A 71,867-nucleotide genomic window follows, 5' to 3' on the forward strand; every position below is an offset into this window, starting at 1 on the left:
ACGGCTGGATGGGACTGCAGGCTCCCATGCCACTCGCAGGTAAAAGGCAGGCACAGCCGACTCCTGGTGGTGTGCTTGGGGCAAGTGACCGTGGCTCCCCAAGCTTGGCCTTTCCCATCTGTGGGGCAGGGAAGGCCCGCCCGCCTGTCTCGTTGCCCCTAAGTGAGGTCAGGGACCTCGAAGTCTGGCCCATGTAGTCAGAGTTCATTGTTTAAATCATAAAGTAATAAATATTCAGAATTTTTAAGGCCCAGAGAGAATGTATGAATTAGCTTGTCTCTCTTCTTTCACAGATAGGGAAGTGATCCCCTGGGGTATTAAGTGGACTTTCCCGAGTTAATTATAAAACAAAGACTAGAATCCAGCACTTCTGTTTCTGAGTCCGGGCCTGTCTCCCCGTGCCACACCGCCTACCCACTCAGTGGCTTTTCTCCTTGCCCAGGGATACCAGGAGCTCCCCTGTAGAGGCCAGGGTTACCCGCAGCACCACAGTTTTGTTACCCTGGGCCAGGAGGGAGTGTGGTGTATGTGTTATAGCCCATGCCAGAGCTGCCAGCACCCCCTGCCAGCCCCAAGAGCCACACTGCACCTGCTACAAGCTCACTGGCTCTGACCAGGTATCAGAGCATCAGGATGTTGGTGGCCAACAGCACTGCCACTGGAGAAACACTTCCCCATGTTCCTTCGGCAGGAAGCCCCTACTTCAGCCTCCCAGACGGGAAGAAGAGCTATTGGGTGCAGAACTGCCTTCTTACTTCCACCGAGACATGAAAATAAGACACAAAGCCTGAGGAGTCTCTTTCCAAGTGAGTGAGGCTGCGGGACTGGAGAAGCCACAGCCCCAGTCCCACAACTGGAAATAAACCCCTACGGTGACAAAGAACTCAGGGCTCTGGCCACCAGGACCAGCGATTTTCTATTCTTAGAGTTGGGCAGAGGAGCCCGAGAAGCCACCAAAGAGGGAAAGGGGGAAGCAGCCTCGGAGCCTCGCCAGTTCTGCTTTCACCCATTGTATTTATTGCTGTTCTATTTAAAACTTTATTTGAATAAAGACTTTTGCTGCTGTGTAGGCCCAAATATACATACATTTATTTTAAGTAGACCTTTCATTATAGCCTCCCTTATTTTCCGTACTGGAAAAATATACAAAAACATAGAGGTCACATTTGGATAAATTTGTGTCCTATAAAGTCAAGGACAGTGGATGTGCCCTAAGAGGAGAAAAAGGGAGGGGAATACTTAGAGAAGGCTGTACCTTCTGGTACGGCCAACTTCTGTAGGTGATCTTGGATGTCACGCTTACGTGCACTGCATTTTGCAAGCCTCTGAGTGTCTGTAACTGACTTCTCTTCGACAAGCTGAGTCTCCAAGTCACACTGACCAGTGGCTTCCCTGGGCTTTGGAAGGACCCTGTTCTTGTCGGGCCCTGGATACCCCCAGTTAGCCTGGCCACTTGTGACATATTTGTTCTTTGAGGCTCAGAAATGGGTGGCCAAGGAAAGGAGCCCCTTGTCATCCAGACTTGGTCAGACCCCTTCTGAAGAGAAGCAAGGGGAAGGCTGCGCAAGGCCCCACGAGTTAATGATTCTGTCCCAGTGCCATGCAGTCCTTTGCTGATGGACAGGAGAGGATAGAGATGCACAGTCAAGGCTGCATGGTGGGGCGGGGGAGAGGAGATCACAGCCACTTCCGTCATCACGGAGAGTAGCTGTGTGAGCAGAGAGACTGGTCACCCTGCCCTTTCTGAGCTCAGGCAAGAGGATGAATGAAAAAGCCCATCTAGTCAGGGCGACAGCATCGTACGATCCTAGTGGTTTCCCACGGATCCACACACACCTGAGCTCAATGAGAATGGGACCTTAGTAAGAGTCACTGTTCATGCAGAAATCTAGAGCCTCCAGCACAAAAGGACTGCTCTGTGTGTATCCCCCGGCGTCTGATCATCTCCCTGACCACTGAGGGAGCCAAGGGTTGTGTCCTGACCAAATGACAGGCCTGAGGCAAGTCTTAATTGCTTGAGATCCCAGACCCCAAATCTGAAAAATCTGGAAGACTAGCTCGGCACTCCCTGGGGAACCCACTGAGGATAATAACCAAAATTCATATCACACTTTAAGGCTTAGAAAGCTTGTCACATTTTCTCATTTGGCCCTTATTTTGCTACGAAGTAGAAATGATCCCCAGAGCACAGATGAAGAGACCAAGACACAAAGACATGCACGACTTCCTTGAAGTATCTGTGTGGATGCCTTCTGGTTGCCCACCTGCTATTATTTCCAGTACATCATACTCCCAGCTCAGAGATTCTATAATTCAGCTTTTTTATGGGTTTGTGCTGCAGACCATGTGTGTGTTCCCCAAATTTGCACATTGACACATAATTCCCGATGTGCTGGTCTTGGGGAGATAAGTGGGTCATGAGGGTAGAGCCCTCCAGAGTGAGATTAGCGCCCTTCTGAGAGAGAGCTCAGGTGGCAGCCTCTGTGTGGGGACTGTTTAGTTCATGAAGGGCTGGATAAGGTTTGCTTGCATCACCTAAATCGTCTTCCTTAGTCAGTTTTAAAGAATAACATGTGGTGGTGTGAGAGAGAGAGTAGCCTCAGAGAGTGCCAGGTTTCTGACTTGGGTACCTGGGAGGTGAGTTAGAGCTTTCCCTTCAGGGGCTATTGGGGAAGGCAGGGAAAGCAGGCTCCCTGCTGGGAGGAGGCTCAGTTTGCTGAGCTGATCTGGACGTTGGGCTTCGGGTGCCCGTGTGGAGCTCAAACGAGAGCAGGGGTGCACATAGGGGTGTGTGAAGCTTGGGCACAGAGCTGTAGCAATCAGAGGCATGGGGGTGAAGGAGATGACGGAAAGCAGGAGCCAAGCAGGAGTCTTCCTCCTGTCCTCCACAGCAGGGGCCACCAGTGTGATGTCGGAGGAGCAAAGGAGAGTCTCTACAGCGTTTGTTAAGGTGGAGTTGCAGTAAAAAATGGTCCCATGGGAAAGCGACATGTGCACTCACAGGCACACACATTGTCCTATGATCAAATAAGTTTGGGGGAATCTGCCTACTTAGAGAATATCAAGGACTGACAAGCTCTGCAGAAAAGAACCATTGCATCTTTGATACCTCAGCTCTCCCCATGAGCCAGCTCTAGTCAGAGGTTATTCCAGAATCTGAATGTCTCAGGGTGAAGGAAAAGACACAGAGCAAGGACAGTGCCCAACTCTTTATTGATCAGATGAAACCACTGTGGCTCAACAATTGATTCTAAGTTCACAGCTGGCTACAGATACACGAGGGTCATGGTTGCCACCTAGTCCCTTGACTCAGTCTAAGAAAATTCCAGCTGATACAGCAGAATGAAACCTGGTGACATAGTTTTCAAAATCAGCTCATCATAGTGGTTCTAGAACAGCATTGTCTTTGACCTTGAATTTGCATTCTGGCTCTGTCATTTCTTAGGTGTATACTCTCGGACAAATCAGCTAACTTCTATGAGCTTCTTCTTTTTTTTTCATCTGCAAAGGGGGCTATAACAGTAACTGTTTAGTAGGATTATAATTAGATGTGACTGTTAACCTAAAAATAAAAGGCCAAAGTGAGAAGCAATAAGCATTTATTTGAGATCTGAAAGAACAGCTACTCGTAAAGCACTGATTCAGGCAGAAATCCAAGCAGTGTTCTGATTAGGAGGTGAAGGCAAGGGGCATTTATGAGAAAGGCAAGGGGAGCTTTCACATGAAAGAAGGAAGGAATTTCCATAGCTGCAGATAAGCCAACACCATGATGCAATTTCTAGGGAATGTTTTTCAATTTCAGTGGGTGGTCATGCTATCTTCCTGGTTGTCACAGCAGACAGTTATTTGGAATGCAATGTTGCTTCAGGCCCAGTCCAAAGATTATATTGCCCAGTTTTAACATTCCAAAGGTTTAAGGAGTAAGACCAGCTAGGCAGTTCCTCCGGGATGGCAGCTCTGGCTCCACTTTAAAGTGGTTCCCTTTTTGTTATCTTTTACATTACTACTAAGAAATGGAAGCTTTGAGGTGGTGACCTGCTTGGAACTGCCCAGCTAACAGAGATAAGGCTGGGGCTGCCACCCAGGTCTTTGGGCTCTAAATCTGGGGTTTCCTCCATTAACCCAATCATGTCTACCAGGATGCTTTAACTTGGGCCTTAGGGTATATCTCCAACATTCCCCTGGCATAAGGATAGCCCAACTCCAAGACGCAGAAGGCTGGGGATGGTGGCCCAGTCAAACTGGAGACTAGAGATCTTCTGGAAGGCAGCCAGAGGGAGGGCGGGCAGGGGGCGGAGTAGCTTAACAGACATTCCTAAGTCTCAGTCCTAGAAAACTTTTAAAAATACTGATTCTGAGATTGTACACCAGTCTCAGTCTACCTGAATAGCAAGCTGGGGTGGTGAGGCAAACCAACTCATCCTTGAACAGATCCACAGGCAATTCTGAGGTGCCGCCTGAATCAAGAAGCTCTGTCCTTTTCTGGACAAAGAAATCATGCCCAGATCATCCAAGAGTCCATGGTGTTCACAGATCAGTGCCTGAACCCACCTGCTCTTTGAGTTTTCCTGTGTTTCATAGAATCCAGTGTAGGTATTTGGGTGGGTCGTGGGAACAAGCTTCTAAAAAGCCACAGGGGAAGAATTGTATCTCCGAGTGTGAAGAGGGCGGGCCCAGCTTCGCTTCCTCCCTCTCCTCCTCCTATGGACTTCCTGTCGTCAGAGCATGATGACATTTATTCCCCCTCACTTCTCCCTTTACACACACAGTCTCAGACATCCTTGTTACCAACCTTGTCGCAGCCACCTTCTAGGATAAGCACCAATTCTGCCTAAAGGACTGAGGAAAAGCACCTGCAAAAGGTAAGATTGGTGACATTTTAACCTGGGTTGAGAGTGGAGACCTGAACCATACAACGTGGGAGAAGTTATCTACTCAGGAGTCTCCACACACTTCTCTAGTCACCCTAAAGTCGCCTGCTTCTGTTTCACAAATATTGTGCAAGAGGGTAAAAGGTCAGCACGATCCTAGTAACCCTCAGGAGGCAATCTGGCCAGGAAGACTTCTGGTGAACTGGGTTCTCACTATCTGATACCACTTTGGGTCAGGGCATTCCTGTGCTTAAACTGCCTCTGATCTTGTATTTCTGAGTGTGCTCATTTCTGATGCCTGGAGCCTTCTGTGAGAGATGGAGTTGGGGAGGTTTTTGTTTATGCTCTGGTCTTTCAAAGACTGGTCTTGTGATTTTCAGGTGAGGAGAACCAGTTCTAAACGGCCAGGGCCATTCAGAAAGTCAGCTGGGAGAGGAGGTCTTCCGTATGTGAGAAAATTTCAAAAGTTAGTAACTTCCTTTAGAGCCACTAAAGAAAAGGATTGCTACAAATCACGACACCCAGCCCAGCCAGGAGCACAGGACGTGCTCAGTACCTGTGTTTCACGTGCTGAAAGGTAGACATTTCTAAGGGTTACTTAGATCAGTTGTTCTCTGACGGCAGGGAGGGCACTGGGATCCTCAGGGTTCCACCAAATAAGCTTATCCTTGGTGTGCAAACCATGAATATGAATAAATACGACTTACACCAGCCAATCAAGTATAATATGGCAATGGTTCCTAACTTATGCCCTGTAACTAAAGCTCAGGTCTCAAGGACACAGAAAGTCACAACCAAGCTTTGGTCCTGGCTTTCTATGACTGTCATACTGGCCAGGGGTCAGGTCACGATGGGGACTCTAGATCAGACCTTTCTCCTTCCAGGACCTGTGAGAATTTCTCCTGGAGGGGACAGGAAAGTTCCCCAGGACCACAACCAACTATGTAACAGTGGGGGATGGGAATTCAGCCAAGGGATCCAGGTTCCCAAAGCTCCTCAGGGGCTATTGAACCTTGAATCTAACAATAAAAACGAGCCTTAAAAAATAAATAAAGTCATTTAATAATCAGGAGTTAAGCACCTTCTGGGGCCAGACATCGTGCTTTGGAAGATGCTGGTGGGGAGGGGGCCGGGTGGCAAGATAGGAAGCTATTTGTCCAGCAAACCATCCCACCCTTCACGAACTCCCATGAGCTAAGTGATGTGAGACATGTATGCAAGTGCTTCAGAAAAACGTTGAGCAAAAGCAGAATCTTAGCTGCTGGCTAATGAAGAAGTTTCGCTTTCTCAATTTCCACCAGAATATGCACTGTTTTGAAATTGTGGTTGAATTGGAGCAGAGGCTGAGCTAAAACTTGATTTCCTGTGGTGTTTCCTGTGTGGGCGGTTAAGAATATCTAGCCTTTAAATGAAGGGACCTTTCTACCCCTGACAAGGAATGATTCAAAACCCATCTCTTCACAACTACCACCACCTAAGGGACTCAGCTTTGACAAATGATGAGAGTTGCCACCTGGGAAGATCTGACTCTATGGTCTTAAGTTTCTGTGTCCTCAGTTTGACCTGTTACTGCTCAGAAGGCTACAGACTTCCCCGCAGTGGCTATGCATTGTGCTCAGTGCTGGGGACCGAGGATAACGGATGTGGTCATCCCATTCAGGGCATGCATAGAGCCTAGCATGGAGGACAGGCACAAATACAACACACAAACACCACATGATGTCTTCTACAATAAGTGGGAGAGTGTGCACCAAACATGGGAGTTCAGGAGTGTGCCAAAGGCTCCCTGGGAGAGGGGGTGACTGCTTGAGCTCATTTTCAAAGAAGTATGAGTTTGCTGTGGAGACTGGGGTAATGGCATTCCAGACAGAAGACAGTGTGTGCAAACTCAGAGACGTGTGAGCCCCCGGGTGCGTTAGAAAGGAGAGCAAGCAAGACTCAAATAGAACCAGCCATGGTTGCAGGGCCACAGGAAGTGAAACTCCCTTTCTTACTTGGTTCTAGAGTCCCAGCTCCTGAAAGTGGAAAGCAAGCTCACTAAGCTGGTGGGTCCTTAGCCTGGCCTTGGAGGGGGCCACACCTGAGACATCCACAGGGCAGAACTGAGGGGACGTGAACTGAAATGAGGGTGAAGAGGCACCTATTTTCCTCCTGGACCTAGATTGTGGGCTCTAGTAGAGTGAAGGATAGGGCTTTGTGCAAGGTTATGACCTCTCTCCCCCTCTCCCTCTCTCTCGGCTTCTGTGAGAATGCTGCAGCTTCAGGAAATGCTGTGTTGATTCTGCTACAGTGGTTTGGTTTATGTTCCTATATTAGTCAGTCCACAGCACTTCCCGTACCATGTGAGCATTGGATGTAGGCAGACCACTCTGGGCGTAGAGACTGGGCACTTGTTCTCAGGGAGCTCCAGGACCAAGCTGCCACCTGCAGGTGCAGAGCGCTGAGGCAAAGTCACCTGTGGAAACTAGTCAGCTATGTGCAGAGTGGGACTCTGGGGTGGCCGCTGGGTCACAGGAACAGAGGGTGGTGGCCAGAGCTCGGGTGGTCAGTGTGGGTGGACTGTGGGAAAGAGGGAGATGATGTGTTTCTAAAGTCATAGGGTGGGCACTCAGAGCGGAGGCCACACGTCCCTGTGTCAAGACACAGAGGCGAGGCCGCTCTTCCTTCCCCATTTCTCAAGCACACCACGGACTTCCTAACCAAACAGTAGCATTAATATATCATATGCATTGGCCAAGAATTGTGGTAAAGAAAAGATGCCACAGGGATACATTTCTAGAATCATTTAAAATAAGAGTGTTATATTCCAAGGGTTAGAGTTGCTCTTTAAAGAGAACTTGAAGATTGTTTTGGCTCAAATAATGCAACTCATAGCGAGAGCCCAATACGTATTAGCTATTATAATAGTCCAGTTGACTTTTCAGTTAAGGTGACGTGTCCAAAGTCATAAAATTGCTTAACTATTTAGAATATTTCCTGATTTTCTGTGGAATGCCCTTTCCTTCACATTACACTATACTCCCTCTTCTTATGGACTTCCTGTTAAAGAGCATCATTAGACCATGTTTCTTGTTCACATAAAGAAATTTCCTGTGCATCTTAACCTAAGCCAAATAAAAATATAATTCAATTCCGAGCCCAGTTGATTTGAAATCCATTTATTTAATACATTTAATATCATATATATTTATATATATTTAATTTGTCAAACTTTGGTTTGATATTCCCTCTCTCAACTACTTGAGGAATAATGGGGAGAAAGGATTTTGACAATTTGCATCTTTTGAAAGCTGTTCAAGTAAATGTGGGCTCATGGCTTAACATTCATTCTATATCAGGAGTAAATAGAGGCATTAAAGAATTGTCCCACCCTGGCTGGCATAGCTCAGTGGATTGAGTGCGGGCTGTGAACCAAAGCATCACAAGTTCTATTCCCAGTCAGGTCACATGCCTGGGTTGCAGGCCATGGCCCCCAGCAGCCGCACATTGATGTTTCTCTCTCTCTTTCTCCCTCCCTTCTCTCTCTAAAAATAAATAAATAAAATATTTTAAAAAAAAGAATCGTCCCATGGTGGCCTGGACTGTGTGGCTCCATTGGTTGGGCATCATCCAGCAGACCAAAGGGTTGTGTGTTCAATTCCCAGTCAGGGCACCTGCCTGGGTTGCAAGTTTGGCCCCTGGTAGGGCAACCAATGGATGTTTCTCTCTCACATCAGTGTTTCTCTGCCCCACTCTTTCTCCCTTCTCTTCTCTCTCTCAAAAATGAAAACAATAAGCTTGTCTTCAGTAATCCTCAGTAGGATTAATAATAATAATAATAATAATAATAATTTGTTCTTCTAAAAGGTTCTCTGGTAGAATCTCAGTCCTTTATACTAGCAGAGACTTAGGTTGTCATGATTTTGAGGTCAGAATCCCTTAGATCCTTTATTCATATTCAATTCTTAAACTTTTTATTTTGACAAAAGTTCATACTTACAGAAAAATTGTAACAATATTACCAAGAACTTCCGAACTCCCTTGAACCAGATTTCCCAAATATTCACATTTCACCACACTCCCTTCATCTTTCCCTGGCTGTCCTGGTGGGCTGTCCTGGTGGGCTGTCCTGGTGGGCTGTCCTGGTGGGCTGTCTCCTTCCCTCTAAGTGATGGGGTGTGTTTTTTCCACAAACAAAAACATTCTCTCACACAACCGCTTTACAGGGATCAAAACCAAGAAACCAACACACTGATATGGTACTATTAACCGTCTACAGATTTTATTCAGAGTCCACCAACTGCCCCTTTAATATTCTCTATAGAAAAAGGACATGGCTGGTCACGTGTTGTTTTTGACTGCCGCGTCTCTTTCGTTTCCTTTTATCTGCAATAGTTCCTGAGTCTTTCTTGGTATTTCATGACATTGATATCCTTGCAGAGCACAAGCACCTTATCTTCTAGAGTGTTCTTCTATTTGGGTTTGTCTGATGCTCCCTCATGTCTGGATTCTGGTTAGTCAAGCTTTTCATGGAAATACCACCAGGGTGGCTTTTCTTATCCCAGGGAGAGCCTTGCCTACACCAGGCACAGCCTGTGCGCACCATAGACAGGCCTTGCAGACAGGAACCTTCTGCCACAAAGTTCTCTGTATTTTTAGGGTGAGGAAAGAGAACCTCTGGTCAACTGGCTGTGTAACAGCAGTAACCGTTCCTGATTTAGAGTGGCCTTATTGTAAAGTCTGCTGGCTCTGTAACAGCACACCGGCCTTGTTTGCAGATCCCAGGCTCAGCTCGGTCTCTAGGGGCACTGATAATTTTCTGCTGAGCTCTTGTCTCGCTAAGCTCCCACATGTTAGGAAATGAACCTCCAAAGTCATCTGGATTTGTCTGTCTTCATTTTTTCCTCTTCTCTTTGCTTCTCCTTTCATTCTTTCTTCTACGAATCACCAAGACCCCTCCCCTGAGAATAGCACTGAAGGGAGAAAATTCCACCAGGCCATGTCAGGGAGGCATAAGCTGATGGTCTCATTCTGTTGACAAGCGATAGAGAGAGGAGAGAAAACACATGCAAGTTCACGGTTTTGTCACATTTTAGCATCACCTCTCCTCCTACAAATGCTTATTACCCCCTGGAAGAGGTGCACATGCATAACCCCTGCCCTCCCCAACCCCTTAGCCCCTGCTCACAGGGGCTCCTCCTGGGGGCTCAGCACTTCATGGTGAGTAAGCCGAATTGGGAAGCAGGAGGCACAAAACCAGAAGGTGGGGCAGTAGAGGGAGCGTGGGCTTTGGGGCTGAACCACCTTGGCCTGTGCCCTGCCTTTGCTGGTCATTGGCTGCTTGATTTCATACCAGTCCAAACCTTGGGTTTCCTGTTTGCAAAATGGGGCTATTGACGGCTAAGCTGTGCAGTTGATATGAGAGTTATAAATAAAACATGTTTATGAAGAACTCAGCATTTTTCTGGGCTCAGTGAACTCTATCATCTATCCAAACTTATTCTGACGAGAGGGCCTTAATTTGGGGGGCTCTCATGAACAACAGATTTTTTTCCTATTTAGGAAAAAGCTTTTCTTAATCAAGCCCCCCCCCGCCCCATCCTTCCCTAACAAACCAAAGGCCTCCATACACTCTGTGTAGGAAGGGACAGGAAGCCGGTGATTACATGGCTGAACACTATGGTCTCTATATACATTGGCAAATAGATCTGTATATCAAGAGAAATGTATGTAGAGACTGTCTGGGAAGATATTCACCCAAAATATCCATGGTTATCGCTGGGAGGTGGGGTTTCAGATTTTATGCTTTCTTCTTCTTCTTACTTGTGTGAATTTTTGTGTAAAGGACACACAAAACTTTTCAAAAGGAGTTCACAAAAAAATAAAACAAGCGAAGGATTATAGAATATGCCCCCGACATATTTTATTCCTGAAGATCTAGCAGGAAGCTGTGTCACCCTTAGACATGAACAGGTAAGGAAGCCCTGAACTTGATCTTGTCACTGTTGACCGAACTAAGCACTCTGATGCTGAGCCATTCAGGAAATACTACCCCATTTAACCCTCAGCACACCCTGCGAGCTACACATGGATATCTCCATTTTAAAGATAAGGAAACCGCGCAAGTTAGAGAGGTTACGCAACTAACCAAGGCTGCGCTTCTGGTATGTAGCACTGCTGGAGTTCCAACCTAGATCTGATTCATTCCATTACTTGTGCTTATCAGACTGTGTTCCATGGAACAGCATGTTCCCAAGTGGTAATCTTCACTACAGGAACAGGTTTGTATAACTATATAAGGACCTTCTCTTAGAGACCCACATGTAATGACTTCCTCAGACGTCATTCATTTAAAACACTGTATATTGTTTTATGGGTTATTTTTATGTTACCCTACGTACTTCCAAAATTGTTTGAACACAGATTCCTCTAACTCCCTATTGTTTGTTTGTTTGTATTAACATCTCATAAATATAACAGTCTGTATAAACAACCTGCTGTCTCACTATGAGTCCAGACTGGTCTCTAAGTTCACATCAGATAAGGCTGGAGATCAGTGACTGAAAGTTTCTTGAAGCTTCTGTCCAACCTTAGCCAGAGCTAAACTGGATTAAATGCAAGACTAGATTAGATACAGCTGCATGTATTGGTCAAAGAAAAGTGAAGGATTGAACTAGAAATCCACAAGACACTTTACCTGCCCAAGCTCTTCGTTTGGAGGAAACTAAAGAGCAACTTCATCTGTGGCCTCCACGTTGAGCTGTGGGAGGTGGCCACAGCTGACTGCATTTCGAGCACAGATTTTTCCTGGAAGCTGATGTCAGGGGATTTCTTTACAGAGCCATGAGTCATGGGACTGGGCGTGCCAACTTTGACTGTGGAGAGCGTCGGAGCTTCCAGGGGCCGTGGAAGGGGTTGGCAGGGGCAAAGCTGTGGGAGCTCCGTAACTGGCCAGTCACAGTGAAGAAAGGGATGGGGGGAAAGGCGGGCATTCTCTCTGGATTTACATGAAAACGGGCCATCATCACATGTGATAGTAGTAGTGATAATCTTCACCAAATGGGCAGCTTTTCTCCTTCAATTTGGAGTGAGTCTGAGTAAGTGGAAAATCAGGGAAGGAGAAGGAAGAGGTTCTCCTTCCTGTCTGTGAAGGAAAGAATCAGTGGGGATATTCCCAGGTTTGTGGGCACCTCCTTAGTTGGGACTCTGTGGACAAGGAGGTTATGGGGACCTGAAGCAGTTGTTCCAGGACCTCAGGCTATTGGGGAGGAGGTGACTCCAGGAGGCACATGGCCCCGTTCCTTCTGCGTTAGTTCTTTGCCTGTGTCCACAAGGTTAGTGTCTTGGCAGAACAGACCTCAAACTAGAGGCTCCTGGCTCTGCAGTGTCATGGTCTCTCCACACACCAGATTATTTAGAGTCAATGAGCAAATTTCTAGTCATTTGTTCACTCAACAATCTCCTTCTCCTCCTCCTCCTCTTCTTTTTCTCCTTCTTCTCCTTCTTCTTCTCCTTCTTCTTCTCCTTCTTCTCCTTCTTCTCCTTCTTCTCCTTCTTCTCCTTCTTCTTCTTCTTCTTCTTCTTCTTCTTCTTCTTCTTCTTCTTCTTCTTCTTCTTCTTCTTCTTCTTCTTCTTCTTTCTTCTAGAGTAATCAGGTACTGTGTTAGGCTTTGAGGGTTCAAAGGTAAATAAACTAGCTTCTACCCTCAGAGCTCACAATTTAGTGATGGGAGAGGTAATTACACAGCAAAGAGCTCAGTGCAAAGATGCAGAGGCACAATGTTACAGGCACGAAGATGAGGTGAAATCAGAGAAGGCTTCCTAGAAAAGTGACCATACTTGACCTGAGTCTTGGGATGGTTACATAGCTAACCAAATTAAGGGGTCAGAGGGAGAGAAAGCAGAAAATTCCAGGAAAGCACATGAGCAAGGTAAGGGAGGAGGCACAATGATAAGTACGCAATGTTGCACGTTAGATCTCAAGGTGTAAGACGGGGACTGCTGTCATGAGTTTGGAGAGATGGACAGGCGCAAATCAGGAAGGGCCTTTTGACACAGGTGTGCATGCCTAAAACAGTCCTACAGTCAAGGGAACAAACAGTCATCGTTCCCCAAAGGATATTTGTGGTTTTTTGTGGCCCCATTCTCCTGCCCTCCTCCTTCCCCCTCTAACGGTGCCTCCCCACTCTTCTTCATGCCCACCCCCAAGCAGTGATTTGTCAGCTTTCCACTGCTAAAGGTTAGTTTTCACTTTCTAAAATATTATGTAATTGGATCATAGAGTATGTATGTTTTGTCTAGTTTCCTTCACTCATCATAATTAATTTTGAGACTCATCTGTGCTGTAGCATGTGTCAACAGTTCACTTTTTTATTCCCAAGTAGTGTACCATTATATAGTTATATCACCGTTTATTTATCCACTCACCTGTTGATGGACGTTTGGGTTCCTTCCAGGTCTTGGCCATTACAAGTAAAGCTGCTGTAAACATTCCTTTACAAGTCCTTGTATGGACATATATTTTTATTTTTCTTGGGTACATGCCTTGGAGTACGATGGCTAGATCATGTCACAAGTGCTACATCTCACTTTTTTACAAAGTTGGCAAAATGTTTTGCAAAGTGGATAAACCCTTCTCTGCTCTCCCCAACAGTGTAGGAGACTTGCACATTCTTGTCAACACTTGGTGTGGTCAGTCTTTCTTTCATTTCAGTCATGCTAAGAGGTGGGCAATGGCGTCTCGTTGTGGTTTTAATTGACATTTCCTCAATGACTACTGAAGTAAAGTATTTTTTTTTTTTTTGCTTACTTACTTGCCACCTGTGTATCTTCTTTGGTGAAGCATCTATTCAGATCTTTTGCCTATTTTTAAATGGGATTGTTTGCTTTCTTGTCATTGAGTTTTGAGAGTTGTCTGATGTTCTGTGACCTGCAAGCCATCGTTGTATACTTTGTACATTTTTTGGTTGTTTTAGGTAAGAGACTTTCCCTGGTTTTAGTTTCTCATGGTCAACCACAGCCTGCAAATATGAAATGGAAAATTCTAGAAATTAACAATTCATAAGTTTCAAAATGTGCGCCATTGCCCTGGCTGGTGTGGCTCAGTAGATTAGGAGCCAGACTGTGAACCAAAGGGTCGCTGGTTGGATTCCCAGTCAGGGCACACACCTGGGTTACAGGCCAGGTCCCCAGTAGGGGGCACACGAGAAGCAATCACACGTTGATGTTTCTCTCCCTCTCTCCTTCCCTTCCCCTTTCTCTAAAAATAAATAAATAAAATCTTTTTAAAAAGTAGTTCAAAAAAATAAAATAAAATGCATGTCATTCTTGTGGTGATGGACTCTTGCCTGAGATGTGACTTATCCCTTTGCCCAGGGTATTCACACTGTATATGCTACCTGCCCCTTAGTCTATTAGTAGATCAGCTGCCACAGCATCATACTGCTTGTGTTTAAGTGACTGTAACACTGCGTCACAAGACCTATGTCATCCACCTCTCTACATTTCATCACATGTGCACTGTGTCATCTCATAGACTCGCAGGAAGGAAAAGGGTGCATACAGTACAATGGAGGTATTTTCAGAGAGAGAGAGGCCATTTTAACACTACTTTTATTACAGTATATTGTTGTCATTGTTCTATTTTAGTATGTTATTGTTGTTAGTCTCTTACTGTGCCTAATTTTAAGTTAAACTTCACCATAGACATATGTATATAGAAAAAACACAGCATAGATAGGGTTCGGTATTGTCCGGGGTTTCAGGCATCCGCTGGAGTTCTTGGAACACAACCCCTGAGGGTAAGGGGGGGCAACTATATATCCAAATACACCAGTAATCTACTTAACTGTATTTTAGCTTGGTTAAAGTAGTGATGAGGGATTAAGAATAATTTTGAGGGTCAAGGCAAGAGGGAATGAAAGAGAAGGACAAAGTAAAGGGAAAGGAGAACAGGAGGAAACAGATGTGAGTATTTAGCTGGCTCGATGGAGGAGAGCAGTCGGTCGTGGAACAGAGGCGGCTGCTCAGACTCAGGCATGGCCTGATGAGCCACACCTCGGGGCTGAGTTGTGGGTGCTTAACGCCACAAAGAGCCCACCACATGGATTGTACAAGCAACCTGCGCACCAGAAAAGGCATAGCTCTGATGGGGAAAGAAACCCAAATAACTGACTTTCTGTTTTACATATCAGTCTCATGTATAGTTTTAAAATAGGAGTCACTCTGTGAACCCCAGTACCTCTGAGAGAAATTAAACATTGTGTATCCGGATCTCTAGAACTGAGGACCAGACTTTGGATCCTGGTGTCCTTCCTCATCAAGAACAGAATCCATTTTTTAAAAATTCAAGTTCTCATTGCTCTCTCCTTTCCTTTCTCCATTGGCGAGTTGTCGGCCATGTTCACTCTGCTGTAAGACTGGTGCCTTCTTCTGGAGGCAGCTCAGTCATGGCTGCCCTTCCCCTAGCACTGAGCACAAAAAACTCTGTAAATGTGTGTTCAGTGAAAGAACACCTGAGGCATAAGTGTGTCCCTGCACTTCTATGGGGAGAGGTTTGCAGACCACATGTAGGTTGTCGGTGCATCTCAGGGCACTTTAGGGTCAAGGCACTGGCCATGTCCACAACTGATGGACCAGCCTGCCCCTGACCCTGGGGCTGCCTTCCAGAGTAGGTGCCCAGGCCCCAGTCCCTGAGCACTGGCTTGGTGTGCGTCACTCTGACTCCCCCTCCCCCAAGAAGGGCTCTAGTGCTTACTGCTGGAGTGCTTAATTCAATGTTAAGCATCTTTGGCTGGCATCCAAGATGAGCCCACTGGTACCTCAGTTCAGAGACTATGAGAACAGGGAGTTTGGGGAAACTTCCCAGAGAAGAGTCATAGCTCAAAGCCAAGGAAGGTAATGCTAGAGATCCCTGAACCCTGAATGTGTGCACCCTCTGAACCACCTTGCAGAACCAGATCACTTACATCCTCTATTTCCTTCCACTTTTTAGTACAAGAATACCCCCAGAATGGGCATGAGTACTTTGAAATTGCTGAAGTATGTCCTGTTTTTCTTCAACTTGCTCTTTTGGGTAAGTAAGTCTCTTCTGAATGTGACTGAGCTCACCTCCCCCCAGGTAAGCTCTACTTCTCTCCCTTCACTGAAGAGTGTTGTATGAAGTGAATTCATGCATGCTTGCGTTGTTGGCAGTCTTCCCAGCCTAAGAAGAAGGGATTAATGTTTGCCTCCCCTTTTCACATCCTGCCACAGTACAACCTTGCAAAATTGAAAGGTACCAGGGCAATTATTTATGGGGATACTGCTTCCCACTCTATGGGAACTGTAAGAAATTATGGCCCACTGCTGACATCTATGGGTAAAAAACCTGAGACTTGAAACTCTGTTTGTTGAGCGCCTCTCTTTTCCTAGCTTTTACGTGCCCCCTGGATGTCTCGGGAGAGTAGCTGGTTGAAAGACAAGCCACCTTTTCTAGGGACGTTTTACCGTACCCAATCTAGCAATTGAATTTCAGATATAGGATGAGTTGGTACTCATGTTTCTATGCAAATGTTCTTAGAAGTTGGCTCCTCCAGTTTCCTGCCCAGCAAGGCAAACTTCTGAAACAGGGCACGCCCCTGCCCTCATCTGCAGTTGTGGTTTCCAAAGGGAAGGCCACATGGAAGCAGCTGAGGTCAAGGAGTAGGGATCTGAAGCATGGAAATAGGATGTTCCTCACGGGCGGGGACTTCCCCTCGTATCTGATATGGGTGGGATGAGGCATGAGGGACATGACGGGAGGATGCTGGGGTCACCACTTTTCTAGGTGTGTGGGGAAAGCTGGGTAGAGGGTGTCCTGCAGAGTCCCGAGAGAGCCAACAGGGAAAAGTGATTCTGACCTCAAGGAAGCGAGAATACAAGAGGTTGAAGGACCACTCTTTACTTTGCAATGTTGTGTGATTCTTCCCTTCAGTTCTGTGGCTGCTGCATTCTGAGCTTTGGGATATACTTCCTGGTCCACAACAAATTCGGGGTACTCTTCCATAATGTGCCCTCCCTCACGCTGGGCAATGTGCTTGTCATCGTGGGCTCCATTATCATGGTGGTTGCTTTCCTGGGCTGCATGGGCTCCATCAAGGAGAACAAGTGCCTGCTTATGTCGGTGAGTCTCTCGCAGACCTGGTGCCCTCTGGAGGGCCTGGGGGAGGGGCGGGGCATAAAGGCTGAAGGCCCAGGCAAGATGTGTTTCGGCAGCTCACCTGTGGGCACAGTGAAATCAGAGGAACGTAGGACTGGCATCTGCCTAAATCCCCCTCACATTAATAGACATTTTCAGAATCCCAGAGTCACTAACTAATGGAAAATCTAGTCTCTAGAGTCTTCTGAGTGCTGTGTCCCTCCTAAAGTGGCAGGGGTTGCTTCCCTGTCTCATATCTGCACGAGACACAACACCGTGTGACTGACCGGATTTGGGCGAGGGTCTAGGCTGCAGCCAGAGGTCTAAAGTGAGGGAGGCCAGAGCTTTTTGGTTGTCCCGCTCTGCTACCTCTCCTGAGGAGCACCTGGAAGCTCAGGTTGTGCCTCTAAGCTCTATGAAGGAAGAGCCCCTCATTTCTCTAGTCTGCCCAGCAGAGAGCTTGGTATGGGTCACCAAAGGCCTTGGTTCTTCCTTAAGTCATTTGGTTAATGTTCTTCCCCTTATGGGTCAACTCTTAGTCTGAGAGCTGAGATAGAATGAGACAGTCCCTCTTCTTGGATAGCTCCCAGACTAATGGCAGAAGGTGGAGGATGGCAGGCATGAGGAAAAGGTTTTAATTCACATTAGGGCAAAAAGGCAAGGGAGAGGGAATGAGTGAGAATGTGTTTTCTGTTGTGTGTGATTAACATAGAGGGACTGGGCATCTAAAGGTGGAGATAAATATGAACTAGAACCATCACTCGAGGTTCTAATGCATATTCTCCCCATCTGCCCAACTTACCATGCTCGTGCAGAAAGGACCAGGCCCCAAACTCGAAAGGCACTGGTCCTTTGTGCAATTGTTTTGGTAGGCTGATGGCCAAATCGTTTCCTTGATCCAACAAATGGAATTGCATATACACGATGCACATGGAGCTCAGTAGACACGTGGGGAGAAAAAAACAAAGTTAGAAGACAGCTGATCTACCCCGTAGAGCCTTGGGGTCCAGCTGCAGGAAAAGAATACTTATTCCTCATCAGACAAGAGAAGGCTCCTGGAGGCCCAAGCAGGCAGCAGCGAGCACCTGCGGCACTTGGGCAGAGATGTAACTGGATGCTCCCAGGATGCAGTGGGAATGGGGGAGGGCGTGGGACCCCTGCTGTGAGCATGTCTCTGCTTTGCCCCCAGTTCTTTGTCCTGCTGTTGATCATCCTCCTTGCTGAGGTGACCTTGGCCATCCTGCTCTTCGTGTACGAACAGAACGTAAGTTATACAGGACACAACTCATTGTCCTGCTGTGGAGAATGGGGAGTGGGCCATGGACAATGGGGCATAAAACAGGTCTTACAATTAGAGGTAGAAGCGAAGTAGAAGGATAGAGGGAAGAGATGAATCATAATTAGGGAGGTAAAACTTTATGAAGGATGTTGCATTTGTGTGATTCTTTGAAGAATAAGTGGGAAGAACAGTAAAAGCAAGTTTATTTTACTTTTTTCCTATTTACTTTTCTCCATGTGTCTGGCAATACAGACTATATCTGTCCTGGTACCTGAAGGAGCCCAGCCTTCGACTGTCCCTTTTTCTCCTTTGTGAAACCAGTTCTGGAAGCACAAGAGACCACCGTGGGCTTCTTCCCACGATGTCATCTCACCCTTAGCACTTCTACCTCTAAAGGAAAATGTCCAGAATGTCCCTCCTTCCCTTCCTTAGCTCTGATGAAACCATTTGGAAGGGGGGAGCAAATGGGACCACTCATCTATATTAGAAATTCCTTGTTCCTTGAACTCACCTGCTTTCTCCGATGTCTCCTCTGCTGGCCTGCGCCCTGTGCAGCTGGATCGCTCTGTGACTGAGGGTCTGAGCGACAGCATCCAGCGATATCACACGGACAACAGCACCAGGCAGGCATGGGACTTCATCCAGAAATATGTGAGTACAGGTGGGAGAGATTCTCCCCAGCGCAACCCTCACTTAATTTTCCAACCTCTGTCCCTGGCAGCTCAAAGGGACTTCCTTTCCTGGAAGTTCCAGAATCTAAAGTCGCCAGCCCCCAGGTCCAGAATACGCCCGGCTGTCACAAACAAGAGAGACGGGAACTGGTGTGATTGGTACCACATTGTCTACGCTCCCTGTCATCCTTCACCAAATTAGATAGGCTCATTGTTGAAGCCCTACTAAGGAAGACCTAAACATGTCACACTAGAATAGTTTGTGTGTTTTCCAAAATTTTTCTGAAAACAGAAACTATGGAATACAAGGAATCTCTTGAATTCCTGAGTAGCCCAAACCCTGCTTGCTACCTAGCTCCCCAGACCCCCATACCTCATGCCTCCTCCCCACCCACAGACATATATGCATGACTCTGCATCCCTGTCCCATGTGTTTGGGGAGAAAGCAAGATCAGGGGACCAGCCTGGCACTGGCAGAGTCCATGTCACACACAACACTGCTGTGCCATATGGAGCCACCTGGGGCCCTGCCGTGCCTCTCAGTATGGAGAAGACACAGCACAGGAAGTAGAGCCAGACCAGCACTAGGTGGCCTTGGGACAGTCACCCAACCCCTCAGAATCCCTGATTCTTTATTTTCCAATTCAGTTTGGAAGACTTTTTACTATAGAGTTTTCTGACCTATCTAAAAATAAATAGACTAATAGCGAAGTGGATCCCTAGGTACTTATCACTCAGCTTCAACAGTTAATATTTTGCCAATGTGTCAGCTAATCCCGTGTCAGTTTTTTTTTTTGCTAGCATGTAATAAAGTAAATACTAGATGTTATGTCATCTCACCCACTAAATATAATAACCTCTTTTTTTAAGAAGACAATATTTTAGAGCAGTTTTAGGTTTATAACAGAACAGAGAGAGGTACGGAGACTTCCCATACACCCCCTGCCCCAACACACGTGCAGTCTCCCCCTTATCAATATCATTCATCAGAACAATTCCTTTTTTTTTTTTTTGCCAAGGATCAATCTACATTTACACATAATTATCACCCAAAGTCTATCGTTTATATTAGAGTTCTATCTCAGCGTTGTACATTCTACGGGTTTGGACAAATGTATAATGACATGCATCCATCATTATAAATTATACAAAATAGTTTCATTGCCCTAAAAATCCTCTGTGCTCTGCCTGTTTATTCCCATCCTTGTCAACCAGTGATCTTTTCACTGTCTCCATAGTTTTGCTTTATTCAGAATGTCATATAGTTGGAATCATATAGTATGCAGCCTTTTTAAACTGGCTTCTTTCACTTGGTAATAATATACATTCAAGGTTCCTCCATGTCTGCCCATGGCTTGATAGTTTATTTCGTTTTTAGCTCTGAATACTATTCCATTGTCTAGATATACCACAGTTTATTTATCCATTCACCTGTGTGTTGCTTCCAAGTTTTGGCAAGTATGAGTAAAGCTGCTATAAACAATCATGACCAATTTTTTTGTGTGGGTGTAAGTTTTCAACTCCGTTGGATAAATACCAAGGAGCATGATTGCTGGATCACATGGTAAGAATATGTTTAGTTTATCGAAGTCTCCCAAAGTGTCTGTACCATTTTGCATTCTTACCAACAATGTGTTAAAGTTCCTCTTGCTTCACATCCTCACCAGCACTTATGTCAGCGTTCCAGATTTTGACCATTCTCATAGGAGAGTAGTGATATTGCATTGTTTTAATTTGCAAATCCCGGGTGACAAAGATATTGAAAATCTTTTCATACACTTATGTGTCATCTGTGGGTGATTTTGGTGGGGTGTCTGTTAAGGTCTCTGGCTCACTGTATAATTAGTTTGTGTTCTTACTGTTGAGTTTCCAGAGGGTTTTTTTTTGTGTGTGTAACAGTCATTTTTCAGATGCATCTTTTGATACTTTCTCCCAGTTGGTGGCTTGTTTTCTGATTCTCTTGATACTGGCTTTTGCAGATCAGAAGCTTTTAATTTTAATGAAGTCCAACTTGTCATTTATCTCTTTCATGAATCATGTCTTTGGTGTTGTTTCTAAAAATGTATCTCCATAACCAAGTCATCTAGGTTTTCTCCTATATTATCTTCTAGGAGTTTTATAGTTTGTTGTACATTTAGGTCTACAATTCATCTTGAGTTAATTTCTGAGAGGTATGTAAGGTCCCTGTTTAGATTCTTCTTCATCTTTTTAACTTGTGATTGTCCGGTTGTTCTGGCACCATTTATTGATGATACTATCTTTTCCCATTGTATTGCCTTTGCTCCTTTGTCAAAGATTGGTTGACTATATATATGTGTGTGTATTTCCGGGCTCTCTGTTCTGCTCCATTGATCTATTTGTCTATTCCTTTGCCCATACCATACTGTCACCATCGCTGTAGCTTTAGAGTAGATTTTAGGTTGGGTAACATTAGTTCTCCAGCTTTGTTCTTTTCCTTTAATAATGTGTTGGTTCTCCTAGGTCTTGTGTCTCTCTATATAAACTTTAGAATCAGTTGGTCAACATCTATACAAAACTTACTGGGATTTTGATTGGTATTGCATTGAATCTATAGATCAAGATGTGAAGAACTGGCATCTTCAAAATATTGACATCTTCCTATCCATGAACATGGGATATCTCTCCATTTACTTAGTTGTTTTTTTTTATTTTGTTTATCAGAGTGCTGTAGTTTTCTTCATATAGATCTTGTGCATATTTTGTTAGATTCACACCTAAGCATTTTATTTCAGTGGGGGGTACCAATCTATTGTGTTTTTAAGGTCAAATTCTACTTATTCATTGGTGGTATATAGGAAAGCAATTGAATTTTACATATTAACCATGTATCCTATAACCTTGCTACAATTTCTTATTAGTTCCAGGAGTTTTATGTTGACTCTTTTGAATTTTATTCATAGATGATCATATCATCTGTGAACAAAACCAGTTTTATGTTTTCCTTCCGATATGTATACTTTCCTTTTTCTTTCCTTGTTTCATTAACAAGGACTTCAGGGTGGTGTTTAAAAGAAGTGCCTTGTACCTGATCTTAATGCAAAGCTTCAAGTTTTCACCATTAAAAATGCTGCTAACTGTTGGCTTTTTATAGATTGTTCTTTTAAGCAAATTCCCTTCCATTCCAACTGTAAAGGGTTTTTTTTTTTTCTTGAACTATGAATGGGTGTTGGGTTTTGTCAAATGCTTTTTCTGTATCTATTGATATAATTGTGTGATTTTTCTATTTTAGTCTTTTGATGCAACAGATTACATTAATTGATTTTCCAATGTTGAACCAGTCTTGGTTCAATTTTATTGTGATGAGAACACTTAACATGAGATCTACCTTAACATTTTTTTTAACAATTCATTCTTTTTGACTATAGGTTCAATGTTGTACAGATGATCTCTAGAGGTTATTTATTTTTAAATGTTGAACCAGCCTTTCAAACTTTTTAAAAATTCAATTTATTAATATTTTGTTGAGTTTTTACATCTATATATACAAGAGACATTGGTCTTTAGATTTATTTTCTTGTAATGTCTTTGTCTGATTTTGGTATTGGGGTAAAGATGGCCTCATTAAATGAGTAAAGAAGTATTTTCTCTGCTTTTATCCTCTGAAAGAGATTGCACACAATTGGTATAATTTTTCATAAAATGTTTGGTGAAATTTGTCAGAGAATCAGTCTGGGCCTGGTTCTTTCTGGTTTGGAAGGTTATATATTATTGATTCTATTTCTTTAATAGATGTAACCCTATTTAAATACTCTATTTCTTCTTGTATGAGTTTGGCAGATTGTGTTTTACAAGGAATTGGCCCATTTCATCTAGGTTATCAAATTTTTGAGCATAGAGTTGTTCATAGTATTTCCTTATCATCCTTTTAATTTGATCAGTTGTGTTGTCCTCTCTTTCATTCTGATGTAGTCATTTGTGTCTTCTCTTTTTTTCTTACTTAGCCTAGCTAGAAGCTGATCAATTTACTGATTTTTTTCAAAGAACCACCTTTTGGTTTTGTTTACTTTATTGATCTCTTGTTTTTAATATCATGGATTTTTGCTGTAATTCTTGTTATTTCTTTTCTTCTACTTACTTTAAATTTAATTTGCTCTTCTTTTTCTAGTTTCCTAAAGTGGACTTAGATGATTGATTTTAGGTGTTTCTTCTTTTCTAATATTTTCATTTGGTGTGATAAATTTCTTTCTAGCACTGCTTTTGCTGCATCCCACAAATTTTTTAAGTTGTATTTTCATTTTCATTTACTCAAAATATTTTAAAATTTCTCCTGAAATTTCTTTTTGACCATGTGTTCTTTAGAAGAATGTTGTTTAGACTTCATGTAAAACCTAAAATTTTTAAATAATTTCTTAATATCACAAATAAATGGTCTACAATTAAATTACTTTAAAACAATTGTATTCGAACATCAATAAAAATAGTAGTATGATCAGTTAAAAAAATTGCTTTAAAAATTTTGTTTGGATTGGTTTCTACAAATCAATATCCAAACAGGGTCCACTTGTTATAGTTATATGTTATGTCTCTCTACATGTTTTAAAATTTATAATAGTATCCATCTTTGTTCATGCTATGTACTTGTGAAAGACATTAGGTTGAATGTTCTATAGAATTCCCCACATTCTGGGTTGGGGTGGTTGCTTCCTCTAGGCATTTTACTCTCACAGAGTCTTTATCTCCATACTTGTGAATCTGGAAGCTTGATGCAGGTTCCATTTGTGATGAGATACAATAGGAAATTGCTGATATTTCCTCCTACATCGTGCAAGCAGGCAGATAGATATCTGATTGCCCTCCCTGCTGTGATCTTAAGACTGGGTAGTGGGTCTAGGTGTGGTCAGCCTGATCCCTCCATGATAAAGTCCTCTTTACAGATCAGAAGAAATTCAGGTCAAATTCTTTTGATCTGTAAAGTGGGAATAAACTAAACATACCCAGTCTACTTTAGGGAGTCTTTGAGTGAAACAGTATAACAGGTTTGAAAGCACTTTGTTCTCTGGAGCTATAGTTGTCAGCCCAATTCTGGGTTTTCTGCTATACAGTAATGTGAGGGGCCCACCTTTCCTAAGATGCATAGTTTTCATTCTGTTGAATTTCTAATAACCACATTTTTTGGCTTTCAGCTGGACTGTTGTGGTATAAATGGCACGAAAAATTGGCCCAATGGCCCGCCAGCGTCTTGCCCTACAGGTCCACAAGTTGAGGTAATTTTTTTTGCAACTTTTCTGTTATTGGCCTCTGTAATTGGATGTTTAATGACCATAGACACTCCAGTCATATAGGACCCATCCTCCCAACCAGAAACAGGAAACCTTGAACAAAATACAGACCAGGGAGACAACCTGGGTAACTAGACAAATCAGGAGAAAGAAGCACAAACAACAAGGTCATTTAGACTAGAGATATCATTAAGACCATTGCTGCCCTAAACTATTACATTTAAGGGGGAAAGATTATGTGATAGTGGCAAAAGGTTGTCTAGATTTTTCTTGAACAAGAAGCAGGTCTTTGTGGTTGCAAGTGAAATCTGTAAGGTTGAGGTTGAAAAGTGTCTCCTGCAGCCTGTTTCTCTGTCCTCCTTCCTTGGAGTTGGCAGGATCTGGCCCTTTAGTGAAATAAATGCTAAGTGAAGGAGCGAGGATTTGAGGGGGAGAGAGTTGGTAGAACTGGGGAAACAACCTGCCCACATAATGTGGACTTCCAGACCAGGCCCAGAGAAGAGTCAAAGGCATCTTCCAACTCAGCCAACTCCTTAAGGTCCTGTTACCCCATGTTACCCACTCTTGCAGTTGTTTGGAAATCTCTGAAATTTTGTAGATGTCTGAAGAAAGAATAGGACACTATCAACCAGCAACTGCCCTGGAGCTTAATACAAACTACCTTCCCCAATAAGCCTCTCAATAAAGTTGATAATATAAGTGTATCATTTGTACGTATAATTTGTTCTAGGGTTGCTATAAGAAAGCAACAGTGTGGTTCCAGTCCAACTTCCTGTATATCGGCATTGTCACTATCTGCGTATGTGTGATCCAGGTAAGAGCTTAACTGTGGGACTAGTTTAAGGGTTAAATGATTTAAGTCATATGAGGTTTTAGAAGAGTACCAGTTACATAATACGTGCTCAATAATGTGAGCTCCCCAGTCAAGTAGTAAACAATGTCATTACAAGTTGAAGGCATAGAGAAAATAATGCTGGTCACTTTATCCTTAAGAGAAAAGCTTGTGATGTACAAAAAAATTCCACTGGGAAAAATGGCTTTGTATGCTAAGCAGGAATTGGTGATGAAAATTATAATCAAGTTCCTTGTTTCTCTGCTTAGTTTAACATATCAGGAATCAATTGTGGGTAGTTTTGTGTTCTTTTTCATAATATGATATTGCTAACATTTTTATACCCAGGTGTTTGGGATATAGCATAGATTACCTAATACTTAATTGAGGAGCTCAGAAAAAAAAATTTGTCTGCTTGGAAACCAAGGAGGCCTGGAGCATGGGCAGAGATGAATCACTGCCTGAAGTGTTGACTTGTACAGAATGTGCCTGTACCAGCAGCAGAGCTTCTTAAGCCTTCTCAAGGATTTCTTAAGGAGACATATCAATACTTTATACTCTGCTGTCTTGCCATCATCACTCCCACTTGTCTCCCCACTACCATTTAAAAGCTAAAAAAGACACATCTGAGAAGGAATTGAATGTGATGGCAGGAAGGGTGATTTCACTGTGATAAATACTTTCTTTTACTTTGGGGCTGATCACAGAGGTTGTGAGAGGGATGACCACTCCTATAAAGATCTCATATTTTCCCTATTTTTCCTCAGGTGTTGGGGATGTCCTTTGCACTGACTCTGAACTGCCAGATTGATAAAACAAGCCAGGCCCTCGGGCTGTGACCTGTTACTGTCTTTGCTGAAAACACGTGTCTCATCTCTGGAAACCAAAACCACCTATAGCATGAAAGCCTGACGATCACCTTCCAGATTGACATCTTTGTCCCCCTCTCAACTCTTCCCTGTTTTGGTCCCTGTCTCACACAACCAGAGAAGAGGGTGTTGGCCAGGCACTTCCATCTCAGGAAGCAAGATATCATTCACCCACTCATGGTGGCAGCCATGTCACTCAAAGTGGTGACACTAATACCTGAACATTTTTCAGACACGAGAGACCAAGAGAACCTGTAGCGCTAATAGCTCACAATCAAAGGATGGATCTGGGGCTTAAATTTTTGCATCTTCCCGTTGGCAAACAAGTCTCTTGTCTCCGAATCAAGCAAGAGACAAGCAAAAGGGACCTCTGGAGCCTGACCTACTAGATCATTGTCATAACCCTATTTCCTTTCGACTGAGGGTCTTGGCTACAGAAATGATGGAGTACTCCTTCTCCAAACAGTGAGGTTTCATTTCAATCTCTTATTCATTTATTCTGTCTTTCCAGAGGAAACTATCCCATTATTCATATCCTGACTTCAGACAATCTCTTAGCTTCTGACTTTCATAACTGTGGAGGAACTCAGCAGGAGCACTATCTCTCCTGGTTCAGTCGATACTCACATTCAGAAGCGTCATGATGTTATTTCTTTATCACATAAGACTTTTGTAAATGTACTATTTTAGCTCTTTAATAAATAAAACAGCGTATGATCTCTATCACTATGTTCCCCTTGCAATATCTCAAACACACATTTCATGACTTAGACGGACCGCTTTGCCAGCAAGTCGGGAATGTTAGTTGTCTATGGCTGCATAACAAATTGCCCCAAAAGTTAGTGGCTGAGAACAACAGACATTATCTCACAGTCTCTGTGGGCCATGGATCTGGGAGAAGCTTAGCTGGCTGATCCTGGTCTGCGATCTCTCTTTTGATGACAGTCAACATGTCAGCTGTGGCTACAGTCATTTCAAGGCTCACTCAGAAGGGCGTTTGCTTTCAAGCTCTGCCACATGGCTCTTGGGAGACAACAGTTCTTTGCCGCATGCGCGTTTCCACAGGGCTGCCATATGACATGACAGCAGGCTTTCTGCATAGCAAGACATTCAAGAGAGAATGTGAAATGCAGCACCCAAAACAAGCCATAGTCCTTTCATAGCCTAATTCAGAAGTGCCATCACTTAGCATAATGTTCTCCAGTTCCATTCACACTGTCGCAAAGGGTAGGAGCTCCTTCTTTCTTTCTGCTGCGTAGTATTCCATTGTGTAAATGTTCCATTGCGTTTTTATCCACTCATTTACTGGTGGGTACTCGAACAACAATAAAAAAATTAAAAATTAAAAAAACAGAAGTGCCATCACCACACTTCTGCCATATTCTACTCCTTACAAGTAAGTTGAAAAGTTCAACCCACCCTCAGGGAGGAGATAATCAGGGAGTGAGTAAAGGAGTGGATACTCTGGGGTGGAAATCACTGGGGGCTATCCTAGAGTTGGCAGCCATACAATATTTGTTGGATCAGGAGAAGCTGAATTGAATTGTCTATAAGCTGAATTAAATTATCTATGTGATAATCACATTTTGTAAAGCAAACGCTGAGAACATATCTCATCCAGAACCAAAGGCAAGGACGAAAAGGAAAGAGATGAAAGAATTGGTTTCTATCCTCAAATGTCGTGTAGGATCTTCTCACTTCTCTTTAAGGGGAATTGGTCATTTTAGTAGTAGTTTATAGGGAAACCTACCTCATCTTTTGCACTTTCCTGAGGCAAAGAAGTTTGCATAGGAGACATTCTCATGAGTATCACAAGTGTCAAAAGTGTCTCACATGCAACATGTACAAAATGAAATGTATTTTCCAAATCTACTCCTCTTCATTGTTCCCGATATAAGTGAGTGATAATGCCACCCTCCCAGCTGCCCTGGCCAGAAACCTGGGCTTTGTCCTTAACTCTAGCCTGCCTTTCACTTCCAACACCCAGAGAGTCATGAAGTTCTACAGATTTATCTACAAAAATGCATCCATTATCCCCATTTTATTTTTGACCTGTATTCCTTCAGTAGTCCACTATCTTTTCTCCTGTATCCAGCCTTGGCCCCATCTAAACTATTCTTCATACAGAAGCCAAAACAATATTGCCAAAACATAAATTTAATCAAGACATGTTTCTGCTTGAAGGTCTTCAATAACTAGTTTCTCTTAGGATAAAATTTGGGTTCCTTATTATGCCATCAGGCCTACATGATACATCCCTGCCCTTAGCTCTCCAACCTCACATCTTGCCATTCTCACTCTTACACTATGAAAACATATAATTTTACCTATATGTGAGATATAAAGCAAATGAACAAACAAAACAAAAAACCTCATAGACACAGACCACTGTATGGTAGTCGCCAGAGGGGCCGGGGTTGGTGGATGACAAGGAGAGTGAAGGGGGTCAAATATATGATGAGAAAAGAAGACTAAACTTTGGGTAATGAGCACACAGTGGAATACAGAGATGATGTGTTATAAATTTGTTTAACTGAAGTTTATATAATGTTATCAAACAATGATACCCCAATAAATTTAAATTAAAAATGGGGGGATAAGGCACTATGAACCAAGAGAAAAAACAAATGAAAGAAAAGGACCCCAAAAATATAAATAGCCAAATTTTTCTAATTACAAAAATAAACAGCTTTAAAATATGAGTAGAGAAGAAACTATAGACTCAGCATTTTTAAAACTGAAAATATAACAATTGAAATTTTACAAACTTCAATGGATATGCTAAGCAGGAGATGTGACACAACTAAAGACAGATTAATAAACAAAAATGTGTTTTCTCTGAGGAAATTAACCACAATGTAACTGTGGTGTGTTGAATTATGTCCTCAAAAAGGAACACCCAAATCTTAATCCCTGGTATCTGTGAACATAACCTAATTTAGAAATAGAAGTAATTTTTTTGTAAATGTGATTAAGTAAATGATCTTGAGATGAGACCATCTTAGATTTAGACTGGGTCTTAAGTCTGGTGTCCTTACAAGAAAAAGGAGATGAAGATTTGAAATACAGACACAGAGGAGAAGACCCACAGATACAGACAAGAAGCCCCCAACTCCCAGCTTCTTCTCAAGGAGTTAAGGATTTAGACCTCACAAAAACTTAGGCCCCAGCTTTTAAAAATCCCACCAGAGCAACAGGCTCTGAAAGCACCTAACTCTGAAACCTGGTGTTCAGAAGATCCACAAGACTATGTCCTACAAAAAAGCAGTTCTTTTTTTAAAGTATGCTTTATTGATTACGCTATTACAGTTGTCCCAATTCCCCCCACCCTTATCTCCACTCAACCATGCACCCCCTAACCCTCCAGCATTCCCTGCCTCTTAGTTCATATCCATGGGTTATACATATAAGTTCTTTGAATTCTCTGTTTCCTGTACAATTTTTGACCTCTCCCCATCTATATTATGCCTACCAATTATGCCTCTTCTTTTCTGTACCTTTCCCCCAACTATCCCTCCCTGCTCCCTTTCCACTGAAAGCCCTCCCCATGATGTTCATTTCTCTGATTCTGTTCCTGTTCTAGTTGTTTGCTTAGGTTTTTTTTTTAGGTTCTTTTTAGGATCTTTTGTTGATTGTTGTGAGTTTGTTGTCATTTTGCTGTTCATAGTTTTGATCTTCTTCTTTTTCTTAGATAACTCCCTTTAACATTTCATATAATAGGGGCTGGGTGATGATGGACTCCTTTAACTTGACCTTATCTAGGAAGCACTTTATCTGCCCTTCCATTCTAAATGATAGCTTTGCTGGATAGAGTAATTTGGGATGTAGGTCCTTGCCTTTCATGACTTCAAATACTTTTTTTCAGCCCCTTTTTGCCTGCAAGGTTTCTTTTGAGAAATCAGCTGATAGTCTTATGGGAACTCCTTTGTAGGTAACTGTCTCCTTTTCTCTTGCTGCTTTTAGGATTCTCTCCTTATCTTTAATCTTGGATAGCTTAATTATGATGTGCCTTGGTGTGTTCCTCTTTGGGTCCAATTTCTTTGGGACTCTCTGGGCTTCCTGGACTTCTTGGAAGTCTATTTCCTTTGCCAGATTGGGAAAGTTTTCCTTCATTATTTGTTCAAGTAAGTTTTGAATTTCTTGCTCTTGTTCTCCCTCTGGCATCCCTATAATTCAGATATTGGAACGTTTAAAGTTGTCCCAGAGGTTCCTAAGCCTCTCTTCATTTTTTTTTTTTAATTCTTGGTTCTTCATTCTGTTCTGGTTGGATGTTTATTTCTTTCTTTTGTTCCAAATCGTTGATTTGAGTCCTGGTTTCCTTCCTATCACTATTGGTTCCCTGAATATTTTGCTTTATTTCACTTTGGATATCTTTCATTTGTTCTTTCATTTTGCAACCAAGCTCAATCAGTTCTGTGAGCATTTTGATTACCAGGGCTTTGAACTCTCCATCAGATAGGTTAGCTATCTCCTCATCGCTTAGCTCTCTTTCTGGAGTTTTGATCTGTTCTTTCATTTGGGCCATATTTCTTTGTCTTGGCACACCTGATAGGTTGTAAGGGGGCAGGGCCTTAGGCATTCACCTGGAAGGGCAACCCTCCTTGCTGTACTGCCTGTGGGGGAGGGGCCAGAGAGGGAACAATGCAGCTCACCTGTTGGGCTCTAGCCCCACTATCCAACAAACGCTCATATGAGACTGGGAGTTTCTCCCACCATGGCAACCCGCAGCATAGTCCACAGTCAGCTCTGAGTCTCAGTTTCCTGTTCAGTCAGCTCCACCCACTCAGTACCCTGCCTCACCGAGGGTTCTCTCAACCAGCCCCACCTTACCGGTCTGGTTGGTCTGGTTGACTGTGGAGTTCCATGTAGTTTGATTTTCTGGCACTTCTGGTTGTTTTCCTTTTGGTTGTGCAAGGAAGCAAAGGGTTTCTACCTATGCCTCCATCTTGGCCAGAACTCAAAAAAAAAAAAAAGGTGGTTCTTAATGGATGCATGAGCATTCACCATGGCTCTCCCCCAAGACCCAGCACAGAGAGAGAAGACAAAAATCACCCAACTCCCAGTTTTTCCCTGAAAGAAGGATATCTGCATATTTTTAAAGCTGTACGAAGGCCAATCTTTCGACATAGCAGGCACTAGCAGCTGGCTACAATACTCCCCCCAACACTGGGGAAGGCAGCACACATGCCTCACCTTTTCCCTCCAGCCCACTTTAAACTGCTAGCGTCTAACTGAAAGGAGCTGAAACACACATGCATGCTGCAGCTTTCACAGCTTCCACCCAAGGGATGTGTTCCCAGGTCACCCGGCTTCAGTAACCAAAGGGGCTTCCATCCCCAAGTCCCACAGCACAGAAAGCAAAGAAACTATTCCTAACAGACTATGCCCCCAAGGTTTAGAGCAGAGGGAGCAGGCTAAATCATACATTGCCCAGTCCTTCCCAGAAAGAGACTTATCTACATACTTTAAAAACCGCTGCCTGAGGGCCAGGTTTCTAATTTAGCAGGCACCTGGGGCTGGCTGTGGTCCTCCCCAGGACTGAGAATTCCACGTTCTCCCTCCACCTGATTCAGTAATAAAACTAAGTCAGCAGTACCTCCCCGAAATGAGATTGTGCACACATCTGGTGCTACAGTGTTTGCAGGTCCCATCTGAGGACAGGCTCACTGGAATGCCTAGCTCTGACAGCCAGTGGGCCTTGCATTTATGAGTCTCACAAGACTGTAAGAAAACAACAACAACAGCAACAATAAAACACTTCTTAACAGGTGTAGGAACACCCTCTCCTCCATAGCTATCCACCTTGAGTCAGCACAGAGGGAGCAGGCAAAATAGCCATCTCCCACCTCTTCTCTGCAGGGACTTAAACATATACTTTACCAGGCACTACCTGAGGATCCAGCTTCTTCTGCTCAGCCTGAAGGTGGATGCTGACTGCGATCCTTCCCTTTGGGATACTGACATGTCTTGCCACAACCTAAACTACTGGGTGCCACTGAAAACAAAGAAGGTCACCTAGACAATCACAGAAGTTTGAGAGACAACTAGGAGTTTGGGCCAGGCTGATCAATGAGATTCTTCTCCTATATCAAGACTGGGATAGATGGGCTGTTTTATCTAATGCAGAGAAACCAACACAGGCAGTCAAAAAAAAAATGAAGAGACAAAGAGATATGTACCAAATAAAAGAACAAGATAAATCTCTAAAAACAGAAATTAATCAAATGGAATAAGTGGTGTACCTGATCATTGAAAATAAGTCATAATGATGCTCACTGAGGTCAGAAGAGCAATGAAAGAAAAAAGGGAGACTTTCAGTGAAGAGATATAAAATATTTAAAAGTACTAAACAGAAATCACAAAGCTAAAACTAAAATGGCCATAAAAATTCAATAGAGGCATTCAACAACAGGTTAGACCAAGTGAAAGGAAAGAAAAGAAATTTGGAAGACAGGAAAGTAGAATTCTACTTTCTTTTTAAATTCCTTTGTTTTGTTTTGTTTTAAAATTTTTAATTGTTGTTCAAGTACAGTTTTCTGCCTTTTACTCCCATCCCAGCCCACCCCCCAGCCCTCCCCACCTCCCTCCTGTTTCCATGCACCCGCCTCCTTGTTTTTGTCCATGTGTCCTTTATACTTGTTCCTGCAAACCCTTCCCCTTTTCCCCTGAAATTTCCGCCCCTCTCCCCTCTGGTCACTGTTAAGTTCTTTTTTTTTTTTAATTGGCTGCACCAGTCTGTGTTCCCACCAACAGTACATGAGGGTTCCTTTTTCTCCACACCCTCATCAGCACTTGTTTATTGATTTATTGATGACAGCCATTCTGGCAGGTGTGAGGTGATATCTCATTGTGGTCTTAATTTGCATCTCTCTGATGATCAGTGACGTTGAGCATTTTTCCTATGTCTATTGGCCATCTGCATGTCCTCTCTTGCCTATTTTTAATTGGATTGTTTGTCCTACTGTCATTGAGTTGTATAAGTTATTTCTTTAGAGACTACTTAGAAACTCAATTGAAGGCATTATAGAAGATAGAACAAACAGAGAAATGTACCATTCTTAGAGATTCTATCTATCAGCATTATATACATATCAATTATCTCCAGGTTAATCTATTGCTTCCATTCAAGCCCAATATTTGACCAACAGATTGCATTATGGAATTTGACAAGATACTTCTAAAATGTATATAAAAGAATCAAAGGATAAAAAAAATGCCAAGATACTTTTGATGAGTAGTAAGAGGGTACTTGTCAAGATTTACAAGAAGGACCCCTCCCAAAAAAACTGAATTATCTTCTGGAGGGTGGTCTCCTTGTCTTATAGGCTTCCCTGGTAGGTGAGTGTTCTACAAACACATCTGTATCATTGTACCAGCCGGCATTATCGTAAGAGGCTGCATTTGATTTCAGTGAGTCTTTTAAGACTCTTTCAGTGCATTTGCCCATTTCATGTTGGGTGATTTATGAGCACACCTGTCCATACTGCACTAAGTTTTCAACCATTTTTTGACTAAAAATGGTATGACCCCCATACCCCACCCTCACTATTCACCTGATCTTGCCCTGAATGACTTCTTTTGTTGTTGTTTCTCTGGATGAAAAAAGTCCTGAAAGGGAAATGCTTTGCTGATACTGAAGAGGTGAAACAAAAAATGGCAGAAGCACTAAAAGGCATCAAAACTGACAAGTTCAAAAACTGTTTTGAGCAGTGCAAGAAACATCTCAATTGGTGTATCATATCAAATGGTGAGTACTTTGAAGGTGACTGAAATTTATACATGTAAGAATAAGTACACAAGTTTTTATAAATAAATTCTGTTTTGGGGCTCCCTCTTATGCATTAAAAGCTATTGTAATTAATACACAAATACTCACTGAGACATAGATATACCAACAGAACCTAAGAAAATGACCAGAATATAAACCCACACACAGGTGAACACTGGCTACATGATAAAGTGGATATTATTTTATTTCATTCAAGAAGAAATGGACTTTCCAATTAAGAATGCTGGGGCAATTGGTTAACCATATGGAAAGAAATGAAATTGGACTCCTATTCACACCATTCACAAAAATCAATGAGAAGAATTAGAGACGAATCTTTTTCTTTTATTTCTACTGTATTATAATTGTTTTTAGTAATTATTAAAAATCCATGCAACTATCTGTTATTTTGTAAAAATAACATCTTATCTAATTTTTGAAAGGCAAAATTCTAAAACTTTTAGAAGAAATTATCAGAGAATTTTTTATAGTGTATCAGTCTAAATCCAATCAGAGAAACAAAACCACTAGAAAGTGGAAAGTGTGTGTATGTGCATGTTTGTAAAAAAATCTGTTCCAGTAATCTGTCCATCTTGCCTCCTTGTGAGGAGCTATTGTCTTCCCATCTGATCCTAAAACTTGAAGTTCACAGGGCAGGAAGTCAGGAAGAAAAGATGGATATGGCATGAGGGAAGCAAGAACAAGCTGGAATACACAGGGACAAGCTGAAGGCCATGGGGCAGATTTCTATTTGTGTCAGTTCTTGGTGTCTCTGACCTAGATAGGCATGTCCTCCAGAAGACAGGGTTCCTTGTCACAGAAATAAGCACAGTCACCTGACCAAGAAGTTAGAGAGGCTAAAGAAAGACCCAGGAGGAGATGTCCTTTCAGACAGGGCTATGCCTCAAGCCTATGAGATGAGCCAGTGGATCAGAGACAATGTGTGAGCTACAAAATGCTTGCTTCATTTTTGTCCTGTAAGTCTCCCACAGGGGTCTCTAACTAAAAATATATGCAATGGGGAATTCTGGGAAATGTAGTTCAGCCTAGCCAAGCTAACATAGTACAAAGCTTTCCAGGAGTAGGAGTATTTTTTCTTAGAAAAGACAAAAAGAGCAGTTGTAATAGCACATGTTTAAGTAATTTTACTCAAGAACAAATTATAAGCAGCATATTTTCAGGGCTTTTTAATATTTGAGAATATCTTTTTCTTGGTACCATATATTATTCAAATCTTAGATATGTAGAAAAGTCTTGGTTTACATTTTATCTCCCAGAACTCTGTAAAAGTTGTGCTGGTTTTTTTGTTTAGTGTTACTGAAACAAAAGTAGAAATTCATGAATGTTTTCGACTCCCTTTTATAAGGTAACAATATTTTTGTCTGAATAGTTTATGGTTATTCATTCTTGTCTTTATATCCTAAACCTCTTGTCAAAAATATAGTAGATATGATGTCTTTTTGCAACAGACATCACCAGTAACCTACCCAGTAACTACTCCCTTTCTTCTTTACCAAAAGAAATTAAATTTTGTGTGAACAATAATGTTATAACTAGCCAAAAAAATGTCTCAGCTTTTATTGTAGTTAGAGGTGGTCATGTAACCATTTGGCCAGTAATCCAATAACACAGGAAGAGGTTCTGCTTTCCTAATATATCCCCTCTTCATTGCTTCATTCTTCCTCCTGTTGAAACGAGAATGAGACATTGGAGGTGGAGCTGCCTTCATATGACTATTCATTCTTCATTCTTGTTCACTGACATTATGTCAGTGAATAAAACAGTCAAGGACTTCTGGCCAAGATGGAGGCATACATAGACACACCGTGCCTCCTCACACAACCAAAATAAGGACAACAATAATTTAAAAACAAAAAACAATGAGAACTGACAAAAAATTGAACTGTATAGAAGTCCAACAACCGAAGAGTTAAAGAAGACACATTCATTTAGACCCGTAGGAGGGACAGAGATGGGCAGCCAGGGTGGAGAGTGCTCACTGCAAAGCAGCAGCTGGCCGACCCCCAGTGTGCAAGGCAGCGACTGTTGGACCCAGCGAGATGGCGGATTGTGGCGCACAAGGTGGCTGGCAGACCAGGCAGTCCCACATTCATGTGCAGATAAACCAGGCAAAACTGGGGAGCACAACCCAGGGCTCCAGCATGTGGAAATAAAGCTTCAAATCATGGAATGAAAACACCTGTGGGGGTTGAGGCGCTAGGAGAAACTCCCAGTCTCACAGGAGAGTTCATTGGAGAGACCCACAGGGTCCCAGAACATATACAAACCCACCCTCACAAGAACCAACCAGCACCAGAAGGGCCCAATTTGATTGTGGGTTAGTGGGAGAAGTGACTGAAATCTGGCAGAGAGCAGAGCAAGCACCATTGTTCCCTCTCTGACTCCTCCCCCACATACAGTGTCTCAAAGCAGAGATGTGGGTTACCCCACCCTGGTGAACATCTAAGGCTCCACCCCCACTATGTAACAGGCATGTCAAGACAAAAAAAAAAGGCCCAAACTAAAGAAGAGATCAAAGCTCCAGAAAAAATACAACTAAGCGACAAAGAGGTAGCCAACCTATCAGATATACAGTTCAAAACACTGGTAATCAGGATGCTCACAGAATTGGTTGAATTTAGTCACAAATTAGATGAAAAAAAAATGAAGTCTACTCTAAGGGAAATAAAGGAAAATGCACAGGGAACCAATAGTGATGGGAAGGATATTGGGACTCAAATCAACAGAGGAGACCAGAAGGAAGAAAGAAACATACAATCAGAAAAAAATGAAGAAACAAGAATTTAAAAAAATGAGGAGAGCCTGAGGAACCTCCAGGACATCTTTAAATGTTCCAACACCTGAATTTTAGGGGTACCAGAAGGAGAAGAGGAAGAGCAACAAGTGGAAAAGTTATTTGAACAAACAATAAAGGAGGACTTCCCCATTCTGGCTAAGGAAATAGACATCCAAGAAGTCCAGGAAGCTCAGAGAGTCCCAAAGAAGTTGGACTCAAGGAGGAACACACCAAGGCACATCATAATTACATTTACCCAAGATTAAAGATAAGGACAGAATCTTAAAAGCAGCAAGTCAAAAGGAGAGAGTTACCTACAAATGAGTGCCCATAAGACTGTCAGCTGATTTCTCAAAAGAGACCTTATAGGCAAGAAGGGGCTGGAAAGAAGTGTTGCAGGCCATGAAAGGCAAGGACCTACATCCAAGATTGCTATATACAGCAAGGCTTTCATTTGGAACAGAGGAGCAGATGAAGTGCTTCTCAGATAGAGTCAAGTTGAAGGAGTTCATCATCGTTAAGCCCTTATTGCATGAAATGTTGAAGGGACTTATCTAGGAAAAAGAACATAGGAAACATGTTACAGTGGGATGGCAGCAAACTCACAATTATTACCGGCCACACCTGGAACAAGAACAAAGGCAAACCAGGCAGGTGGTCAGAGCAGGAGCAGAACCGAGCAAATGGAGATCAAAAGGAGGGTTATCAACAGGGGAACCGGGGCAGGGAGAGGGGGAAGAGGTGCAGATGATGAGTAGCATGGATGGTAGGTGGAAGGTGGACAGGGGAGGGTAGGAGTGGTGTGGGAAATGTAGAAGCCAAGGAATTATTGAGTATGACACATGAACGTGAGCTGGTGGGGGGATGTGGGTGGGAGGGGAGTGAAGGGGGGGGAAATGGGACAACTGTAATAGCATAATCAATAATATATATATATAAAAAAAAAGCCCTGGCTGGCGTAGCTCAGTGGATTGAGCTTGGGCTGCGAACTAAAGTGTTGCAGGTTCGATTCCCAGTTAGGGTACATGCCTGGGTTGCAGGCAATGACCCCCAGCAACCGCACATTGATGTTTCTCTCTCTCTCTATCTCCCTCCCTTCCCTCTCTAAAAATAAATAAATAAAATCTTAAAATATATATATATATGTGTGTGTGTATGTATGTGTGTGTGTGTGTGTGTGTAGAGAGACAGAGAAAGAGAGAAAGAATATTATACATGCCCATAAAAAACAATAAAATAAGAGTCGAAAACCCCTCCCCTAACTTAAACTTAGGTGCAGTTTAAACTCTATTGTACATCAACATATAATAATAGAATTAAATAAGTAATATATGCAGAATAATGTTAATGAGGGCTATGGGGAAAATATCAGAATATGGAATTCCAGGAGGCTGTGCGGTGCCAAATTAAATAAGTGTGGTGGAGAATGCTTCACTGATGAGATGACAGTGGAGTAAAGACAAAAAAAGTATGGCCATGCAGTTGATTAGAGAAGGAACAACAGCTGGTAGTGAGGAAAAACCAAAGCAAAGGCTTGAGGCAGGAATGTGCCTGCTGTATTTAGGGAACAGCAAGCTACTAGTCTAGCTGAGATTCAGTGGGGATGGGGAGAGAAGAAACAGGAGGACAATTAATGTAGGGCTTTTAGGTCATTGTATATTATTTGGCATTGACTTTGAGTGAGATAGAAAGCTACTAGAGGGTTTAAAACAGAAGAGGAGATGTTCTCATTTACATTTTTAAAGCTTTTCTTTTAAAAAAACTTTTTGTTTTGATCTAATTTTAGGCTTACAAAAAAATTGCAATAATAGTTGTATTTCTGGCTTATATTGTTTATCCCACTTCCTCTAATGCTAACACTTTACATCAGGAACAGGAAATTATCATTGGTGTGATACTATTAACTAAAATACAGATCTTATTCAAATCTCACTGTCTTTTTTTTCACTTATGGTTTTTTTTTTTTTTTTCTGTTCCAGAATCCTATTTTAGGTCCCATATTGTAATTTTTTTTTTTTTGTCCCTCTTTAGTCTCTTGCAGTCTCCAACAGTTCTTTACTCTTTTTCTTTTATGACCCTGAGACTTTGGAAGAATACTAATCAGTCATTTTGTAAAATGCTTCTCAATTTGGATTCATCTGATATTTTCTCATGCTTGGAGAGTATTAGTCATTTTGGGCTGCTGTAATAAAAATACCACAGACTGGATGGGTTAAACTATGTAAATCTCTTCCTCATCATTCTGGAGGCTGGAAATCCAAGATCAAGGTTCCAGCTGATTTAGTTTCAAGTGAGAGCTCTCTTCCTGGTGTGCAGATGGCTGCATTCTATGTTCTCTCCTCTCATGGCCTTTTCTTGGTGTGAACATGCTAGCTCCTCAGTGAATTCATGAAGGTGGTGGTGGTGGTGGTGGTGGTGGTGGTGGTAGGGACTCTCTAATGTCTCATCTTAAAGGACACTAATCCTATTAGATCAGGGCCCCATCCTTTTAACCTCATTTACTGCCTTAGAACAAAACTGCAGGATTAGGGCTTCAATGTATAAAGTTTAGGAGAGACACGAACATTCAGTCCATAACAGAAGGGGTTTGTATTTATGGAAAGACTACCACACACAAAGTCTTTCTCTATGCATTATATCAAGGGATTCATGATTTTGACATGTCTTATTATTGGTGATATTTACCTTGATCATTTGGATAGACTGGTGTCTGCTAGGTTTCTCCACTATGAAGTTATTATCCTTCTTTTTACAGTTAATAAGTAACTTTGGAGAGATACTTTGAGACTGCAAATCCTCTTTCTTCTCAAACTTGTGTCCACCCATTTTAGTGTCCATTGGTTTATCTTGTCTGCAAAAGTTGTTACTGGGGCATTTGGAATGATGATTCTCTATTTCCCCTTTCCATTTATATTAACTGGAATTCCACTGTAAGGAAGAGCTGTCCCTTCTCCATCATTTATGTATGACTTTTATATTGTTATAGACTCACTGGGCATATTTTATTCTAAGGATTAAAGTCAAATACCATAATTATTTATTGTTCAAATTATTCCAGTTTTGGACATTAGGAGACCCTTCAGGTCAGCTCCTGGTTTTGGTGATCCTCCATCTTTTTTAGAAGCATTTCCTTACCTTCTGACATCACAAGATGTTCTAGCCTCACCTTATATTTTCCTTGCCCCAGCCTGTCCTGGAAGCAACTTCTCCACAGAGCCCTGGTTCCTTATGTTGGATAATGGTGTTTAGAAACCAAGATCTGGTGCTAGGTGTGCTCATTGTTCTGGAGTATCACTGCTTCTAGGCCCTCTCAGCCAACAGAGTAAGGAAATATATGAATATATATTAACCTACCCATACACCCATATGTACATCTCTTAATTGGTTTGAATGTATAATAAAAAAACCCTTGAGTTTATACTGATGTCCTTTAGTCTAATCCAGTGCTACAGGGTTTATTTTAGCCTTCCTTCTTTCCTTGTTTTCCTCCAACAGTAAGGAACCTAGCTTTCATCAATAATATATGAAAATATTCCTTCAATTCTAGTATATATGTAAAGATAGTTTCAGGATTTGCTAATTCATACTCCTGTGAGAAACACTTTTACTGAAGAGATTACAGCCCTTAAGTCTTTAGCTTTTCAATAAGTAAAGATACTGCTTTCTAAGATACTTGTTATTTTCTTTTCCATTCCCTTAATTGTGGATATGTTATTCTTTTGTAATACAGGCACTTTCATTTGTATTTGCATTCCAGTTTTGAGTTTCCCCCATTTCCTGGTGGTGTTAATCATTTATTTATCTGGGGGTATGTGAAGGGTATGCAAGACTTTAAAATTCAGAGAAATGTTACTCTACACCACAGGTGGCAAACACAAGTCCCAAGGGCCGAATCTGGCCCTCCACCTTTTTTATCCAGTCTGGCACCTTGTTTCTACCTGGCAGCAGCACGGTGCTCTTGCTTAACTGTTAAGTAGTTACATGTATACAGTCCTAAAACTACGTTTGGCCCTTCGAAGGCAACCGTGAGGCTGATGTGGCCCTCGGCTAAAATGAATTTGACACCCCTACATCATGATGCAGAGTCTACGTCATTCCTGCTAACCTATTCCCCTCTTCTCTTTCCCTTAGTCAGTCTCATTAGTTTATCCTTCCTGTAGTTCTTCTGAACAAATCCACAGGTATACCTGTATATACACAGGTATAAAAAAGATGTATTTTTTTACATCTTTTTTTCTTCTATGAATGACAGCATGCTGTGTACTCTTGTGCTTTGCTTTTTTCACTTTAGGGTATGTCTTGGAGATCATTACATATCAGTTCATAGAGCTCTTCCACATTCTTTTCTTACAGCTACTTAGTATTCTACTGTGTGAACATATGGATTGTTCAACCACTCTATGAATGGGCATTTAGGTTGCTTCCAATATTTCATAATTGAAAACAATATTGTAATTAATCAACTTTTTACTATATATTTTCACATTGTTGGAGGTGTGTCTTCAGGATAGATTCTTAAATTGATTGAAAGGTAAATACATGTCACTTAGATACTGTCAAATTTCCCTCCCAAAAGAATTGTAACAAACTGCATTCCAATCAGCAATGTATGAACATACCTATTTCCTCACAGCCTTGCAAGCAGAATGTTGTCATATTCTTAAATATTTTCATCTGGCCAATGAGAAGTGATATCTGAGTGGTTTTAACTTGCAGTTATCTATTTTGAATTAATTTTTGAACACTTCCATATGTTTGAAGATCATTTTTGTATCTTTTATGGTGAATTGCCTGTTCATGTACTATTCCCATTTTTGTACTGGATTTTTGGTCCTTTCCCCTCCTTCAACTTTTAACACAAATCACTTGGCTATTGTGCCAAATGTACTCCATAGAACATTGGTGGAAGCAGGGAGACCATTGGTTATTTCAATCCAGATGAGATAATGCAAGGTTATCATGAGAGGTGGTGAAGATATAATTTCAATGTGAACCAAGAAAACTGCCTTTCCTAACAGTCTCATTGTAAGTTATAAGGGAAAAATAAACTAAGGTGGACTTCAATTGTTTCTACTTGAACAAGTGGAAACTTAGACATGGATTTGTCATTAACTGAGATACAAAGATCTTGGCTGACACAAATTTGGGGTGTGGATGATAATCAGAAGCTGGGGGTGGCCTGTGTTAATTTTGAGATGCTCGTTAGACTTCCAAGAGGAAATGTCAAGAAGGCAGTTAAAGATACAATGTTGGAGTTCCCAGATACAGATAGCATTTTGACCCATGAGAAATAGATGAGATGATCACATGAGTATAGATGTAAAATAAACTCCAACATTACAGAGATGGTGGAGAAGGGAAGGAATCAGCCAGAGACTGAGAAGGAGCAGCCAATAAGGTAGTAGGAAAACAAGAATACGGTGTCAGGGAAACAGAGAATTTCAGTAACAGATGATAAAGTGGCAATGACTATAACCTAGCTATTGTTGAAGACTTTGAAAAAAACAACACAGATTTAGTAGAGTGGCAAAGATTAAATCTTAAGTGAATTTCAGAATGCAGAGTAGGAGGAGTTTGAGACCATCAACATACACAGATTTTGGGAATTTTGTTCTAAAGAATTCAAGCCACATTTTGTATCATACAATGAGAAATATGGGTGCCTGAGGATTTCATGAGCAGAAAATTCTAAAAAAAAGGAGACTAAAACAAATGTTAAAATAACAAAATGGAAGATGGATGTATTATCTTCAGGATAGTTTTAGCTGATTTAACCAAACACTGATATATTGAACAGTGACTGTTGAAGAATTTGTCAATACAACTCAATATTTTTTCCAATCCTTAAAATTCATTTTTTCTATTTTTAAATGTCCTCAAACATGAGCCCACAATTTTGTTTATACTATCCTAAGTGATGTTATCCAAACCTATGACTTTGATATTTACTGATAGTCTTTAATTATGTATCTGCTAGCCCTAACACTTAATATTAATATTTTAACTTAACAGGAATATAAAGTTTTAATTAATATTTTAGCTTTCTGTACCCTCTAATTTTCTATAACATAACCTGTACTGCTTCTTTAGTAGTAATAGAACATTTGAAGATTTTTCAAAGGAAGTAATAATTCATGAAACTATGTTCCCACTCATGAATAAATTAAAACATAAATGAAGACTGACAACTGATCATTGGATCTAGCTATATGAAAGTCACTGGTGTCCTTGGCAAGATCCATATTGATCAAATAGTGGGAATACAACCTGACTGTAATAGTTTGGCAGTTCCTCAAATGTTAAACAGAAAGTTAGAATATGACCTAGCAATTACACTTAGGTAGATACTCAAGAGAATGGAAAACGTATGTCCATACAAAAACTTGTACCCAAACATTCATAGCAACATAACACCTGAGGAACCAGAAGTGTAAGCAGCCCAAATGTCCATGAATGAATAAACAAAGTATGCTATATATCCATATGATGGAATATTCAGCAATTAAAAAAATTAAGTACTAAAACATGCTAGAGCATGGATGAACCTTGACATTAGCTAAGTGAAAGAAACAAACCAGTCACTAAATAAAACACTTTGAATGATTAATTCCATGCATTTGAATGTCCGCAACAGGCAAAGCTACAGAGACAAAGTGTATTAGTAGTCGCTAAGGCTGTGGGAAGGGGGTTCTGGGGAGTGACTGCCAATTCCTATGAAGTTTGGGGCGGGAGTGATAAAAAAGGTTCTGAAAGTAGATGTTGATGTTGCCAGCTATGAATATAATAAAAGCCACTGAATCATATACTTTAAAAGAGTGATTTTATGATACATGAATTATCTCAATAAAGCTGTTACAAAAAAGAAAGGCAATAGAATCAAGCTGATAATCAGTTTGTATTTGTTCTACTTCTTGGTACTTGCTGTTTTCTATTTTGTTGCCAAAGTACAGGTTTAATTTGACCTTACTTCCAGAGATTTTTTAATCATTTTTTAAAATAACCTTTTCTTCCTTCCCCTTCATCCCTCTCTCTCCACCACTTCCAAACTCTCCAAACCAAACATAACCAGACAAAAAACTGTTTGTCTCTTTTAAGAAAAGCCACACTTTACATTTTTAAAAGGTATTAAATGTGGCCATTGTTCACATTTATTTTTCACAGTCCAAGTCACATGTCTATAGTCATAAAAAAAAGCATTTACCTAGAAATAGTAACATCACATTAAGCAAATACTACGTTATATAGCCTGAATTCTAAAACTCATTTTGGATTATATGAAACTATCATGTAAAAGTTACAAAACAAGTGTTCCTCAGTCTTTAGAAATGTTTAAATTTTTAAATGCTGCTGCTTAATACCTTTCATGAAATTAAAAAAAAATTACAATGGTGAGCAGAAGGTATCATCACTTCATGGGTAAAGACTGAGTATATATACAAGCCTAGCAACAACGCTAAGTTTAGAGCTGACTTCCTCTCTTAGACCATATAATTTCAATAGTATATAATAATTATCTATTGTTGGAATAACACCTGAGCAATTTAGCTAAATACATAAACAACAGCTCTGGCTGGGTGGCTCAGCTGGTTGGAGCATCATCCCATACACCAAAGGGTTGTAGGTTCAATCCCTGGTCAGGGCATATACCCAGACTGTGGGTTCCATCCTTGGACCAGACACATACTGGAAGCAACTGATATTTCTGCCTCACTCTTTCCCTTCCTCTCTAAAATCAAATAAAAAAAAAAAAAAAAAACCCACATATCCTCAAGTGAGGATAAAAATAAAAAATTTAATTTAAAAAAAGGATACAAACAATAACAAAAATCATGCATAAATATTCAAACTTGGGGAATTCTAGTTAAAAATAACAAAAAATAGACTATCTTTCCTTCAAAAAAAAAAAAAAAAGGTTAAACAAAGATTTAGATTTCACATATAGATTATTCCAAAGATTTGGATCAGAGAGGTATGTGAGTCAACCTTTTCTGCATTCCTTAAACAACATTTTCTAATCAACTGATGAAAAAACAAATTTCATATTCAAAGACACTTTCAGAACGCATCTACAGTTAACTTAATGCAAAAGTATATGGTAAAGAGAAAGCAAATTCATTGAAAACATTTCATTTTATTTTTGGTGCATGTTCTTGCGCATTTCTTCAAGGGCTGCTTCTTTCTCTCTCAGCATCTGCTTAAGTCTTCTTATTTTTTCATCTCGAATGGTTTCTTCTAACTCTGGTGGTGTCATGGGAAAAATATCTTCAGTATAATTTTTACTAAAGGAATGACTTTGTTCAAAATCTGCATTTAAACTCAAGGCATCTTTCTCCTGGTTCTCACGTGCATGGTGTTGTACTTCAGTTCTCTTTTCTTCCCTGGTCTTATTGCAGCTTGTGACAATGTTATGGTGTGATACATCTGAAGGTGGTAGAATATAACTGAGTTGGGAACCGGTGACATTAGTTCCTCCATTTGCAGTTGTGTTATAATAAGCACTCTCGGTTTTCCTCTTCTTTGTGTGATCCATCTTAACAATTTTTGATTTTCTTTTCTTATCAAAACCCTGTTGCAATGTTGAGCATGATTCCAACAGAAAAGCAAAATATTAGTGCCATATAGAGTGTGCTCTGAAATTTAACAAGTTTGCAGGTACAAATATCTAGCACTTAAATTCAACTCAACAAAATACATTGAGAACTATAGCAAAAGATTAATATTTATGGTATGCACACACAAACAACAAAAAGCAGACAATATCTAGTAATTTTCACTGAAAATAAATTGCTTAATTCATTTTCCTGCTTAAGTATTAGAATCTGTACTGATGTACCACCAAAATATAACAGCCATTTGTGAAGAACCTGAGAATTAGAATTGATTTAATTTTTTCCCCTTAGCATGGTAGTAACATACTAAAGATTTTCATTGGGAAAGATCAACTGACCTCTGATCTGAAGTTCAGGATATTAAATGACATAACAATGAAATAAGTAGACTGACAGTAGGCAAAGTTACGAAGATGTTACTTTTCATCTTTACTATGTAGATTTCTTAAGATGTTGGTAATACTGCAGTGAACATGTACATGCTTATACTTTCCCTACTTGGATTACTTAATTTTATTTATCCTCACCCGAGGACATTTTTTCATTGCTTTTAGAGAAAAGAAGGGAGAGAAACATCGATTGGTTCCCTTCTGTATGCACATGGGATCGTATGTACCCGGACTAGGGAATAAACCTGTAAACCTTTTGGTTTATGGGACTATGTTCCAACCAACTAACCACACCAGCCAGGGCAGATTATTTTAGATAGGGTCTTCAAAGTAGTATAATCAATGAAAAACCTTCAGCCATTTTATTACAATTTTATGACAAAAAACAAACAGTAGATAAATAAAAACACCATCATTAATTAACCAGGGATGCATTTTTACCTATGCATATATACTTCTTTGTTTTACATTATTTTGACATAATACATATATATGCAAAGTTGCATACTATTATATTAAGATGTAAGACTAGTGGTGGCCATATAACTCAGTTGGTTAGAGTGTCCTCCCTATACTCCAGGATTGTGGGTTCCATCCCTGGACAGGGCACATCCAAGAATCAACCAATGAATGCATAAACAAGTTAAACAACAAATTTATGTTTCTCTATCTAAAAAATCAGTAATTTTTAAAAAAAGACACAAGAAAATTAATACATTGATGTCTCTTTAGAGTAACTACAAAGAAGATACTACAATCTATTACCTGTTTCCTCTCTTCCTCTTTCCCTGTAAACTTTGTTTCTTTGTCACTCTTCACCAAACTCCCAAAGGAGTCAAAACCTTCTCCAGTGCCCAAGTGGTCAGTAATCCGAGTAAGGCATACTCTCAAATCTTTAGTGAGACCAAACAGCTTTTTCAACTCAGCATCGGTCTTCAGATACGCCTTATTGCTCCTTCCTTGAGAATTTTTCTTCTCATTTCTTTCTTGAATAACTTTTTCTAATGTTGATGCCATCTCATTCTGGATCTGGATAAGGAAAAGAAAACACACAAACAATACTGCCCATTACTTAAGCCATTTTATCAGACTAGCAACTAAGTAATTACCTCATCTTACTTCAAGCATGCTTTAAAGTCCTACATGGTTGGTTTGCATTACTCTTGCCTTACCACCCACACTTGAAAAACTGAACTGAATTGAATACACTTAAAATTTTCCCATGCAATTCCTCATTTATTTTACTTTAGTGTACTAGAAAGGTAACAAGTACTCAATTCTCAAACAACCAAAATAAGAATACAGACTAAGGACAAGTTAAAAGTTATCTATGATATTTTAGTCTTCCGAAAAAGTCTCATGCCTTTAACCAATGGTATAATCAGAATTTACCTCCTTGTATCTCTGGAGTTCAATAAATTCTGCACTGAAAGGGGATAAACACTAATATTATTAAGTAGACCTCTATGTAAGGAAAAGGTGGGTACAAATATTTAGCAAATAAACACATATCTTAAGTAGAACAGAAAGGTTCCTATGTGGATATGTTGGATAACTGGATGAGTAATCAGAAGGGCTAAAAAGTGGGGGGTGGGAGGGTAAGAAAACTAGTCTACTAAAAAAAAAATCCAATCAAAGATGTTGATAAATACTATTTCCACAAATGACTTGAAAGGTACTGATCGGCCCTGTCCAACCCCTCCTACCATCTACCTAAAAAACTTGCCAGATAGTTATATACAACAAAACAACCCCCCCCCCCACAGGATCTCCTATATGCACAATACTGATCTTGTCATATACTATAAGTAGGCTATTAAATATATACATATACATGTGTGTACAAATGTATGTGTATACACACACACCATATTTTACTGAGCTTTTAATTCACATTATCTTTCTCCAATTCTTCTAAACCCTGTTGCTCTGTGATTCTTTTTCTTTCTTTTAAAGATTTGGCATGCCAAATGATTCAAGACAAAGATACTGCTTGGACTCTCTCAATTATACTCCTCTTCAAACACTTCCTTCAGACAAAAGCTTTGACTTAATTAAGCATTCACGTGTGTGTGGTATGTGTGTGATGGAGGATGGGAGAGGAGGGGAGAAAGGTATTATAGATAACTTTGAGAATTAAAAAAGAAAAAAATTCTACATAGATAAAAAGAACACCCTGACATGGGAAAATTACCTTTGGTTCTTGATCTCTGATAACACACTGTTGTGAAGTAATACTTGTTGCATCAACAGAGGAACTTATTTTCTCTATGCTCTGGATGATATTTTCTTTTGGGGGGGCATGTGGAAAGTCTGCCTTTATGAATAAAGTCTTACTCTGTTTTAAGTAGTTTATGGATGGGTTCAGTTTATGTGGGTTTAGGATAGAAAGAGATGTTGTCTCCACTTTTTTATTCTTCTCTGCCCTTAGATTGGCCATGGAAGCAAGCTGGGTATTTGAAAGTGATTTTGTCTCCATCTGGGAAGATTTATTTTTAGCCAAAACAAAATTTACAACCTCTCTGGATATTTCTGTGACTGGACTTGAACTCACTATTTGTGATACATCTTTTCTTGGTGGAATATCAGGAGAAACCGAATTCTGTTGATCAATTTGTGATGGCAAAACATCTGTTCCCTTTATAGCCAACAGATAGATTTTCCCATTAAACATAACCAAAGCATTATCCTTAATAGGCATACTTTTGGGCTGTGTCCCACTATGACTGATGGTACTCAATGGTGGCACATTTATAGTGTTATCTCCCAAATTTTTCTTTTCTACAAAACTTTTTAAAATCTGTGAAGCCACATTATTTGAAGACTTAACAGGAACAAGAGGTGGAGTACAAGGCTGTCGATTTTCTTGAAAAATCCATTTCACTGGAGCAGCTTGAGCATGCTGACCACCACCTTTTAATTGTGTCTCTTTAGCAACATTCACTGGAATTTGTGTGGTATTTAGTATCACTGGCCTTGCTATTTCTGTAACAGGTTTTGGATAAATGTGTTGAAAGTTCTTGGTAACTACATTTTTCACTGTTTTTACAGGAGATACGTAAATAACAGATGGTATTTGGGAGGCCTCAACTGTTCCTGAGGTGCTTGTGGTTGAAGCTGCAAGAAGCTTTTGCTGAATTGAAGGAGGCAATGACGACGCTGGTACAGATTTCACTTCAGCATGGGCTGGAATTTGTAAATGATGCCCAGAAGGCAAAACTGGAGATTTCACAGTCATTGGAAGACTCTGAGGACTCACTAAAATGTAAGATGAGTCATTTTGTTTTGAGGAGGAAGAAACAGCCAATCTTTGCATGGTGAGTCCATCAATTTTCACACCATGACTCTGAACTTTAGAAACTGATGAGGTAAAATTTTCAGGTCTCACAGAAGTGACTCTAACTTTTTCTGCTGTATCTACTGTTCTTGTAAACAAATAGTTTGAAGAATTGGCTGGCTGAAAAATGGGCAATTGAGGTGATGATGCGCTTGTGGAAGAGTTGGAAATCTGAGTCTGAAAAGTAACTTGAACTGGGCTTCCTGTATTCCCTTTCAATGCATCAGACATAACTGAAGATTGAACTAGTGGTATAAGATTTCCAGAGAAATTAGGAATTGGAAGTAATTGCAGAAGATTTTTTCCATCCGAGCCAACCGTCTGAACTACTTGGTACATGCAGCCTGAAACACTTAAAAGAACATGAGTAAATAAATACAACGTACTACATGGTACATACATTTTATTTAAAAGCAAATGTTTGCAAATACTTTAAATATATGTAAAATATAATAAAAGTATATTGTCTGTCCCTTGGACTTTTTGAAGTGAAATATTACAAAACAAAGATTTTGAAGAAATAGAAAAAATAATCAAAAATATGCTCAGCTTTTAGATCTCACATTGTTCGGCAATAGGTATGAGAGAAACACCTACAGCTAAAACTGTACATAGTTGTCCAGTGTTTTACCCTGTATAAAATTATGTCTACTGGAATATGCTCCTCTTAAACTATTAGCATCCTCCCTCCCCCTTTTCCTTGAATTCTGTCCTCTTGTCCTCCTCCTTTTACTTTTACTGAGCAGGATTCTCATTTCACCTCTATTTATGCTTATTCTACTTCTCTCATACTTTCTGCCTGCCACCTCCACCAATCTGTTGTGTTCTTCCCACTGACAATGACTCACAAGTTCCAGTGCTAGCCATTCTGCTTTTGCTAAGGCATCTCTTATGGTGATAACTTAGTGTGCCATATTTTTTCAGACTCAACTGAGTTATTCATGTAGGAACCATTTTCTTCTTCAATTTATTGATTGTCTCAGCCAATGTGAAGTTTGGTGCTAAAGAACCCTTGGTATGGCAATTAGGCATACTAGTTCCAATTGCCTGTCAATCCGTAGACATACTGTAATGTGTTATCAGCTGAATGGTTTTCAATGGATGTGGAACACACTGAAAGTCAGTAATTATTGTTCGTTTTTTAGTAATTATTTTTTCAATGTAGCCAATTTTGATCTGGATACTTATGAGCTATTAGTACAGATTGTCTCATTTTTAAAAAATCCCATACTAATATCTGCACAATCAATTATTTGTAGATTTCTTGAATGTAGGCCCCTCAAGTTATTTATACCTAAATCTGCCTTTCAGTTCCTGAAAAATACCAAGACCTCACAGGACTTAAGGCTACCACACATGCTAATTCTCTGCCTAGGTACTCCTCTCCCACTCACGTAACTCAAGCCTCACCATAAATGATACTTCCCAAGTATCTGACCACCTTAACTATCCTTTCCCCTCCTTCACAGTCTAAAATATTATACCTGTTTATTTCCTTCACAGTATATATCATAAGTTATCACCATGTATTAATTAATGTGTTCGTTTACTTGTTTGTACTGTTTCTCAAGCTCAATTCTAGCAACATGAGTGCTAGAATTATCGTATAATACCGGTATGCCCTTATGTAACTAAGAGCAAATGAAGAAAAAATTTTAATGGCAAAAATTAGAAACTCATGCGTTTTACAGCATATAGGTGTTTTTTAAAACCTCAGATATTAGTATCAAAGCCAAAAATTCTATGCACCCTAGGAAGCACTGGAATTCAGTCTTACCCTTCTGCAACCCTAAAGAATATAACTACACCTTACAAATATTTAAAACAGCTTTCTGGACACTTGATATTGGTTCAATGTGTTATATTTACTTTTAGTAAATGAAAAGTTAATGTCTAACGGGAAGCATAACATAAAGAAAAGTATGAATTCTTACTTTCAGAGCTTGAAGAGGAAAACCCACTTAATCACCTCCACATCCCCCCAAAAGCACATACAAACGGAATCAGAACTTAGTGTCTATTGTGGTTCAGGTATGAGGCTCAGTAATGGGGAAAGGGTCAGTAAAGTACAGCTTGTGGACCAAATCCTCCCTGTTTTTGTGCAGTCCACAAACTAAGGATGGTTTTTATATTTTAAGTATTTTGTGATGTGAAAATTATGAGATTCAAATTTCAGTCTCCATAAAGTTTTATTAGTACACAGTTGAACTCATTTTTTCATGTACTATATATAGCTGCTTTCACGCTACAACAGCAGAGCTGAGTAGCCACAGCAGAGATCATACAGCCCGAAAAGCCTAAAATATTTGCTCTCTGGCTCTTTACAGAACATGTTTGTTTGCCTCCAACCTAGTTCAACCCACAATCCCTAAAATCAAATAATTAAGTGAGATAAAGGATATATTTGGATGAGTACAAAGATGTCTGCTGCACCTTTTCTTAAAACATTCTCTTCACAAGACTTCTTAGGTATGATGCTCTCCTGCCTCTGTAGTGACTCCCTGTCATCTTTGCCAACTCATGCTACTTCAATCAACCTTTAAATGTTGAAATTCACCAAAGCTTAGACTGAATTCTTCTTTCTACTCTGTAAGCTTTCCTTAGATGATTTCTTTTGTATGCATGACTTCAATTAAATTACCATTTTTATATCAACAATTCAACTATCTATATCTCAGCTCTTTTAAGATTCAGGCTTATGTATCCAAATCTCTCAAGACATTTCCATTTAGAATCTCAAATACACTCAAAACTCAACATGGCCTTTTCCAGTGTCTTCCCTCCCTTTGGTAAATGGCATCCATTTACCTCAGATGTCTATGTCAAAACAATTAAGTCCTGCTTCCTTACGATCTATTTTCAATAACAAATCGTGCTATTATCTCCTGTATCTCCCTTAATCTGTTCTTTCCAAGCTGTCTTCACTCCAGTCCAAGCACACACCATCTCTAGCTTCATAACTGGTCTTTCCTTCGGTCATATCCTCTCCCCTTCAAATTGGTATGCCCTTCCCTGCTCAAAACGTTTCAGCAGCTTCCCATTTTATTTGAGCAAAAAGAAAACAAATAAGTTTTGACATAATAGAAGCCAAAGGAAGAGTGAGTTTCAAGAAAATTGGGTAATTCTATTACAAGTTTCTGAAGCCAAGTAGGCTACAGATTAAAAAATGTACACTGGAATAGATAGCATGTGTCATCGATGGCTTTAAAAGAGCAGTCTGGTGTCGGGAGAAGTTGCTGAGGGGTGACTGTGAAGAAAGGATATGAAGATAGCAAGTACAGACAGCTCTCTTATGAACTTTGACTATAAAAGGGATGAAAAATACTGGCAAGCAGCTAGCTGGAGGCTAAAAATGGGGTCAAAGAAGTCTTTCTTCTCTTTCTTTAAAGCTCGGATGCAGCAGAGCATGTGTAAAGGCTCAAGGGAGTCATCGAGAGACAGAAACTGGTAATAAAAGACGAAAGTGGGATAATTAAGTAACAGGTTTGATAAGGAGGTAGAAAATGTAAACCAGAAGACAGGTTGGAGGGAATGAACCTTAAGGAGAGCTGGAGAAACATCTCCTTCCACTGGAACTAGAAGAGAAGTTAGGTGCATTTGCAGGTAAGTTTATAGCTTTGGTGTCAGAAGGTTCCAGTAATTCTAAAGTAACGGCTTTTATTTTCTCTATGAAAAAGGACATGACATAATCTTCTAAGAATAAGAGCAAAAACAGGGAGGATCTGAGGAGAATCTGAAAGATTCGAAAGTCTTTGTGCAAGAATAAGATGACCTAGGAAAATCTATTTTCAAATCTAATAATTGAGTTTTATCCCCCTCTCTTCTCCTCCAATCCCCTCCAAAAACAAAAGGAAAATACAACTTCATCTATGCCAGTGTATCAATAGAGATTCACATAATCTACCAGAGACCATAAATTCCTTAAAGGCAGATTATCCCATTCATACCTATATCCTCTACACCTAATATAGCAACTGGCACATTGCAGACAATGTTAGCTGACTTGAATTCTACAAGCTACAATAAAAAAGTCCATGATTTCCTAGTAACAAGGATGAGTTCTAAAAATAAAACTAAAATGAAGAATGCTAAAGAGAGAGATGATAAATCAGGATAAAGTTCATACCACTTCAATCAATATACTTTTTTCCCCCGTTATAAAAGACATTCCGTTTAAGGAATAAAAACCCTACATAAACATTGTTTTTCTTTTTTAAGAAAGATTTTATTTATTTTTTGGGGGGGCGGGAAGGAAGAAAGAGAGGGAGAGAAACATTGAGGTAAGAGAGAAACATCAGTCAGCTGCCTCTTGCACATGCTCCAATTGAGGAACCAGGCCCACAACCCAGGCATGTTCCCTGACTGGGAATTGAACCTGCAACCTTTCAGTTTGCAGGATGATAACCAATTAATGGAGCCACACCAGCCAGGGCTGATTCTATCTTCTTAAAGATCTAATTCTGCTAGCTAATGTCAGAACTGAAACTAGAATCAGATTCTGCATCCCACGCTCTGGTTAGGTCACCTAAAAAGTATCATCAACATGCCAATTACCTTAAACCATCTAGGGTTTGAACTGAATAACTACATTAGAAAAATAATATAGTTTAAGACTTTAAAGAGAAAATAGAAGTACATCTATTTTAATCTTGGCTCTTCTAATTATTAGCTGATTGACTTGGGTAAATTTACTTAACCTCTTTGAAATTCTATTTCTCCATTTGTAAAATGGGGTCAATAGGCTTGCAATGAGAAGTAAATGAAGGAACTGGCTGGGATTATTATATATGCTACTAATCATTTTTCAATAAAATATATAGTTGGTGTCCAAGAATAAGTGAATTAACCAGGTAGTCTTAAAAATGTGAAAACTTTAATAAAAAGTATAAGAATTTTAATAAAGGGAACATTAAACATATTTATATTATACAACTGACATTTTTTACATTCTAATATTGATGTGAAGCATGCACACATTAGAAATAGAGTAATAAAAATTCTGCAAGCTAATGAACATTTTGTATATTTTTTGCAAAATATATTTTTCAGCTGTTAGACCTTTTTCCATTTACTATCTATGATTTAACATTACATAGTTATGTATGTTACAAACATATAAAGCATATAACATTAAATATACCATATAACATATACTATATTATATACATAATAGATGCCATTATAAATATTTGTCAATAATCTAATCCTAATAATAAACAGCCCAGCAGGCGGGTATTGCCATTCCTATTTCATAGCTGAGAAAGTAGATGTTTAGTAATATTAAATAACTTACTCAGAATTATATGCTCTCTTGGGCAATCCCATCCATTTTCTTGTTTACTTTAGCATACCCCAACATACCAGGGTCCAAAAAATTCAATTGCATAAACTGAGAGATTAATGAAAAATAGAGTCAGTTAGCCTGACACACTCACTCACACACCAAAACAAAAGTAAACATAACATCTACACTGTATAAAATTATACCCACACTAAACTGACAATGGAACATTATCTAACCAAAGCAAGGCCCCCCTACCCATTTTAACTACTCATTTTTAAGAACAAAAGGTTAAGGGTGGATGAAAGCCAACTGACAATTACATAACATTCTAATTCCTACTATTGTGATGTATTACCATAGGCTTTTATTATATTACTTCTAAGCTGATGACTCACAAATAGCTATTTTCAGCTCTGAGCCTCAGTTTCAGATTCAAATATCTTTCAGATGGCTTTCTTAGTGTGTTCCTCATCTTAATTTATCACTATCTACCTGGCATCATAATCGATCCCCTTTTCTTTTTAATTTTTTTATCCTCACCCAACCCAAGGAAATTTTTTCACTGCTTTTTAGAGAAAGAGGAAGGGAGAGAGGAAGGGAAATAAACAACAATGTGCCAGAGAAACATCGATTGGTTGCTTCCTGTAAGGCAAGGGATCCGGGATCTAGGCAACCTAGGTATGTGCCCTGATTGGGAATCGAACTCGCAATCTTTCAGATATGGGACCATGCTCCCAACCGGCCCACACCAGTCAGGAATGATCCTCTTTTATTCATGTCATTCAATGACACAGTCTGTCTATTTTCTCTTCTATATTTCTTTGAATTCAACCTTTACTTTCTATCAGGTAGTTCAATTTCTAATCATCTCTGAAAGGACAATTGAAATAGAATCTTTAAAAAAAAAACCTTTAATTTATTTATTTTCAGAGAGGGAAAAGGAGAGAGGGAGAGAAATGCCAATGTGTGGTTGCCTCTTGCACCCCGCCCCCCTACTGGGGACCTGGCCTGCAACCCAGGCATGTGCTGACTGGGAATCAAACTGGCGGCGACCCTTTGATTTGCAGGCCAGCACTCAACCCACTGAGCCAAACGAGCCAGGGTGCAAAATCACATCTTTATATGCCTGATCCCTCACCCCCAAATCCATACTGCCATCAGTTACCTAAAATGCATAGAGGACCATGACAGTCCTTTTCTTAAATGCTGATGAATAAGAGATAAAGTCTAATCTCTTCAGCAGGGCAAACCAAAACCTTACATGCTATATCCTGCTTGCAGTATAGAATCGAACAATAAATACCAGTTGTTAGCAATAAGCCATACTGGTGCTTCCTTTTACCAATTCCCTCTGCCTGGGCATAGCCTGCATTCATCTTTAATTGGATAGCTGATACTTTACATTCCCCAACTCAGCTGCTCCAGAAACCTTTCCTACAATTCCTCTTCTCTCTGCCTTCAGAGCATCTTGTGCACACCGCTATTAAAAGTGCAACGTGTCATCTCCCCTCTAGACTGTAATGTTCTTCGTGGCATTGCCCATATCCTATTCTTTTGTTGGTCTTTCCATTTAGGGCAGTGCATCACAGAGCAAGTACTCACTGAATGCTTTTATATACAAATGTTCTAACTATACTGATAGTAACTGGTAAACCAGAATATAAACCTAGGTTTCTGTAACTACACAGCTTACCTTCTCTCCACTACACTATTCTGACTCCTGCTTTGCTCTTTGCTAATAAAGAACGAATCTAAATAAACTTTATACCTACAATCACAAATGCCTTCCAGATTTTTCTTTGCATTATTAGATTGAGTTTTGTATTTTATGCGCTGATAAATTAGGAATATTTTAAACAATAAACTTTCTGTATCATACTAAAAAACTTTTTGAGGAAAACTAACTCAAGGAAACTCACCTACCTACAGAAAACAAAGATATATATTTTTAAGTTTATAGAAAAATAAATGATTTACTGCCATCAAAAATATCAGAAAAATAAGAAAACTAATTTCCAATAAAGACTTACGAAATTCTATTTGGACATCATGCAGATTGTTACTTACAAAACAGAATAGAATCTATTACGCAACCAACAACCAAAGTACTTGTTTTGAAGAAATAAATGATTTGGAAGATGATGAAAAATGCATAAATCAGTGAGTTAAGAACTCCAAATTACTTATGAATGTAATCAAAACATAATTCAATCAGTAATGTTTTTAAAGAGGCCAAATACAGATAGCCAAAGGGTTAGAAACTGGATAAAAGAGTCGAACTGCACAATAAATACAAATTTGAATTTCTTATTCTATCTTATTTCCGGTAATTAAAACAAATGCAATCCTGAAACAAATTAAGTTAGGGTAAGTCAAATATCATCAATATCCAGGTACTAAAACAAGGTAGAAGAAATAAAGTTATTAAAATCCTACTTTTGCATATCCACACACAGCACTCTCTCTGCCCCTTCACCCAATTTCCGCCAAAAATAATCGAATAAACAACATACATTCACAAAAGCGGGGTCTTTTGATGATTTCAACTGAAATAGTTTTCTTGGCAGTTCTTCAATATCCTATTGTTTCAGCTCACCCCATTTCATGACCATCCCATTTTAGAATATAATGCATGCTTTTTTAAAGTCCTTATTATAATTAGGTTTTGAATCTACTTATAATGAAGGAAAACCTACTTTGGGGGTCACGATTTGTAAAGTGGTAGCCTCACAATAACAACGTTTAAATAGTGCTTTTGTTTTTCCTAATTATTTTACATATATTCGCTGTTTTAATCTTTAAAATATCTCTAGGTGGACTTATTTACAGGATGCAAACTGAGGTACTTAGCCTCATGAAGCTAGAATTAAACCTCGGCAGTTTGATTTTCTTCATGAATCCTCTTCCACGAATTTTACATCATAACTTCCATGCGTTCTTCTTCCTTTTCCTTCCGCAGAGACCCATTAACGTTTTTTTTTTTTTCTCACCACTTATTATACATCCACTAACCACAAAGTGCACAACTTAAAACACGCTACTGGAGAGTATTCCCGTTTCATTTTGTTCCCGTTTCATTGGTCGATTAATAGAAGCTTCAAAAAAAAAAAAAAAAAAAAAGAGCTACTGAGTTAGTGATAAGCAATTTTCTAAACTTACAAGTTACGTCTTTAATACTGGAATCTCCCCATATCAACCAAAGTTCTTTTACATCGATAACCAGTTAGAGATGGCATGCGCACCACCCCCGCCTCAAATACGCTGTTCCAAAAGATTGCTTTTACACGAAAATGTGGATTTTTTTTTTCACTTTTCCTTCTCTCCACAGAAAGCTGTTCTTTGAAATTTTAGAATAATCGGTTCCCTTATTCTAGAACAATTTCTCCGTTTCTAAATTCACAGACTCTTATTAACGACACAAAGACACATCCTCTCCTCACTCCTAAGGCACGGCTATGGTCACGGAAGGTCCAGCGCCACCTGGGTTGTACTTGCTACTCCGCGCAGATCACGGCTCGTTTCCCCTGCGAGGGCGCGAGAACCTTCCAGAAGGTTTGGGTCGCACAAGCGCGTCGGCCATGTTGAATTTCCTCTCCTGTGGAGATCTATTCGGTCCGCCTATGAAATTGGAGACGCCGGGCCGGGGCCAGAGGCCCGCTGCGTTAGGCTCTGAGGAGGTTTTACGTTTCCGAGAGGGACGCGCTCTAAGGGCTCTAACTGCCAAAGCGACGAGCGCCTCCCGCGGAGCGGCGCGCCCGGCGGGGCGCAGACGCCTGCGAATCGCGGAGTGACAGGAAACGACGGCCGACGGGGCATCCTGCTTAGAGACGGGCGAGGGGCGGGTGTGTCGGCGGAGATCGCAAACCTGTACTTACCAGTGCGAGGCGTCGCCTGACTTTTCCTCTGCGGCTTTCAAGAAGACTCCCTGCAGGTTATTGGACATTTTAGAGGGGTGGGAAGGGTCAGCGCATCCGAGAGAGTGGACAGTGTGGGACCGGGGTCCTCCCAGGGGCGAGAATCGGAGCGAGGGGCTGAAGTTGCCCCGGAGGAACTCTTAAGGGGGTTCGAAGCTGAAAAGAGGGCGCTAGCGAGCTCTCCAGAGGGCGTAACTCCCAGCTTCCGAGGCAACCGGCGCAGCCCCCAGAAACCGGAAAAATGGGACGCCTCTGACGGCGCTAACCCGGCCCGGAGCTCCGAGAGAAACCGCCCGAGTCTCCGCCCCCCGAAGCTTACGACGTCGCTCAAAGAGCCTCTGGGAGTCGGCGCGGGAGGCGTGGCCTTAATGGCGCCGCCCCCAGCAGTGCTGGGTCCTCGGTGAAGACCGCGCCCTCCGAAGCCGCTAGCCCTAGCAAAGCTCAGCCAGGGACTTCTGGGAGCGTCACATCCGGTTGTCAAGGTGACTGGCTCGCTAAAGCCCCGCCTTTATGACGCAATCCAATCACAAGTGATATTTGCTATCTCTTCTTCCGGATCAAGGAATGAAATCGCCAAAGAAACTTCTCCAGTGACCTACGCAAAATAAAATGTTTCCGGGGTCAGTTGTAAATTTTTTGCCTTTGTGTTCGCCGCTAGGATAGTTTTTTCTCCCCTACTAGAAGTCGGAGGGCGGGAGGAATCGTCATCTCCTCGTGGCGTGAGGAAATTTTAGACTCCTACCTGTTTCCAGCGCCGAATTATTGCTACTTTCTGGGGACTTCTCGATTATTTCCTGTTTCTTGAAACTTTGCGTCTAGACTTAACCTAACTTCTTTCTCCAACCCATGCTCATGTCTTGATCAAAATTATTATTTTTGTCATATAATTAATTTATTCATTCTCTAAAAGTTTCATTTCCCATGTAGTTGTGGGTTGGGTTTTTGGGGTTTTTTTTTTGGTTGTGTTTTGGGGGCGTCTTTATTTGGATCGCCAGAGGAAAGTTTTGTAGGAGTCTCTTGATTCCTGCCATTCAGTTCTTGCCATCAGTTACCCAAGAAACGGATTCAGTCTCTAACTTTAGGGGTATAAGTTGTAGTTCAGCAAGAGCTAGAAGGAAGTTGTGGGATGAGTGGTTTAAAGACCCAGTTTACTAGGTACAGACTGCACCCATCTACACTGACACACTAAGTTTAGGAGACAGACTTAAGGTAGCTAGTTGCGAAATTTATGGCGTTCTTTCAAAAAATGTTGGTTACCTGGTACCCTAACTCCTTAATGAGCTAATACTGATGAAAGAAGTTTGTGTCCTGATACATTAACAAAGCGATACTTTCTAACTAGTCTTCATTCCTTGTTAAAGGTTAATTTCAATGATACAGAATGCTGTATATGTAATTGGCATTTATCGTTCAGTCAAATATCTTCTATACCAAAGAGGGGGTGAGTGGTGAGCTCTTTTGGTTTTGGTCATCCTCCTATCTGGGAAAGCTAAATTACAAGTTACCCATTTTTGGCTTGTTCCATTTCTCTCATCGCTTATTCCTTTTGCAGCCTGGCTTCTCATGTCCGTCACCACCGCCGATGAATGAAACTCATTGTCTCAGATTGGGTTCCCTGGGAAACAAACTTTTGCAATGGACTTTTGTATGGAAGATGTTTACTGGGGATCGGAATCTGTGGAAGGGAAGGAAAGGAGGCAAAATTGAGCAGAGAAGTTTTAACAGTGCCTTAGCCTATCTCACATTTCTAAAACTGAGGTGAACCTGCAAAGTTTTCCCCAGTGGGAATGCAGGTTTTGCCAAGGAAGGTTGTAGGACCTTAGGTACGCAGTATCTCTTCAGCCAAGGCAACTACTCAAGGAGGCTGATAACTGAGGTGTCTGCTGGCCACACTCCAGCAAATGGCAGAGTAAGACCTTCGTTCATCAAGGGAGGTCAAGGAGATGCATTGCAACATCCTCTGTACTCATTAAACCACGCCTTAAGCGGTTGCAATTAATGTTTATCTCACATTCATTCAAATCTCTCCTCAACAGCACTATTAATTATTCCTTCATCCATGGCTGGTGTGGCTCAGTGGGTTGAGTGCTGGCCTGCAGGAAGAGAGAGGTTGCCAGTTCCACGCCTGGTGAGGGCATATACCTGGGTTGCAGGCCAGGTTCCCACTAGGGGGTCTCCCAGAGGCAGCCAATTTTTCTCTCTCCCCCCCTTTCCTGTCTAAAAAATAATATCTTCAAAAAATTTTATTCCTTCACTTTTGATGCCATTGGCGATATACTTTCTTGATTTTTCTTCTACTTTTTTTTTGTCTACTCAGTCTCTTTTGAAAGTTTATCCTCAGCCATTAAATAAGGAAGTTCCTTAAATCTCGGTCCTTGTTTCTCCTATTTTCAGTTGTCTTATTTTATCAAGTTATTTCAACCATATCCATGGCTTCAACTACCACCTCTACCCATTACATACTAAGCAATACTTATACTATGTGCCATATACTATTCTAAGTGCTTTATGAATATTAACTCATTTACTCTTAACTATAAAAAGTATTTATTACATACAGTTGAAGAAACCAAAGCACAGAGAATAACATAACAGCATTATTAAGGGGATAACGGTGAGACCAAAGAGAAATGATGGGCCCCATCAGAGCCCTGGTGGGGGTGGCTCAGTTGGCTGGAGTGTCATCCCATACACCAAAAGGTTGCAGGTTCAATCCCCAGTCAGGGCACATACCTAGGTTGAGGGTTCTGTCCCCCATAGGGATGCATACAGGAGGCAACCAATGTCTGGCTGTCTTGTCTCTCTCCCAAACCAATAAACATATCCTTGGGTGAGGATTAAAAAAAAAATAACAACAACTTCAATCTGCCCCCAATCTCCAGCCCTTCTTCTCCATAGCCTTTCTATCTTTATAAATAAAACATAATTTTTTAAAAAAGAAATTAGACCATGTTAAAACAGATCTTGTTAGCTAAAAGACAAGGTAACAAATTTAACAACTGACAAGTGAATAGATTAATAAGTCAACAAATGTAGATGATTTCACACACAGCTCTGAGAAATTAATAGTGGAAGCAGACAAAAATAAGCATAGTTGTCAAATTTGCAAATAATACAATAAACCAGATCAAGCTATTAGATATGCAAATAATTCCACTCATCAGTTCAGATTCTTTTTAAACATACATAGAATGTGTATAAAAATAAACCATATATTAGCTATAGCTATAATATTCTAAAGGATAAATACTATACAGACTGTTTTCCAACCATGAATTTATTAAACTAGGTAATTTAATAAAGAATAGCTTTACCTGGCTGGCATAGCTCAGTGGCTTGAGCGCAGGCTGCGAACCAAAGTGTCGCAGGTTCGATTCCCAGTTAGGGTACATGCCTGGGTTGCAGGACATGACCCCCAGCAACTGCACATTGATGTTTCTCTCTCTCTCTCTCTCTCCCTCCCTTCCCTCTCCAAAAATAAATAATAAAATAAAATCTTTAAAAAATTATTTAAAAAGAAGAATAGCTTTAAAATTTTTAGAAGCTAAATAACCTATTGCTAAATTACTTTTGGATTAAAGATATCATAATGGAAATTAAGTGACTTAAATTTGTCAGAAGATAAGGTTAAAAACAGATGTGTTAAGCATGAATTCAAGAAGTGTTGAAAAAACTGGTGTTCAAGAATTGCTTGTTGATGTCAGGAAGTGTCCACATACACATTGGAATTGGGTCTCCTAACCTAGTTTAGTTGGTGCCAGAGAAGTGAAATGTGCTAGAATGGAACATTGTGGTTTTTGAAGAGAAATAATACAAGGGGGGAGGAGGAGGAATAATGAACCTTTGATTCCTGGATGGCTATCTAGCCAGCCATGATATGAAACTACATTGAGATCTGAATGAATGTGCTGTGCCAAAATCAGTTACTGAAGGTAAAATTTACCAATGGAGTTTAGAAACAGTAGTAGACCCAGCTCCAGAGGAGCTGACACACTGGGTATATAAGGAATTGCAAAATAATAAAAAACATACTAAATATACAATTCCATGGTTATTGTTATCTGTAATAGCCAAAACGAAAGTAAAAGTGGGTTTCCAAGATAGCTGCAAAGCAGGCGGACGCTACACTCACCTGCTCCCTGAACCAAAACAGATTTACAGCTAAATTATAGAGCAATCAACCTGAATAATCAGCTGAAGGCTAACTGAACTGAAAGATTGTAACAAAGGGTTTACAAAAGCCACATAGAGACTGGTAAGATGGGAGGAGATGTGCAACAGGTGAGAAGCTGGAATAGTATGAATGATATCTCAGCTGCAAAGCACCCTCCTTCCAGGAACGTGGGGTCTCAACCTCAGACAGGAACCCCCAACCCAGCACAACAGAGATTAGAAGAGGTGCCCACGTAGCATCTGGTGGTGAAAATCAGTGGGGATTCAGTCCACCTGGGAGAGATTCTGCTAGAGACCCAGACACCACCTTCCCAGGGTAGAGTACTCCTATTGTTACAGCACCAACGTGGGGAGTGCATTGCTGGGTCTTCCAACTACTGGTGACACCACTCTGTTGTGCTCAGGTCCTGCAAAGGTGTCTGATGGCACCCAGCAGGGACCTTTGGCATGCTCTTTTTCTGGAAAAGCTCTTGGTGGAGACTCAGACAATGACTTAATTGTGTAGCTTTGAGAAGGGGACCATTCTTCCCCACCTGAGCTCATAGCTAAATACTTCCCCACCTGTTGAATCACTTGGCCTGGACTATCACTCCATGGCTCCTCCCTGCTGAGTTCAGTTGTGCAGGGAGATGAGTGCCATGCAGAGCTGGTAGTTTTAGTGCACCATCTCCTGGGGAGGCTTTTGTCCAGGGATCAGATGGGTGGTGCTGGGTTGTGTGGCTACATCACAAAGGGGCCACTCCTATCTACCCTGTGAGCTCAGCCCAAGCTATCCCAAAAAGGGGAATAAGTACTCCTACAGACTGCTAAGATCTGCTTTCCCAAGCCCAGGTGGCCTGGCCCTGCTGAGCTCAGTTCCGGTGGGGAAGAAGGGAGGGCTTCTCAGAGCTGGGTCATTTGGAGTGTGTCTCCCATGGAAGCTATTGTCCAGGACCAGGACAAAGTGATTAACCCTGTTGTAGGCTCATCTGGTACATCCCCCAATGGGAGACTCTTATTTATCCATACCCCCAGTCACAGTGTCTCTGTCCCGCTGGGCTTGCTCCTGCAGAGGGGATGGCTGGCTGCACCCAACGTGAACCTGCAGCATGCTCCTCCTGGGGGAGCTAGAATTAAAGACTGTGGCAGAGACTATATGGTTTGACTCTGGAGTAGGGGTCATTTTCCTCTTGTTGAGTATCTGATGACACGGTTCCCAAGTAGGGAACCTGCTAACCCAGACCTCTCAACCTCAGTTGCCCCACCCTACTGAGCTAATGACCTGTGGAAAGGTCTGTGGGTTGCCACCAGCGTGGACCCACTCTGCAGTCTTTCTTTGGAAGGGCAGGCAACCTTAGGCATGGAGGCAGAGTAGCTGACAGGCAGAGTGGACTTCAGGGAGTGTTGGATTTTTATAGATCTTTCTGCAGCATTAAGTTGGAGGAAGCCAACCCTTATACACAGATTGGCCTCTTGAGCACACACACCCAGGCTCAGTCCATGCAGCCACAAACAGTGAATAGCGTGGTAGCTCAGGCAGGTGGCCCAGGACTGTTTACACACATCTGACATCCACCACTACCTGAACCTCACCCAAGTGGAACCAAAACCAACATAACCCGTACTGGGCTTCAGACCACACCAGAACTCAACCGACTGCCCACACAAATGGCACACCCAAAGGGAAATTCTGACAGCCACCAGATCCTGCTGGGAACAACTCTGCCTTGGGAGGCGGCCCCTGCACAGCATTCACACATGGTGACTGAGATCTATCCTTACAGTCAGCCTGCCTGAAGGGTTAACTCTACCCGTGAAAGGGCCAACAGCGTTCAAAACTCAACAACAGGAGGGTGCACATAACCCACAAGAAACATTCCTGGAGCACTGAGCTCAGGTGATCTAGAAGATTGATCTATTAAGATCTACATCATAAAGCCATCATTACATGTTTGGGACTCATAGCAGATCTATGTAATATACAGAGAAAAATGGGGAAACAAAGGAGTATGTCCCAAATGAAAGAAAAAGAGCCCAGGCTGATGTGGCTCAGTCATTGAGTGTCAGCCTGGGAATCAGAGGACTGCTGGTTGGATGCCCAGTCAGGGTACATGCCTGGGTTGTGGGCCAGGTGCCCAGTAGCAGGTGTGTGAGAGGCAACCACATATTGATGTTTCCCTCTCTTTCTCCCTACCTTTCCCTCTCTAAATAAATAAAATCTTTAAAAAGAAAGAAAACGAGAAATCCTCAGAAAAAGAATTAAGTAAAATGGGAGCAACCCAAATACCAGATACAGAGCTTAAAACAATGGTGATAAGAATGCTCAAGGACCTTAGGGAGGGAAACAGATAAAAATGGATAATAAAACAGAGATAGTAAGCATTAAAAAGGACATAGAAGCCATTCAAAAAAGACAAGTCAGAAATTAATACAATAGGCTCTCTGCTCCTCCTGTTCGACAGACAGCTGCGTCTTCCTGTGCAGTGCAGACCTCAACTATGAGACATGATGGGGAGGGTCGGAGTGAATGGATTTGGCTGTGTTGAGTGCCTGGTCACTAGGTCTGCTTTTTACTCTGGCAAAGTGGATGTTGTCACTATCAATGATCCTTTCATTGACCTCAACTACATGGTCTACATGTTCCAGGATGATTCTACTCATGACAAGCTCAAAGGCATAGTTAAGGCTGCGAATGGGAAACGTCATCATGGAAAGTCCATCTCCATCTTCTAGGAGCAAGATCCTGACAACATCAAATGCAGTGATGCTGGTGCTGAATATGTTGTGGAGTCCACTGGTGTCTTCACTACCTTGGAGAAGGCTGGGCTCACTTGAAGGGGGCAGCCAAGAGGGTCATCATCTCTGCCCCTTCTGTGGATGTCCCCATGTTTGTGATGGGTGTGAACCATGACAAGTATGACAACTCCATGAAAACTGTCAGCAATGCCACCTGATTGCATCACCAACTGATTGGGCCCCCTGGCCAAGGTCATCCATGGCGACTTTGTCACTGTGGAGGGACTCATGACCACAGTCCTTACCATCACTGCCACATAGAAGACCCTGGATGGCCCCTCTGGGAAGCTGTGGTGTGATGGCCGAGGGGCTGCCCAGAACATCATTCCTGCTTCTATTGGCATTGCCAAGACTGTGGGCAAGGCCATCCCTGAGCTGAATGGGAAGCTCACTGGCATGGCCTTCTATGTCCCCACCCCCAATGTGTTGGCTGTGGATCTGACCTGTTGTCTGGAGAAGGGTGCCAAATATGATGACATCAAGAAGGTGGTGAAGCAGGCACCAGAGGGCCCCCTCAAGGGCATCCTGGGCTATACTGAGGACCAGGTTGTCTCCTGAAACTTTAACAGTGACACCCACTCCTCCACCTTCAATACTGGAGCTGGCACTGCCCTCAGTGACCACTTTGTCAAGTTCATTTCCTGGTATGAAAATGAATTTGGCTATAGCAACAAGGTGGTGGACCTTATGGTCCACATGGCCTCCAAGGAGTACGAGCCCCCTAGACCACCAGCCCTAGAGACAGGAAAAGAAGCCCTCAGCTTCTGGGGAGTTTTTGCCCCAAATTGATTCCCCAACACTGACAATCTCCTGACCTCCATTTTCTATCCTAGACCCCCTGAAGAGGGGAAGGGCTTAGGGAGCCTTACCTTGTCATGCACCATCAATGAAGTTCACTGTACCTAGTCAAAGAAGGAGGAGGAGGAGAAATGAATATAATATCTGAAATGAAGAATATACTAGAAGGACTCAACAAAAGGTTAGATGAAGCAGAGGATTAAGCCAGTGATTTAGAGGACAAGATAACAGTAAGCACACAGGCAGAGCTTAAAAAAAGAAAAGAGAATTTAATAAAATGAGGAAAGTGTATGGGACCTTGGGGACAAAATCAAGCATAACAGTATCTGCATCACAGGGGTACCAGTAGAAGAAGAGAGTGAGTAAAAGATAAAGAAGTTGTTTGAAAAAATAATGGCTGGAAACTTCCCTAACCTGGTGAAGAAAAAGGTCACATAAGCTCAGGAAGCACAGAGAGTCCCAATCAAGATGAACCCCAAGAAGCCTACAGCAAGTCACATTATAATTAAAATGGCAAATGTGAAAGACAAAGAGAGAATCTTAAAGCTGCAAGGGAGATACAGTCACCTGTAAGGAAGTCCTCACAAGGCTGTCAGCTGATTCCTCCACAGAAACACTTCAGGCCAAAAGGGATTGGCATGAAATATTCAAAGTAATGAAAAGCAAGGACTTACAATCAAGACTAGTCTATCTAGCAAGGCTATCATTTAAAACTGAAGGTGAAATAAAGAGCTTCCCAGACCAAAAAACAAAAAAAAACCTAAAGGAGTTTATTGCCACCAAAACAGTATTGCAAGAGGTGTTAAAGGGCCTGCTTTAAGAAGAAAAAAAAAGGAAATGGTTGGGGGGGCACAGGTATAAAGAAAAAATGGCAATAAATAAGTACCTATCAATAATAACCTTAAAAGTAAATGATTAAACGCTCCAATCAAAAGACACGACCCATATATATGCTCTCAACAAGAGACCCACCTCAGAACCAAAGATACACACGGACTGACAGTGAAGGGACAGAGAGAATATCCCTTCAAATGTAAACAAACAAGCAAAAAAAGAGCTTGGATACCAATACTGACACTTGGACAAAACAAACTTCAAAACAAAGGCCGTAACAAAAGACAAAGAAAGTCACTACATGATACTAAAGGGACACATCCAACAGGAGGATCTGATAAACAACTATGCACCCAACATGGAAGCAACTAAATACACAAAGAATATCTTGGTGGAAGTTAAAGGACAGATGGACAGCAATACAATCATATTAGGGAATTTTAACACCCCACTCCCAAGAACAGATCTTCCAGAAGAAAAATCAACAAGGCAAGAGTGACCTTAGGTAGCACACTGAATTGGATAAATTTTGGGGGAGGGGGCAATTTTTTAATTTTGTTGTTTATACTATTACAGTTGTCCCACTATTTCCCCCACCACCTCCTTCACCCAACCCACTCCTACTTGCATAATCAGTCCCCGCGCCGTTGCCCACCGTCCATGGGTCCTTCATATAGGTTTTTTGACTAATCTCTTCACCTTCTTTCTATCAGTCCCCACCTCCCCTCTCCTCTATAACAGCTGTCAGTCTGTTCTATGTTTCTATGCTTCTGGTTCTGTTTTGCTCATTAGTTTATTTTGTTCATTAGATTCCTCTTGCAAGTGAGATCATATGGTATTTGTCTTTCACTGACTGGCTTATATCACTTAGCATAACGGTCTCCATTTCCATCCATCCTGTCACAAAAAGTAGGAATTCCTTCTTTCTTTCTTTCTTTCTTTCTTTCTTTCTTTCTTTCTTTCTTTCTTTCTTTCTTTCTTTCTTTCTTTCTTTCTTCTTTCTTTCTTTCTACTATATAGTGTTCCATTGCACAAATGCGCCAGTTTCTTTATGCACTCATCCACTGATCATCACAGGCTGTTTCCAAATCTTGGCTTTTGTAAACAGTGCTGCTATGAACACAGGGGTGCATGAATTCTTTTGAGTTGCTGTTTCAGGATTCTTAGTGTATATTCCCAGCAGTGGAATTTCTTAGTCAAAAGGCAGTTCTATTTTTAGTTTTCTTAGAAAATTTCGCACTTTCACAGTGGCTGCACCAATCTGCATTCCCACCAACAGTGCACAAGGGTTACCTTTTCTCCACAACATCATCACCACTTGTTATTTGCTGATATATCAATAATAGCTGTTTTGGCAAGTGTAAGGTGATATCTCATTGTGGTTTTAATTTGCATCTCTTTGGTGGCTAGTGATACTGAGCATCCTTTCATATGTCTGTGGGCCCTCTGTATGTCCTCCATGGAGAAGTGTCTATTCAGATCCTTTGCCCACTTTTTAATTGGATTGCTTGTTTTCCTGGTGTTGAGTAGTATAAGCTCTTTAAATACTTTGGAGATTAAACCCTTGCCTGATGTATCATTGGCAAATCTATTCTGCCATAGAGTGAGTTCCCTTCTCATTTTGATGATAGTTTCTTTAGCTGTGCAGAAGTTCTTAAATTTGATGTGGTCCCACTTATTTATTTTTTCCTTTATTTTGCTTGCCCTAGGAGATACATTGGCAACAAATATTGCTATGCAAGATATCTGAAATTTCACTGCCTATGTTTTCCTCTAGGATTTTTATGATATCACATCTTATGTTTAAGTCTTTTATCCATTTTGAGTTTATTTTAGTGTATGGTCTAAGATGGTGGTCTAGTTTTAGGTTTTGGGGTTTTTTTTTTGCATGTACCAGTCTAGTTCTCCCAATACCATTTATTGAAGAGACTGCTTTACTTCATTGTAAGCTCTTGTCTCCTTTTTCAAATATTAATGGACCATAAAGACATGGGTTTATTTCTGGACCCTTTATTCTGTTCCATTGATCTATGTGTCTGTTCTCATGCTAGCTGTTGGGGCTGCTCTGTGTGGTTTCAGAGACTGTAGCCCCAGGAGAGCAAGCTCTGAAAGGGGCTGGTAAGTCTCCCTGGAAAACCAGGTCATAACACAGGTGGCAGGCATGGCTCGATTGTAACACTGAGGGTCTGTGGAAATCAGGCCTGAAGTGTACATTTTTGTCCTCTGAATCTGGCTCTGCTCAGCGATAAACCCTGTTAGTATAATCCAGATGTTTATGTTCAAGGCACAAGGAGTGAAACTCCCTACTTCATGATATATGCCCTAAAGCCATCTGGTGCCTGCATGTCTCGCAGACACCAACCTGAAAAGATTTCTGTGTTTCTTTAATTGTTATTAATAGATAGTGTTAGTTTTTATGACTATAGCCTGCTGGACATTGATTGATAAGCTATGTACGTATGCTGTGTCCCCCTGCACTTACCAACTGTAATGAAAAGCCCTGTTGGAGAAGGAGGGCTCAGGGCATTCTCCACTGGAGGGAATCACCGCCCTTTTTCTCACTAGATCAACAAGATTGCGTCAGGGATGACTCCTTATGTCCATCTGCAGTGGCTCGGGGGAACCTCACTGGCTGAAGTTCCCCTCACTAGCAGCAGACTGCTCTGGTTACAGTGGTCTTGTACAATAGTGTAGTTTGATATTAGGTACTGTGATACCTCTGACTTTGTTCTCCTTTCTCAAGATTGCTGGGGCTATTCAGGGTCTTTTTTGATTTCATACACATTTTTTGGAATATTTGTAGATCTGTAAAATGTGCCATTGGTATATTAATAGGAATTGCATTGAATCTATAGATTGCTTTGGGTAGTATGAACATTTTAATAACAGAAATCTTCCAATCCATGGACACGGTATATATTTTTACTTATTTGTATCTTCTTCAATTTCTTTCTTCAGTGCCCTATAGTTTTCTGAGTACAGGTCTTTTACCTCCTTGGTTAAATTTATTCCTAGGTACTTTTTTGTTGCAATAGTAAATGGGATTGTTTTCTTAGTTTTTCTTTCTGATAGTTCATTACTGGCGTAAAGCAATGCCACTGATTTCTGAATATTGACTTCGTATCCCACTACTTTGCCAAATTCATTTGTTAGGTCGAATAGTTTTTTGGTGGAGCCATAGGGTTTTCTTTGTATAGTACACAGAAAAAACAGTCCTGAGAGGTAAGGTCATAGCATTACAAGCCTACCTAAAGAAGTTAGAAAAATCTCCAATAAACAACCTAGCCTTACATGTAAAAGAACTAGAAAAACATCTACAAACAAAGCCCTGAGCAAGTAGAATGAAGAAAATAATCAAGATCGGAGCTGGTCCTTTGAAAAGATAGACAAAATTGACATTTTAACAAGACTCATCAAGAAAAAAAGAGAGAGGACCCAAATAAATAAAATCAAGTGAGAGAAGGAAAGTAACAAGATACCACAGAAATACAACAGATTGTAAGAAATTAATATGAACAACTATATGCCAAGAAACTGAACAACCTAGGCAAAACTGATAAATTTCTAGAAACGCACAGTCTTCCAAAACGGTATCAGGAAGGAGCAAAAAAAATCTGAATAGACCAGTAACAGTGAAATCAAAGCAGTAATCTAAAAACTCCCAGCACACAAAAGCCCTGGAGCAGATGGCTTCACAGGCAAATTCTACCAATCATTCAAAGAAGAACTAATACCTGTCCTTCTCAAACTATTCAAAAAATGCAAGCAGATGGATTGGATGAATTTAATTGATATTTACAGAGCATTTTATCCCAAAGCAACAGAATATACATTCATCTCAAGTGCACCTGGAATGTTCTTAAAGATGGATGACATATTAAGACACAAAATAAGTCTTAACAAAATAAAAAAGATTGAAATCATATCAAGCATATCCCTGATCACAACTTAGAAATCAATTACAATTAAAAAAACTGAAAAACACTCAAACACGTGGAAGCTAAATAGCATGTTATTAAACAAGGAATGCATTAACATTGAGATCAAGAAAAAATATTTAAAAATTACCTGAAAACACCCTGGCTGGTGTAGCTCAGTGGATTGAGCGCGGGCTGGGAACCAAAGTGTCCCAGGTTCGATTCCCAGCCATGGTACATTCCTGGGTTGCAGGCCATAACCCCCAGCAACCGCACATTGATGTTTCTCTCTCTCTCTCTCTCTCTCTATCTCCCTCCCTTCCCTCTCTAAAAATAAATAAATAAAATATTTTTAAAAATTACCTGAAAACAAATGAAAAGGAACACATAGCAACCCCAAATCTATAACACACAGTGAAAGTAGTCTTGAGAGGGAAGTTCATAGCAATACAGGCCTACCTCAAGAAACCATAAAAATTTAAATTAACAGTCTAACCCTATACATAAAAGAACCAGAAAAAAAAAAAACCACAAGAACAACCAAAGCCCAGAGTAAGTTAAAGGAAAGAAATAATAAAAATTAGAGTGAAAATCAATGACTTACAGACTAAAAAGAACAATATAAAAGATCAATGAAACCAAGAGTTGGTTCTTCAACAAGATAAACAAGATTAATGAACCTTTAACCAGACTCACCAAGAAAAAAAGGGAACGGACCCAAATAAAGAAGGGAAGTAATATCCAACAGCACAGGGATACAAAGGATTGTAAGAAAATACTATGAACAACTATATGCCAATAAACTTAATGAAATGGATGAATATATGCCATGATGAAGTGGATAAATTCCTAGATACATACAATCTTCCAAAACTGAATAAGAAAGAATCAGAAAATCTGAATAGATCCATCTCAACTAATGAAATTGAGGCACTATTTGAGAAAAAACTTCCAGAAAAAAAAAGTCCTGGACCAGAGGGTTTCATAGGTTAATCTTACCAAACATTCAAAGAACTATCATTCTCAAACTATTTCAAAAAATTTAAGAGGAGAAAAGATTTCCAAGCTATTTTTACAAGGCCAGCATTATCCTAATTCCAAAGCCAGATAAAGGCACTACAAAGAAAAATATTATAAGCCAATATCCCGGATAAACACAGATGCTAAAATCCTCAATAAAATATTAGCAAACTAAACCCAGCAATAAAGTAAAAAGATTATACACCATGTTCAAGTGGGTTTTATTCCACAGGTGAAAATTTAGTACAATATTTTGAAATCAATAAATGTGATACACCACATAAACAAAATTAAGGATAAAAATTTCAAGGTCATATAAATAGATGCATAAAATGTATTTGATAAAATCTAGCA

The 71,867-nt window shown here is 40.8% G+C and overlaps 2 protein-coding genes and 1 long non-coding RNA gene across 7 annotated transcripts; 2 read left to right on the top strand and 1 right to left on the bottom strand.

Annotated features, from left to right (window-relative positions):
• The first annotated feature begins 4,724 nt into the window (after positions 1 to 4,724).
• On the top strand, positions 4,725 to 26,621 carry CD53 (CD53 molecule). Its single transcript, XM_028502795.2, has 8 exons — positions 4,725 to 4,862; positions 15,844 to 15,924; positions 16,804 to 16,992; positions 18,197 to 18,271; positions 18,842 to 18,937; positions 24,102 to 24,182; positions 24,928 to 25,011; positions 25,797 to 26,621. Exons 2-8 carry the CDS (start codon positions 15,862 to 15,864, stop codon positions 25,866 to 25,868), a joined length of 660 nt encoding a protein of 219 aa, XP_028358596.1. The 5' UTR covers positions 4,725 to 4,862; positions 15,844 to 15,861; the 3' UTR covers positions 25,869 to 26,621.
• On the top strand, positions 18,944 to 19,992 carry LOC118498082. The gene is made up of 2 exons (XR_004900612.1): positions 18,944 to 19,499; positions 19,531 to 19,992. It is a non-coding gene; the product is annotated as an uncharacterized LOC118498082 (long non-coding RNA).
• Positions 26,622 to 43,450: 16,829 nt separating the features above from the next.
• On the bottom strand, positions 43,451 to 58,453 carry LRIF1 (ligand dependent nuclear receptor interacting factor 1). 5 transcript variants are annotated; one of them, XM_036015908.1, is made up of 5 exons: positions 56,929 to 57,931; positions 54,092 to 54,187; positions 47,656 to 49,150; positions 46,227 to 46,490; positions 43,451 to 45,029 (listed from the first exon to the last, which is right to left on the bottom strand). In XM_036015908.1, the coding sequence occupies exons 2-5, from the start codon at positions 54,121 to 54,123 to the stop codon at positions 44,595 to 44,597; spliced, it is 2,226 nt and encodes a 741-aa protein (XP_035871801.1). In that variant the 5' UTR covers positions 54,124 to 54,187; positions 56,929 to 57,931; the 3' UTR covers positions 43,451 to 44,594. The 5 variants fall into 5 exon arrangements, with proteins under 5 accessions (XP_035871801.1, XP_035871802.1, XP_028358503.1 ...); XM_028502702.2 differs by lacking the exon at positions 56,929 to 57,931 and adding an exon at positions 57,958 to 58,453 and having other exon boundaries at positions 43,594 to 45,029; XM_028502700.2 differs by lacking the exons at positions 54,092 to 54,187; positions 56,929 to 57,931 and adding an exon at positions 57,958 to 58,412 and having other exon boundaries at positions 43,594 to 45,029.
• Positions 58,454 to 71,867: the final 13,414 nt, after the last annotated feature.

The sequence above is a fragment of the Phyllostomus discolor genome, chromosome 14 (genome assembly GCF_004126475.2).
Source record: "Phyllostomus discolor isolate MPI-MPIP mPhyDis1 chromosome 14, mPhyDis1.pri.v3, whole genome shotgun sequence".
Lineage (NCBI taxonomy): Eukaryota > Metazoa > Chordata > Mammalia > Chiroptera > Phyllostomidae > Phyllostomus > Phyllostomus discolor.

Bases quoted from the DNA above. Each gene is read 5' to 3' on its own strand.
- CD53 (XM_028502795.2), top strand. From the start codon at position 15,862: ATGGGCATGAGTACTTTGAAATTGCTGAAGTATGTCCTGTTTTTCTTC. The intron at 15,925-16,803 runs GTAAGTAAGTCT...TCTTCCCTTCAG, and splicing joins TCTTCAACTTGCTCTTTTGG to TTCTGTGGCTGCTGCATTCT. The intron at 24,183-24,927 runs GTAATTTTTTTT...AATTTGTTCTAG, and splicing joins CTACAGGTCCACAAGTTGAG to GGTTGCTATAAGAAAGCAAC.
- LRIF1 (XM_028502700.2), bottom strand. From the start codon at position 58,025: ATGTCCAATAACCTGCAGGGAGTCTTCTTGAAAGCCGCAGAGGAAAAG. The intron at 49,151-57,957 runs GTAAGTACAGGT...TGTTCTTTTAAG, and splicing joins TCAGGCGACGCCTCGCACTG to TGTTTCAGGCTGCATGTACC. The intron at 46,491-47,655 runs GTAATTTTCCCA...TTCCTTATCCAG, and splicing joins TCAGAGATCAAGAACCAAAG to ATCCAGAATGAGATGGCATC.